General features: G+C 40.9%; 1 pseudogene; it reads right to left on the reverse strand.

Annotated features, from left to right (window-relative positions):
- Gm16409 (predicted gene 16409) lies at positions 20,882 to 21,712 on the reverse strand (annotated as a pseudogene).

The following is a 72,089-nucleotide window of genomic DNA, read 5'->3' on the forward strand; positions in this document are numbered from 1 at the left end:
GCTCTGCACAGAATCTGGTGATACCACCTTGGAATAAGAGCCTCCAACAGACTTCCACAACAGACTTCCATGATCACAAAAGCAGTTTCAAACCTGTGTTGTGCAGGGCTCTTGGATTCCGTGGAGGAGTTTACAGGCTGGTGAGATCCAGGGTAAATGTTCTGGATTAGACAGGACATACAATCCCCAGCTTCCATATAAGCAAGGACAACTGCGATCTTCTACTTCCAGAATTTGCCACTATTTTCCTCCTCAGTAATGTTTACAGGCATGAAAATTTCCATGAAAAGGATTACAAACACCAGCAGCAGCAGCAGCAGCCAGCAGCAGCAGCAGCAGCAACAGCAACAGGAACAACAGCAATAGGAACAACAGTAATCAGAAAACACAGCCCAGTTTAAATTGTTATTTATGCCGAAGGAAATTATAATTCTATTTCTCTTTTTCACTTCATCATCATCGTCATCATCATCATCATCATCAACAACAACAACAACAACAACAACAACAACAACAACAACAACAACAAGAAGTCCAAAATAATCCAAGCAAACTCTCATATGAAGTTCAGCATCTATCTGTCTTTAGGCAACCCCTGACATAGGAACACAAGATGCACTGATATTGTCATTACCTCCTGTAGCCACATGGGGTCACTGTGATCAACTGGCCATGTTGATTGATGCCACCAGTTTACTTCTGATTCAGGGCTGTGCAAGCCACCTTAGACTCTTAGAAAATCAACTCCTTGTACCTCTCTTCTGTTTCATCTTTCTATTTTCCTATTCTTGCACTGTGATGCATTGATTTTCTGGGGGTTAGGTCTTCTTTTGTCTCACAGCTAATGCTGATTCTTCTGCTGTCTTTCAAGGACCACAGCACCTTCCTAAAAGCCTAATGTTCCACTTGGGGCTGCACTCATGTGCAATCAAGACTTAGTTTCTGATAAGCCATGCAAGGAAAAAAGAAATAGAAGGTGCACAAATAGGAAATCAGGTAGATAAATTTGTTGCTTTTTGCTAATGTCATAGTAACATATATAGAAAACCCCGAAAACTCCACTAGACAACTCAGAATTTATAGGTACAGCCAAGTTATAGCATACAAATAACCCATAAAATCCAGTGGTTTGTGGCTATTGATGTGGGTCAATAGTAATACAAGGCTCTCTTAGTGTGTGTGAGGCCCAAGACTCAGGCCCCATGAATGAATATTCTGGAACTATGTCATCTACAACAACTACAGAAATAAAATATTTTGGAATAACTATGAGTTGAAAATATGAAATAGAAAGCTATGAAATATCAATGAAAGAAATTTAATATATAGCTAGAAAATGATTCAGTGTTCACAGAATGGAATTCATAGAGTCCAAGTGTCTATATTACCCATGTGATTTCTAACAGAATCTCAAAGTCCTTTTTTTAATTCAAAAATTATTTTATATATAGTATACTTTGATCATATTCTTTTCTCAGCCCCAACTCCTCCCAGATCATCCATTCCCAGTTCTCTACCTCCCAAACTTCATGTGCTGCCCACTTTCTCTTCCAAAAACAGACAAACAAACAAACGAACAAACAAACAAACAACAAAGGTTAAAAAAAAAGCCCAAACTTAAAAAATAGATGCTGTAGTGGCTTGAATCAGTTGGCTCCCAGAGACTCCTATGTTTGAATGCTTGGCCCACAGAGAGTGACAGTTTTAGGAGGTGTGTCCTTATTAGAATAGGTATGGGCTTGTTGGAGGAAGTGTGTCACTGTGAGGGTGGGCTTTGAGGTCCCATGTTCAAGCTGCACCCAGTACCAAGGAGAAGGAGTCTCTTCCTGATTAACTTCAGATCAAGATGTAGAACTCTTGGCTCTTCCAGCACCATGTCTGCCTGGATGCTGCTGTGCTTCCCGCCATGATAATATGGATTGAACCTCTGAAACTGTAACCCAGCCCCTATTAAATATCCTTTATAAGAGTTGCTTTGGTCCTGGTGTCTCTCCACAGCAACGGAAACCCAAAGACAAATTATATTCTGAAGTTAGCTTACTAACTAGTGTGATTCTATAAAGTTTTGTCATACAATCTTTGTTTTGGTTAATATTGTAACATCCAAAAGACACTTGGAGCAAATGGGTAATTGTGGTGTCCATTAGCTTTACCAAAGTGCCTGCTGCCCTTCAGGCTTTCTCAGTATGGAAAATACCTGTTACAGAGTTCATGCTGGCATCCTGGCTCTTCCCTGTCCCTACCCTAAAGTTCTCCAGCTCATGGACTTCTCTTCCCTCAGCTTCTCATTCCTATATAAACCCGCCATTTCAGCCATGTGCTCCCTTTGGCCCCCTCACTTTTGCGCTCTCTCTTTTTTGTCTTCTCTCTCCCCTCTCACTCCCCACCTGCCACCCCCAACACGTCACCATGGGCACTGTACTGGCCATATTTAGTCTACTGCTTTCTGGACTCTACCAGATGCTGGTATTCTCTCTCACATCTACAATAAAACCTCCTTCTTATCCATATCTTAGAGCTGCCATGTCTTTACTTATAAAGTGATGAAACCCCCATGGTATACAAATCTGGTGCTGAAACTGCCACTGCATACAAATAGGCCCACTATGCCCTCTCTACCCCACCCCATCCTCACCCCTCTTTAATCTGCTAACCCCCATTATTCCCTTCCATTTCTTTCATATCACATTTATTCTGTTATCTCTCCAATTATATTTTTAATTGGATTGTAAGATTGTAGGCTTTTAAAAATAATAAAATAATATAAAATAAAACATCATAAGATAAGACAAAAACTAACACACTGGAATTCGATAAAACAACAGAAGGAAAAGAGCCCAAGAATAGGCACAAGAAACAAAGACCCACTCATTCACTGGAAGCTACAGAATATACATATATACACAGAGGACTTAGTGCAGACCTGTGCAGGCTGTGTGCTTGCTGCTTCAGTCTCTGTGAGTTCACATGAACTTGAATCATGTTGATACAGAAGGCCTTGTTTTCTTGGTATCCTCCACCCCTTTTGACTCTTACCTCTTTCTACCTCCTCTTCTATAGGGCTCCCTGAGCAACAGAATAAAATGGTCCTATAACTGATATGGAATCACAAAGAGTAACCAAGGTGCTTTCATGAGCAACAGGAGCAAAGCTAGAGGCTTTCTTAACACTGATTTTCAAACAAAATCACAAAAAGTGGTAATAATCACAGCAGATGATCCTGGCATAACACTAGGCTCCATCAACCAGTTAAAAAGAAAACTATGCATGTAAAAACTATTATTATTATTAATTATTATTTACTTTACAGTCCTTTGCCTATACATTATGTATGGCTTCTGCTTTTATGTTTTTAGGAGATTCTTTTGTGTATACACACGCATGTCTGTATGTCTACATGTATATCTCATACTTTTTCTTTGGCTCTTTTTCTTTTGTTTGTTTGTTTTCCTATTTTGGTTTGTTTGCTTTTGTTTTATCTTATTTTATTTTATTCTTCTTTAGATGCTACTTTATTTTCTAACAAGAGATAGAAAGGGTGTGGATTCTGATAGGAGGAATGGTGAGGAGAATCTTGGAGGAGTTGGGGCAGAGGAAACCACAATGAGAATATATTGTACGAAAAAATATATTTTCATGAAAGAAAAAAAGGGCCCAGAAATGAACCATGCATATATGGCCAATTCATTGTAGACAAAGACAGCAAATAAAAACATGGAGGAGGTAACAATCCATTCAATAAATGATGATAAGAAAATAATATTGACATGCAGAAGAATAAAAGTGGGCCCTTATTTTGTACCACATTAAAAGCAATCAACTCAAAATAAATTAAATGCATGTGACATGAAACTGTCACTTTTATAAGAGAATATAATGGGGAAGCTCCTCACACGGGCAATGCATTTAGGGGCACAACCCCAAAGATACAGACAACAAAAGCAGACACAGACAAACAGGAATACTTCTGACTAAGATGGCAAATTGAAGATAGATGGGGTGTCTTTAAACTTACATCTGATATCAGAAAGCAACCTATCTTGAGAATAATCAAAGTATCTAACCCTACATTTCTCAAAGACGATAATCAACAGGTATACAAAGTATTCCTCATTATTTAAAGGACAAATATAAATTAAGATTACAATGATATACCTTTTCCATCCATAGATCAATAAATGCGCGCGCGCGCGTGCACACACACACACACACGTTTGACTTCTTCAAACATCAATGAAATGTACATCAAAACTGAACTGAGATTCCATCTCACCCTGTCTGAATGGCTATAGTCAAAGAAATGAGTGAGAACACGCCCTGGTGAAGATGAGGGGAAGAGGACCACTCCAAGCCCTGTTGATGTGCATGTGAACTATGTGGCCATCATGGAAATCGGCAAGAGGTTTCTCAGAAAACCAGGTGAGCTTCCTATGTAGTACTCTTAGAAATAGCTGAAAGGGTTTAAATCAGGCTCTGATCTGGCACACGTGGAGCTTGGCAATGGTTTTTAAAAAGCACAGAAGGTAAAAAGACAAATATTTTTGAGCATGTGGAGAAAAGAGAATCCATATATACTGTTGGTGAGAACGTGAGTTCATACACTCATTATGGAAAGCAGCGTAGAAGTTTCCCCACAAAACTAAAAATAAACAGCTGTGTGAATCTGTGGTCCCACTTCTGGGTGCAGCTACAAAGGAAGCACAGACAGTACATCAGGAAGCTGTTGTCACTGCCAAGTTCACTGCAGCATTAATGTACAATAGGCAAGAAATGCAATCACCTTAAGTGCTTCATGAACTGTTAAACAGAGGTTCTCAACCTGTGGGTTGTGACCCCTTTGCGGGTCAACTGACCTTATCATAGGGGTTGCCTAAGACCATTGGAAAACACAGATATTTACTGTGACCCTAGTCTTTTTGTGTGTTTGTTTGTTTTGTTTTATTAGATATTTCCCCCCCCCTCTATATATATATACACAAATATATATGTATATATATTTTTATTAGCTATTTTCTTTATTTACATTTCAAATGTTATCCCCTTTCCTAGCTTCTGTCCCAAAAATCCCCTATTCTTTCCCACCTCCCCCTGCTCCTCAACCAACCCACTCCTGCTTCCTGGCCCTAGCATTCCCCTATATTGGGGCATAGAACCTTCACAGGACCAGGGGCCTCTCCTTCCATTGATGACCAACAAGGCCATCCTCTGCTACATATGTGGCTGGAGCCATGAGTCCCTCTATGTGTACTCTGGTTGGGTGACCCTAGTCTTATTGTAATTTGCTCTGCTGTGTTTAATTGATATACCTGGGAGGGCTGCTCTTTTATGAACAGAGATGGAAGAGGACTGGATCTAGGGAAGTGGTGATGTGTTGGGGGGATGGGGGGAAGGAATGGAGGGAGGAGAAACTGCAGTTGGGAGATAACGAATGAGAGAAGAGTAGAACAAAGGAACAAACAACAACAACAACAAAAACAAAAAAATCAGGTCACAGCATTAGGAAGGTTGAGAGCCACTATACTAAAGGAAATGTGGGTGTGTATTTACTATGGACCATCTGTTTTAACAAACGTGTCATTAGCAACAACATGAACGAACCTGGAAGACATCACAGTAAGTTAATACAGGCTAGACACAGGAAGACAGATATACACACTCTCATTTATATGTAAGCCTACCCTCACCCGTCTCAAATAAGCAGAGTAGGATAGTTAGTACAGAGGGTGGGAGGAAGGAGATGATTATGGTAGAGAGGCAGGAGACTTCAGTTGGACAGGGGAACTGAGGCATGTCTCCTTTGAGATACACTCAGTGCTGTGACTACAGTTCAGATGATGACTGGATGGACTTTCAGATGTGGCAGCAGATTTGACGCTGCTTCTGTGTGACTCATTGTAGGAGAATCATCAGGGCAATTAGAATAGATTCTTACTGTGAGAAAAAGAGCTGAAGAATAAAGAGATAGACCGAGGTAAGTTTTGGATAGCTCTATATGGGGAAGCAGTCCTGAGCCATTTCCAGTTGGTGCCCAGTTGATCTGTGTTGTTTGTGCCATGCTAGGGTAAGTGGTAGCTTTGAGGAAGGCAACATCTTCTCCTGGACACAGATGACGTAAGAACAATGGGCTGGAGAGAAACTGAGCTGACTGTGGTGATAGAACCAAAGGCAGTGCTGGTTGGGAAGATGAGTGCAGGAATGTGCCATGGGAGCCTGAAGCTAAGATTCTCCTAGGGTGCCTCAGAGTGAGTAGAATGAGAAGGCACCACCATGCTACTCTCTGGGAAAGTAATGGTTTGAGAACAGCACTCACTGAGGGGAGCAATTGTTCCCAGGAAAGAACTACCAGGCATTGGATATATATCTCAGGAAACAATGCTGAGGATTGACAAATGGGGTAATATAAAATTGAAAAAAGCTTCTACACATCAAAGGATATAACTGCCAGAGTAAAGATACAGCCTATAGAATGGGGGAAAAATCTTTGCCAGCCACAAACATCAGACTAAGGCTTAATATCGAGGTTAAAAAAAGTTTAAACACCCCAAATCAAAATCATGGAATCAATCAATGGGCTAATGAACCGAATCCATAGCTTTCTAAAAACGATATACAGAGGGTGAATGAATACTTGAAAAAGTATTTCAAGATCCTTTCCCAGAGAAATGCAAATTTAAGCTGCTCTGAGATTATCTATCTCACCCCAATCTGAATGGCCTTCATCAAAAAACAAAACAACAACAACAAAAAAACCAAAAAACAAAAGTCAACAAGTGCTGTGGAAGATCCCTCACTGTTTAAAGGAATGCAGACTGGTGCAGTCAATATGGAAACCAATGCAGGGGTTTCCCAAATAACCCAAACCATAAGTACCATAGGATCCAGCTAGACCAGTCTGGAGCTGTACTTGGCTGACTCTAAATCAACACACCACTGAGACTCTTGCACAATGAGATTTATTGCTGCACTATTCAAAAATAGCTAAGAAACGAAACCAGCCTAGATGTTCATCAAGGAAAAAAATGCATCAGGAAAATGTGGTCCACATACAAAATGGAACTTTATTTAGACGTGGAGAAAAAAAGAAAATCACAACACTTGCATAAACAGGAATCATTATGTTAAGTGAAATAATCCAGATTCAGAAAAGTGACACATGTTTTTCTTTCATATGCAGAGCTTGTGTATTTAAATATGCAAGTATGTGTTTAGATCATGAAACTAGAAATGGGACCATGAGATAAAGAGAGGGCAAAGTAATAATATATATAATCTATATATAATCTGAAAGCAGAAGGGAGGCTGCTGTGTAGGAAGAAGTCAGCAAGAGAGGCCGAGGGAAGGAGGAGGGGGAGGGGTAGGGAAGGGGGAATGGATAGGGACAAAGTATACATAATGGAACCCACTAATTTGTATGCAAACTTTAAGAATTGACAAATGATGCAGTTTACATTTCAAAAGTGCTAAGTGATTCCACTTCAGAAGTTTTCACCAAAAATGTTAAGTATCTGAAATGATGGATACATCAATTAACTTGATTTAACTATTCAGTATTGTATCCATAAATGACAAAGTCATTTTGTACCATATAAACATATGCAACTCTAATTTGTCAATGTACAGTTAATTTTTTGAAAAATTAATCTTTTGTTATAGGCCATATAGATGACTTTCTGATTCTACTTGTTTTGGTAGACAGAGAAGCCTAGGGTATGATACATGAAATCTGAGATCATGGACAATATGGATGTAGAGGGCGTAGTAACAGGAAGGACCACAGATGCATACTGAGAAGTTGGGGGAGGACAGACACAATTCTCATCATATTTTGTTTTGGGAAGTAGGTGGGTATGTTGGGAAAGTAAAAGCGTACCTTTGTGTCCTAATTTTCTTAAGGCTGAACCTTGGTTTCTTTATTTTCCTCTGTTGTTTAGGTTTTCCCATGTGGTCTGCTATGTGCATTATTTCCTTGATAGCCCTGCTGATATACCCCTCTCTCAGTCTTTGAGAATCTTTCTCAGAAGATGGGATGGAGTGGCACGGGAGAATGGCTTAGAGTCCTGTGTGAAGAGAGACCATAGATAGAACAGGTGTTAAAAGCATCCTTTTTGTTGACCACAAGGGAACTTATATTGACAATCAGTGTGATGTATCTTTTAAGCTGTATAAGAGGGGCAAATGATGTGAAGAGTGAGTCAGCTTCTTTCCAATCTAGCATGTAGAGGGATGTAGCAGTGTGTAGAAACACTAGAATTGTCCATGTGGGTTCGCAGTACTATTAGCTGTGGCAATCAAGGACTGTGTGTTTCTTTCCTCTTATTTCATGGCCCCCATTGTTGTTGTTGTTGTTGTTGTTATTTCTTGAGCATCTGCAGCTGGTAAATAGTGCAAATTAAAATTTCAATTATTATTTTGTTAAAAGCCTTATGAATAACTTCCTGATTTTTCCCCCCTTGGGATTTGTTTTGATAAAAACAGAAGTCCCAGATATAATATATGAAATCTAAGGTGGTAGATCAAATGGACACACAGGAAATGGTACTTGATGACCCTAGGTACTGCAAAGATCTTCCAGAATTGTTCTGAAGGATTCTTACTCTTAAGGTCTGACCACCCTGTCTGACTTGATTGCCCAGCACACTGAATCTCTGGCCATGCTTTTCTATATCCAGTCTATATAGGACCAGAGCCAGGGGTATTTTTGTGACCTCCTTGCTATTCTCACTCTATTTCTGAGCAATGGGTCTTTAGAAACCAGCAGCAGCCACAGCTGGGAGTTCGCTCCTGCTCTCTCTAGTTAAACTTCTCCCTCTCAAGAGCAAATGGCAAGAACAGCAGTGGGCCAAGAAACTGGGTTTCCATTCACTCTGGGCTATTGCTGATTTACTACCTTGCTTGGCATCAGAGAGAACGCTGAGGACGTACAAGGGCTCCAGGAGGAACAGGATTCCCCGAGGCAGTCAGCGTAAAGGCTTCTTCATGTATCAGTCGCTAGGTTAGGAGGGAGGTAGAACTGGGAATAGAGCTTAGTGAAAACAAGAAGCTGAAGCTGTGCAGCCCGTTTGCAGGAACTCTGGCCCAAACTGCAGAGCTTAATTTTGTCTGTTTTAGTGTTTTCTTCTTTCACTTTATTCATTTATTTGTGTGTGTTTGTGTGTGCGCACATGTGCATGTGTGCAGACGTGCTCACATGTACACAGCACACACACATATGAAGGTCAAAGGACCACCAGCAGGAGTCATTTCTCTGCCTCCACTGTGATTGAACCCTGGTGTTCAGGGTTAGGGCATGTGCTATTATGACTTGCTGAGCCTTCTCCCCAGCCCCCAACTGTAAAAGGCTTGGTGGTGGTGGTGGGGGACTGCAGCACTTCTTAGATCCCAGGGGCACTGTGCTGGAAGTTTTCAGTACACAGTAAGAACATATCAGTCATCAGGGATGGTTCCAGTATGTGGTAAGAACATACAGCAGCTACCAGGGAGGATTGAAATTCAGATCTCTGGTTGACTTCCATGCCTAGTGAATAAGCAAGGCCAAGTTTGGATTTTACATAAACCTGCCTAACGTTTCTTCAAAGAGTCACTAAACAATGATTATGCAGGGAGAAGCCCTTAAAGTTTTAGATTCTAAGTTCAAAGAAAACATTTCGTGTTTCTTAATATATATTCACAACGTTCATGTTAATGTCAGCTTGAGTACCATGGGAGGTAGTGTTCTAAGGTAGTCCCTAATGACCCCTGTCCTTGTGATTCTCTCCTGTGGTGATAGTAACTGGTACCTCGGATTTCTATTGAGTAGAACATGGCACCACTTCCTAGATTATGTTACATTATATCCAAGAGACAGGAATTCGCAGGAATAACTAATCCCCTCATTATTTGTTATAATTGATGGGGTAATTCATTTGGTGGGTCTCAGTTGACCCCTTTAGAAGCAGTCAGAGAGAAAAGCCACAACAGAGCCATTCCCCTGTTGGCCTTGATGAAAATTTCTTGCTGTAATGTGGAGAACACAAGGCAGCTTCTAAGAGGTAGGGACAGCCTGAGTGCCAGTCACAAGACTTGAACTCTGTCAGTGTCCCGAGAGTTCTACAGGGGAGCTCAGATTGTAGACTGTAGCGCCTGTCAACACCATGCTACTTCCTGGGAACCCCTGAGCTCTGGGCTCACACAGGGAAAGCCTGTGGAATGAAATGTACATTGATTTGGATTACTGTTGTGTAGCAGCAGCGGTAGCATCAAATAGATATACAATATCTCATTTCTCAAATGTTGTAAGAACAGCACCACCTACCCATTTGGTTTACAACCCACACTAAAATCTTGGCTCTAGGTACCAGTGGGGAACAGAGAGCCTTTTCAAGAAGCACAGAGATGCAGAAAGTATCAAGAACATCCTTTTTCCCAGGCTTGACCAAATCCTCAGCACTGTTTGCGGAGTAGGTGCCTGTGTTTCCTGCAGCCCCGTGAGTCCTTCTTTCCTATCTTTGTTCTCCCATCTGTTATTCCAAATATTGCCCCTGGGAAAGCTGTGCTTTCAAATCTCTGAAATCTTACTACTGTGCACTATTCAAGGATGTAAAACGTAATGTAAAACATAATGACTTGATGACTTCTCACTGTATCAAAACTCTGCTGTGGGGTTGGTGACTCTCTCTGTCTTTTCACTTATCTATGTGGCGTTAGCTATAAGGAAGGCACTGGAAATGGTGTTTCTGCTTCTGTTGTGGCATCCCAAGCTGTAAAGCAGGCTAGTAGGAGAGATCAGAGCTTTTATGTCCCCTCTTGTTTTGTGTGCCTGTGGTACATCCTCTGAGGAGACACGGGAGGGTAGAAAGTACAGGGAATGTCACCACACTGTCCTCTTTCTAGGATCTAGTGACAGCTGTAACATCAAAATGTGTGCCTGGGCTCAAATCTGAGGGAAAAAGGATACCACACTAGAATGTGTTCCCTTGGGAGGTTAAGCTTGGGAATACTGAATAGCAAAGCCGTGTTTTATCCCATTGGCAACTTCATGCAAAAGTCTGTTTCCAGAACTCAGTGCCTATGTTAAAATTCAGAAGTGAGATGTTGGGACAGGTGTTCACATTTTCATTTGAATTGAAAAAATGAGCTCTCTCTCTCTCTCTCTCTCTCTCTCTCTCCTTCTTTCCTTCCTTTCTTTTTTCTTCCTAATTTCATTTAGTTGGTTGGTTTGGGCTTTAGTCTCAGCAATTAAGTTTTGTACAACGACAGCTTCATAAATTGAAGGCAGGCACTCTACAGTTAAGATGTTGGGAGAATTGTATTTAATGTTCAAGTGCTTTAATTAAAAGATTATAATGATCATGAAGTTTTATAACTAACAACATTTTGATTTCTGAATTCTTTTTCTAGAATGGGTCCCAGAAAATACTTCCATGTAAAACAGTAAAAGTTGTAGTCTATACGCCTTGGTGAATCCTGGCTCGTCAAGGGTTTTTTTTTTTTTTCCCATATGAATTTTAGGGTTCTTTTTCTAATGATGAGAAGAATATATTAGAATTTTACTGAAGACCACATTGAATCTATAAATCTCCTTTTTGTTGCATAGCTATTGATTCTGCTAAACTATAAGCATGAGAGAGCTTTTCATCTTCCTGTGTCTTCCTCATTTTTTCATAGTTTTCAAGTTTCATTATCATGAAGGCCTTTCATCTCCTTGATTAGGTTTAACTATCTATCTGGTACTGTTTGTTGAAGCGATGGTAAATGAGATTTTTCTCTCCAGATTTCTTTCTTTCTTTTTTTTTTTGGCAAGTTCAGAAAAACTGATTTTTGTATGTTAATTTTGTATCCCGCTACTTTGCTCAAGTATTTATCAGGCCTAAGAGTTTGCAAGTCATCTTTAGAGCCTTTTAACTACAGAAGTTTAACTTCTTCCTTTCCTATTGGTATTCTTCCCACAGCTTTTTCTAGCCTTATTGCTCTAGGTAAGACACAAAGCACTGTGCTGAGTTAGAGTGGACGCTCTTGCTCCAAACTTGGTTTTAGCAGGCACGCCATCAGCTTCTTTCACTTAGTGTGTGTTGGGCATGTGTACATTGCATGCAGCCTATATTTTGTTGAGGTGCATTCATTCTAGCACTAGTTTCTTCGGGGCTTCTGTCATGAAGAGATGATGCCATTTAAACAAACCCTTTTATGCATCAGTTAAGATGACCACGTGATTTCAGTTCTTGCATTTCTTAATCTATGAATATTGAAGTATCTTTGAATAACTTGGTCATGTCATGTGGCCTTTTTAGTGTGTTCTTAAGTTCTGCTTGCAAGTATTTCTTTTGAGAAATTTTACATCTATGTTCTTTGGGGAAATTGACCAAAGTTTTCTTCTTTTTCCCCTTTTCTTTTCTGTAGTGTCTTTTTCTGGTTTGGGTGTCAGGGTAATACTGTGTTTGGAGAAATGAGAATGAGTTTGCTAGTATTACTTCTCTTTCTACTCATGGAAGAATTTGAGGAATGTTGCTTTCATCTCTTTGAAGATTTGATTGAACCTGATAGGGAACCTGTCAGTCTTTAAAACAACCATTACTGTTTATGTCTTATTGCTTATAATCATTTGTTTAAGTTGTTTGTATTGTTTTGACTTAGTTGCGGTACGTTGTATTTGGCTAGGGGTTTAATCTAAATTTTTAGGTTTTTGGAATATAAGTTTTAAAATATTCCTAACAATCAGTGGATTTAATTGTAGCCTATAGTAATGACTCTATCTTCACCTCTAATTTGGGTCTTCTCTTTCTTGATTAGTTTGGCTAGATGTTTGTCAGTAGCATTTATGTTTCCAAAGAAGCAACTCATTGTTCCATCTGCTCTTAGTGTCCATTTCATTCCTTTCAGTCTTGAGATCTGTCATTTATTTCCACCCTCTGCTCCGAGATTGGCTTGCATTTGCTTTTTCTAAGGGATTGGGGTAACATCAAGGTTCTTATTTGGTGTCTGTCTGGCTTTCAATGTAAGCACTCAGAGGCTCAAGATTTCCTTGTGCAACTGCCTCTGTGGTCCTCAAAAGTTCTATTGGTCATTTTTATTTTCATTTGATTTTTTTTTAGCAGTTTTTATTCCTTCAATTGAAGAAAAGTATTTTTCAATGACCTAATGGTCATTCAAGGGTGTGGTTTTATGCTTCCTTCTGCTCCTGATTTCTAGTTTAATTCCACGAGAATAAGACACACATAATTGTACCATTCCTTTTTGTATTGTTTTAGCTTGGCTTTATGACCTAAAATATGATATGTTTTAAAGAAAATCTCATGATATGCTGAGAAGATTGTGTGTTCTGTAGGTATTAGATGGAAGTCTGGTGCAGATTAACTCCAAAGTTTTAGTAGGATCCATATATTGGTGAGAGTGGGGTATTGAAGCCATCCACGCCACTCGAGCCCCGGGCTATCTTGCCAGCGGAGTCGCCTGACACCCGCAAGGGCCCACACAGGATTCCCCACGGGATCCTAAGACCTCTGGTGAGTGGAACACAGCGCCGGCCCCAATCCAATCTCGCGGAACCTGAGTCTGCGGTACATAGGGAAGCAGACTACCCAGGCCTGACCTGGGGCACAAGCCCCTTCTGCTCCACTCGAGCCCCGGGCTACCTTGCCAGTGGAGTCGCCTGACACCCGCAAGGGCCCACACAGGATTCCACAAGGGATCCTAAGACCTCTAGTGAGTGGAACACAACTTCTGCCAGGAGTCTGGTTCGAACACCAGATATCTGGGTACCTTCCCTGCAAGAAGAGAGCTTTCCTGCAGAGAATACTCTACCCACTGAAACTAAGGAGAGCGCTACCCTCCCAGGTCTGCTTATAGAGGCTAACAGAGTCACCTGAAGAACAAGCTCTTAACAGAGACAACTATAAAAGCTAGCTTTAGAGATTACCAGATGGCGAAAGGCAAATGTAAGAATCCTACTAACAGAAATCAAGACCACTCACCATCATCAGAATGCAGCACTCCCACCCCACCTAGTCCTGGACACCCCAACACAACCAAAAATCTAGACCCAGATTTAAAAACATTTCTCATGATGATGATAGAGGACATCAAGAAGGACTTTCATAAGTCACTTAAAGAATTACAGGAGAGCACTGCTAAAGAGTTACAGGCCCTTAAAGAAAAGCAGGAAAACACAGCCAAACAGGTAGAAATCATTAAAGAAAAACAGGAAAACACATCCAAACAGGTGATGGAAATGAACAAAACCATACTAAAACTAAAAGAGGAAGTAGACACAATAAAGAAAACCCAAAGCGAGGCAACGCTGGAGATAGAAACCCTAGGAAAGAGATCTGGAACCATAGATGCGAGCATCAGCAACAGAATTCAAGAAATGGAAGAGAGAATCTCAGGTGCAGAAGATTCCATAGAGAACATCGACACAACAGTCAAAGAAAATACAAAATGCGAAAGGATCCTAACTCAAAACATCCAGGAAATTCAGGACACAATGAGAAGACCAAACCTACGGATAATAGGAATTGATGAGAATGAAGATTTTCAACTTAAAGGGCCAGCTAATATCTTCAACAAAATAATAGAAGAAAACTTCCCAAACATAAAGAAAGAGATGCCCATGATCATACAAGAAGCCTACAGAACTCCAAATAGACTGGACCAGAAAAGAAATTCCTCCCGACACATAATAATCAGAACAACAAATGCACTAAATAAAGATAGAATACTAAAAGCAGTAAGGTGAAAAGGTCAAGTAACATATAAAGGAAGGCCTATCAGAATTACACCAGACTTTTCACCAGAGACTATGAAAGCCAGAAGAGCCTGGACAGATGTTATACAGACACTAAGAGAACACAAATGCCAGCCTAGGCTACTATACCCAGCCAAACTCTCAATTACCATAGATGGAGAAACCAAAGTATTCCACCACAAATCCAAATTCACACAATATCTTTCCACGAATCCAGCCCTTCAAAGGATAATAACAGAAAAGAAGCAATACAAGGACAGAAATCACGCCCTAGAACAAGCAAGAGAGTAATCCCTCAACAAACCAAAAAGAAGACAGCCACAAGAACAGAATGCCAACTCTAACAACAAAAATAAAAGGAAGCAACAATTACTTTTCCTTAATATCTCTTAATATCAATGGACTCAATTCCCCAATAAAAAGACATAGACTAACAGACTGGCTATACAAACAGGACCCAACATTCTGCTGCTTACAGGAAACCCATCTCAGGGAAAAAGACAGTCACTACCTCAGAGTGAAAGGCTGGAAAACAATTTTCCAAGCAAATGGTCTGAAGAAACAAGCTGGAGTAGCCATTTTAATATCGGATAAAATCGACTTCCAACCCAAAGTTATCAAAAAAGACAAGGAGGGACACTTCACACTCATCACAGATAAATTCCTCCAAGAGGAACTCTCAATTCTGAATATCTACGCTCCAAATGCAAGGGCAGCCACATTCATTAAAGACACTTTAGTAAAGCTCAAATCACACATTGCACCTCACACAATAATAGTGGGAGACTTCAACACACCACTTTCATCAATGGATAGATCGTGGAAACAGAAACTAAACAGGGACACAGTGAAACTAACAGAAGTTATGAAACAAATGGACCTGACAGATATCTACAGAATATTTTTTCTAAAACAAAAGGATATACCTTCTTCTCAGCACCTCATGGGACCTTCTCCAAAATTGACCATATAATTGGTCACAAAACAGGCCTCAACAGATACAAAAATATTGAAATTGTCCCATGTATCCTATCAGACCACCATGGCCTAAGACTGATCTTCAATAACAACATAAATAATGGAAAGCCAACATTCACGTGGAAACTGAACAACACTCTTCTCAATGATACCTTGGTCAAGGAAGGAATGAAGAAATTAAAGACTTTTTAGAATTTAATGAAAATGAAGCCACAACGTGCCCAAACCTTTGGGACACAATGAAAGCATTTCTAAGAGGGAAACTCATAGCTCTGAGTGCCTCCAAGAAGAAACGGGAGAGAGCACATACTAGCAGCTTGACAACACATCTAAAAGCTCTAGAAAAAAAGGAAGCAAATTCACCCAAGGGGAGTAGAAGGCAGGAAATAATCAAACTCAGGGGTGAAATCAACCAAGTGGAAACAAGAAGAACTATTCAAAGAATTAACCAAACGAGGAGTTGGTTCTTTGAGAAAATCAACAAGATAGAAAAACCCTTAGCTAGACTCACTAAAGGGCACAGGGACAAAATCCTAATTAACAAAATCAGAAATGAAAAGGGAGACATAACAACAGATCCTGAAGAAATCCAAAACACCATCAGATCCTTCTACAAAAGGTTATACTCAACAAAACTGGAAAACCTGGTCGAAATGGACAAATTTCTGGACAGGTACCAGGTACCAAAGTTGAGTCAGGATCATGTTGACCATCTAAACAGTCCCATATCACCTAAAGAAATAGAAGCAGTTATTAATAGTCTCCCAACCAAAAAAAGCCCAGGACCAGACGGGTTTAGTGCAGAGTTCTATCAGACCTTCAAAGAAGATCTAATTCCAGTTCTGCACAAACTATTTCACAAAATAGAAGTAGAAGTTACTCTACCCAACTCATTTTATGAAGCCACTATTACTCTGATACCTAAACCACAGAAAGACCCAACAAAGATAGAGAACTTCAGACCAATTTCTCTTATGAATATCGATGCAAAAATCCTCAATAAAATTCTTGCTAACTGAATCCAAGAACACATAAAAGCAATCATCCATCCTGACCAAGTAGGTTTTATTCCAGGCATGCAGGGATGGTTTAATATATGAAAATCCATCAATGTAATCCATTATATAAACAAACTCAAAGACAAAAACCACATGATCATCTCGTTAGATGCAGAAAAAGCATTTGACAAGATTCAACACCCATTCATGATAAAAGTTTTGGAAAGATCAGGAATTCAAGGCCCATACCTAAATATGATAAAAGCAATCTACAGCAAACCAGTAGCCAACATCAAAGTAAATGGAGAGAAGCTGGAAGCAATCCCACTAAAATCAGGGACTAGACAAGGCTGCCCACTTTCTCCCTACCTTTTCAACATAGTACTTGAAGTATTAGCCAGAGCAATTCGACAACAAAAGGAGATCAAGGGGATACAATTTGGAAAAGAGGAAGTCAAAATATCACTTTGTGCAGATGATATGGTAGTATATATAAGTGACCCTAAAAATTCTACCAGAGAACTCCTAAACCTGATAAACAGCTTCAGTGAATTAGCTGGATATAAAATAAACTCAAACAAGTCAATGGCCTTTCTGTACACAAAGAATAAACAGGCTGAGAAAGAAATTAGGGAAACAACACCCTTCTCAATAGTCACAAATAATATAAAATACCTTGGCGTGACTCTAACTAAGGAGGTGAAGGATCTGTATGATAAAAACTTCAAATCTCCGAAGAAAGAAATTAAAGAAGATCTCAGAAGATGGAAAGATATCCCATGCTCATGGATTGGCAGGATCAACATTGTAAAAATGGTTATCTTGCCAAAAGCAATCTACAGATTCAATGCAATCCCCATCAAAATTCCAACTCAATTCTTCAACGAATTAGAAGGAGCAATTTGCAAATTCATCTGGAATAACAAAAAACCTAGGATTGCAAAAACTCTTCTCAAGGATAAAAGAACCTGTGGTAGAATCACCATGCCTGACCTAAAATGAAGCTTTACTACAGAGCAATTGTGATAAAAACTGCATGGTACTGGTATAGAGACAGACAAGTAGACCAATTGAACAGAATTGAAGACCCAGAAATGAACCCACACACCTATGGTCACTTGATCTTCGACAAGGGAGCTAAAACCATCCAGTGGAAGAAAGACAGCATTTTCAACAATAGGTGCTGGCACAACTGGTTGTTATCATGTAGAAGAATGCGAATCGATCCATACTTATCTCCTTGTACTAAGGTCAAATCTAAGTGGATCAAGGAACTTCACATAAACCAGAGACACTGAAACTTATAGAGGAGAAAGTGGGGAAAAGCCTTGAAGATATGGGCACAGGGGAAAAATTCCTGAACAGAACAGCAATGGCTTGTGCTGTAAGATCGAGAATTGACAAATGGGACCTAATGAAACTCCAAAGTTTCTGCAAGGCAAAAGACACCGTCAATAAGACAAAGAGACCACCAACAGATTGGGAAAGGATCTTTACCTATCCTAAATCAGATAGAGGACTAATATCCAACATAGATAAAGAACTCAAGAAGGTGGACTTCAGAAAATCAAATAACCCCATTTAAAAATGGGGCTCAGAACTGAACAAAGAATTCTCACCTGAGGAATACCGAATGGCAGAGAAGCACCTGAAAAAATGTTCAACATCCTTAATCATCAGGGAAATGCAAATCAAAACAACCCTGAGATTCCACCTCACACCAGTTAGAATGGCTAAGATCAAAAATTCAGGTGACAGCCGATGCTGGCATGGATGTGGAGAAAGAGGAACACTCCTCCATTGTTGGTGGGATTGCAGGCTTGTACAACCACTCTGGAAATCAGTCTGGCGGTTCCTCAGAAAATTGGACATAGTACTACCGGAGGATCCAGCAATACCTCTCCTGGGCATATATCCAGAAGATGCCCTAACTGGTAAGAAGGACACTGGTAAGAAGGACTATCTTCAAAGCAGCCTTATTTATAATAGCCAGAAGCTTGAAAAAACCCAGATGCCCTTCAACAGAGGAATGGATATAGAAAATGTGGTACATCTACACAATGGAGTACTACTCAGCTATTAAAAAGAATGAATTTATGAAATTCCTAGCCAAATGGATGGACCTGGAGGGCATCATCCTGAGTGAGGTAACACATTCACAAAGAAACTCACACAATATGTACTCACTGATAAGTGGATATTAGCTCCAAACCTAGGATTCCCAAGATATAAGATACAGTTTGCTAAACACCTGAAACTCAAGAAGAATGAAGACTGAAGTGTGGACACTATGCCCCTCCTTAGAATTGGGAACTAAACACCCATGGAAGGAGTTACAGAGACAAAGTTTGGAGCTGAGATGAAAGGATGGACCATGTAGAGACTGCCATATCCATATCCATAATCAGCATCCAAACGCTGACACCATTGCATACACTAGCAAGATTTTATCGAAAGGACCCAGATGTTGCTGTCTCTTGTGAGACTATGCAGGGGCCTAGCAAATACAGAAGTGGATGCTCACAGTCAGCTAATGGATGGATCACAGGGCTCCCAATGGAGGAGCTAGAGAAAGAACCCAAGGAGCTAAAGGGATCTGCAACCCTATAGGTGGAACAACATTATGAACTAACCAGTACCCTGGAGCTCTTGACTCTAGCTGCATATGTATCAAAAGATGGCCTAGTCGGCCATCACTGGAAAGAGAGGCCCATTGGACACGCAAATTTTTTATGCCCCAGTACAGGGGAACGCCAGGGCCAAAAAGGGGAGTGGGTGGGTAGGGGATTGGGGGTGGGTGGGTATGGGGGCTTTTGGTATAGCATTGGAAATGTAAACGAGCTAAATACCTAATAAAAAATGGAAAAAAAAGAACATCATGCTAGTACTAATTTGGATCCTAGGTTTTATATAGATACTTAAAATTACATATATAGATATAAAAGCTGAAGAATAAATGTCTAAGAACATGAAAGGTACTATCAGGAAAGGAGAGGAAGAAAGGAAGGGGCGGGGGATATAAGAGGGGAACATGCTTAAAATTCATTATACGTGTATATTTAAAAAAGTCTCAGTACTATGTATAATGGGTATGTAGCCTTCCCCAAGATCTCTCCGCATAATCCGTAGAATAACAGAGACATATTTAGAACAGGGCCAAACTGTGGAACAGGACTGGCTGGAAGGTTAAAGCAATGTTGTCCTTTAATGAAAACAGAGGGAACCTTATTGGGTGCAATTCAGAAAACAGAACTTCTAAATGATTTCATTTGCGGTTCTGAAATGTTCTATGGCATCTGAGATACTCTGTGGTAGCCGAAATGCTCCTCTGCGTCTCAATGCTCAATGGCTATCAACAGTGAATTCTTTGTCAATCTCTTTTGGAGTTTACATTAGACTTGAGAGATTTGTTTAATTTTACCTTTCCCCAGAGTACACTGTCCTCAGTGTTGGCTACCATGAAATGATTTGCTCCTCTGTGAGCAAGAGCAGACCAAAGTGCTCCCAGGGGAAAGGGGGAGGCGCAGACCTTGGCTGTGAAGTTTTAAAGTTTCCCACTCACAGGAAACTTCTGAAACTCTAAGATGAGAAACTGCAAGGAACATTCATCCACCCAGCTACCGCTGCTGGCCTCAGACACAAAGGCTTCCAGGATTTGTTCTGACAGTTGATGAATTTGAATGTGGAATCTCTACAACTAGATGTAGAATTTTGGTCCCATGAACATTTCAAAGAAAGTTCCTGGCAATCTTGTATTAGCATATTTAAATATTTGCCCACTTTAATTTCAGTCTGTAGTTGTAGGAAGGTGGTAGGTTATGGTTTAAAAAGCTTAGGAGCAAACATGATTGTGAAATGTTGCCACCTTATTCTTTACTTAGAATAATTTAATCCATAGACATTTTTCCATAATGATCTAAATTATATGTAAATTATCCTGTTCCTTTGGAGAACTACATACAAAATTCTTAATGATGGCCAGGTCTACAAAGAGCATTCAAATTAAAATCCCAACATTTTAATGTGGTAGGAGAGCAAAAGGGGGAAAACGTCAGGAGCATCTATGTTCTTCTTTAAAAATAAATCATCAAATTATATATATTTATCATGTGCATCATATATGTAGACATAGAATGGAAAACCAAACTAATATATTTACTACTTGCCATAGTTACTATTTTTTTTTAAAGATTCAAGGTCATTATTTATTTGTTGCTCTTAAAGACTCATTTTTGACTGGACTCAGACTTAGAAGTAGAAGCTCTCAGTGAGGACAGCCTACGTCTCTTGGCAATCTGTTCCTGGCGCTTTTCTTTGGCTTCCTTCATTCTCTTGGCCAAAAGTTTAGCGTATTCTGCAGCCTCCTCCTTGTTCTTCTTAGTGCGTTGCTTCTTCAGAGCAATACATCGGCGTTTGTGTTGCAGGACACGAGGAGTAACAAGTCGCTGAATCTTGGGTGCTTTGGTCCTGGGCTTCTTACCTTCTTTGTTTAAGGGCTTCCTGACAGCATACTGGCAGGCATCATCTTCTTTGGAGAGATTAAAAAGCTTTCGGATTCTACTAGCCCTTTTAGGTCCCAACCGACGAGGCACAGTAGTATCTGTCAGTCCAGGAATATCCTTCTCTCCTTTCTTTACAATAACCAAGTTGAGAACACTGAGATTAGCGTCCACAATGCATCCTCGAACAGACTTGCGCTTCCTCTCTCCAGTTCTCCTTGGTCTGTAACAGGAATGCCCCTTACTCAACAGCAGGCGCACTCTGCCATGGGTCAGAACACCGTGCTTCATGGGAAAACCTTGCTTGTCATTCCCACCGCTGATCCGGACCACATAACCCTTCCACTCTTCACCAAGAGCATCAGCGGCTACTTCCGTGGCCATGCGCTTCTCATAGAAGGTGCGGAGCTTGCGCTCGTCATCCACCTCGATGAGCTTCTGACAGCCGGTGGCGGGGAAGGAGATGTTCAGCTTCATCTTGACACAGCCGAGCGCCTGGGAGGCGTCACGAAAAAGAGGATAGTTACTATTTTTATGGTGAAGGCATGACACTTAAAATCTGCTTTGAGCATTTTTCAAGATGACAATATATTGTTAACAATTATGTCTAGTCACAATGTTATACAACAGAGTTCTTACAAACCTCATTTTTAAAAGTTAAAGAATCCATTTAGGCACTCAGAAGATTGGTGAAAAATCAATTGTCATGATGTCATGCTTGGCCTGGGCTGCGTATTAATGCAGATCTCTGAGAGCGATGGACCTCTCTTCTACCCTGATGGCTTTGGCTCAGGGACTGTGATGCCAATCAACAGTCAGTCATCAGAAGTCAACCTGAGGCAATGGTTCTCACATTGACTGTCAGATGTAAATGAAGAATTAAGATATGGATAGAGGAGGAATGAGTGAGCAAGAGCAAGTTTGTTAGAGGAGTAGGAAAAATTAAGATCTTGTGGTTGGAGGGGACCCAAAGGGTAGTCTAGGTAGGAGTTTTTGTATGACTCGAGGCAGAAATGGTGCAAAGAATGAGGTCATCTCTTTACAGCTTAATTCTTTGGTTACACTATGGGCTGAGCAAATGGGTGTGCTTGGGAGGAAGAGAGGGGCCTCATGTACTCTGTTCATGTCCTCCTGGCTCACCTGGGGAGTTATCACACCCTGTTTTCCCAATCAAAGAAGTAACATATCGAGGTCACACTTGTTCATAATTTTTTATTTTACCTTGGCTTGGTTGTCAGTCATTGACCTTAGTTGAGTCTGCCAGTGGTCAATTAAGCCATGTATTGAATCATGTATTAAACTTTGTTCTTAGGTTATGTGACCAGCTTGGTTTTTGTCATGGGTTCTTTTATTATTATTTTTTTTAATGCCTACAAGAGCAAATGCTTACCACAGCTTACCTTGTCTATGAGACATTGAAGAGTGGTCTCCTTCCTGGAATAGGTGAAGATGTTTTAGAAGTTGCCCAGTGTGTTGCTGTTATCAAGAAGACTATGAGAATGGGCAGTCATGCCTTGCATGTGTTCTTTGGATTGGGGGAGGAGAGCAGGGTGATTCCTGGAAGCCAGCTGAAGCCCACTGAGACTGGCATTATTATTTTCTCAGACTTCTTTCTTTTTCCACTTATCAGTTCAGGCATATCAGGCTCCGCTACAAGCCCTCTTATTTACCTTCTTCCGTGTTCCTGACCTTGCTGTTTTAACTCTCTAGTCTGTTCAATCCTACTGTTTGTTTTCAACCATAATAACAGTGAGTTCCATGGTAGCCGGCGCTAAATAATGAGATTCCATCTTGACTCACTCACACCCCAAGATAGAAATTTAAGTTAAAAATAGCATTTAGAACAATGTAACGTTGGTGCCGACTTCAGAGGGCTTGCTTTGGTCAGAGAAGTGAATTGGAAGAGACATGACTGGCAGGAAACTGAAGGACACAGCATGTTTGTAATTATTCCGGAATGGTTTCTCAGAACTGTGTGTGTGTGTGTGTGTGTGTGTGTGTGTGCAATCTCAATATTTTGCATTTCAACATGGGAAGTTTGCCTGCGGAAATGGAATCAGGAACAGTTCATTTGTCTGACATAAGTTGTGCTTACCAACCAACTTTTGCTTCTAATACATCTTTCTCGGAGCTTCAAAAAGACACAGGGACTAATCCAAAATTACCCAGGAAAAAACAAACCAAACCATAACTGAATCAAAAGTCAGAGAGGCCCTTGGTCCTGTGAAGGCTCGATGCCACAGTGTAGGGGAATGCGAGGGCGGTGAGGTGGGAGTGGGTGTGTGGGTGGGTGAGCACCCTCATAGAAGCAGGGGGTGGTTTGTGGAGGGGAAACTGGAAGAGGGATAACATTTGAAATGGAAATAAATAAAATAACCAATTTAAAAAAAGATAATTGGGGCTGGAGAGATGGCTCAGCAGTTAAGAGCACTGACTGCTCTTCCAAGAGGTCCTGAGTTCAATTCCCAGCAACCACATGGTGGCTTACAACCATCTGTAATGGGATCTGATGCCCTCTTCTGGTGTGTCTAAAAACAGCTATAGTGTACTCACATACATAAAATAAGTAAATAAATCTTAAAAATAAAGTAAAAAAAAAGATAATTGGTGATTATAAACTGTAAGAGCCTGAGGTCTGGGCGTACTTCTGCGAGACAGTGTCTTTGACTCGACAGAGATGTTGTCCTATGACCTCAGAGCAGCTCGGGTGGCCTGCACAAAATCTCTATCAGATCAAGCCAATCAACAATCCCACATAGATGAGGAGGGACTCACAGGGTCTCATCCTTAGCTCAGGAGCCTTGGCTGGGAAGGATACTGGGATAGGAAAGTCAGATTTCTTCAGGGAAGTGGCCCCACGCAGGTTGCCCATGTTTTAGTGGGTGGCTCTACACTTATGCACACTCAAGTGGCCCTAACTGGAATCAATGGCTTACGAAGAGAGGACATGAAAAGGGGAGCCTCCACTGTGATCGTAGGGGTTCTAAGAAGGAGGGGTGTGGAATGGATATGATCAAAATGGATTATATGCATGTATGAAATTCTCCAAGAATAAATGTTGAAAATGCTGCCATGATGATTTCTCTCCTAGATATCCCCATATTTCTGGAACTGGCAATATGTCTTATTTTACCCACCGGTAAGTGCAGTCTAATTATACACAGCTTTTCACCGCAATGATATCCCAAAGAAATTTAATTAGTTGTATGTTCTAAATTAGTGGATTAAATTCAGGAGTGGATGGCACTCTGCTGAAGACTTTCTCTGAAACTTGATCAATTCAGTCAATACAGGGTTAATTCCTTCCTGGGAAAGCTTGCATACAAAGTTAGTTCACAAGTGTCTTGAAATGCTGGCCAGCACCTTTAAAAGCTGGTATGAACTTAAGAAGTTGAAAGAACATATCTAGCTTCTTTTGAAATCTTTTTTTTGACAATGATCATCAACATCTTGCCAACTTAAACTGTATCGAGTGGCCTTCCAGTGCTATCGGCAGGGGTGAGGTAGAGGGAAACAATGCTTAATTTGATGTAGCTACATGGCTCTTGCACTTTTCATTAAATTAGTGAAGAATCAGCCAGAGCAGCTTGGCATATTGAAGGCAAAATAACTCCTGGAATAACTATAAACTTCTCACAGCTCCTGGAATTAAGTACTGCCTTTCCAAGGTGCCACGAGCCTGCAATCCCAGCTGAGCATTAACTACAGATTGAGCACGCCAACTTCAAAAATCTAAAATGCAACATACTCCAAGATCCAAAGCCTTGTTAGTGTGGCCTTGTAAGTGGAAAATTCTCTCTACCTGATCTCATGTAATAGTTTATAGGCCAAACATGGGGGTCAGGAATCTTAAAGTATTGATTGAACTATTCTCCTCACATAAACAACATGGGGCATAAAAATGTATTTTTTTATTAGAATTTCATCCATGAGTATTATACTTACATCATTTTCAACTGTCTTCCCCTCCAACTCCTCCTGTGTCCTTTCAACTCTGTCTCAAATTCATAACCTCTTCTTCTTTAATTATTGGTATGTGTATGTGTATGCTTGTGTGTGTGTGTGTGTGTGTGTGTGTGTGTGTGTGTTTACAAAGGCAGTAAAGTTGAGGCTTATAGATTTACAACCTATTAATGAGGATCTAGGGAAGAGATGAAATGAGGAAATCACCATAAGTATTTATGGGGTACTATTAATTATCATGCCTGAGATAGGTATATAGGTGATCCACACAGTAGGATAGTGGTGGGAGAGAGCAAGCAGCCAAACCAATGTATATGTGTATTATGTGTATTTAGTTCACATGCAATTCTAGTTATAATGAATATTTTGAAGGAAAGGGAAAGAGTGTGGAAGAAGCTTTTGATTTCACCTCTTTGGGCAGATTAACTGTCTGATCTAGTTCATAGGCTAAGTGTAAACTTTCTAGTCTTTTAATTCTTTTTTTAAAATTTGTTTATTTGTTTTATGTATATGAGTGCTCTGTCACTCTCTCCAGGTGCACCAGAAGAGGTTACCAGATTCCATTACAGATGGTTCTGAGCCACCATGTGGTTGCTGGGAATTGAACTCAGGACCTCTGGAAGAGCAGCCAGTGCTCTTAACTGCTGAGCTATCTCCCCAGCCTCAATTTACTAGTCTTAATTCAAACTTGCTTCTCAGAATATCTGCCTCAAATTACCATCCACTCAATCTCTGTATGTGCTTCTTTCTATGAGAATGTGCACAGAGAGTTCCCGGCTGTCTTGGTCCAGGCTTAAGGTGGTCTTTTATGTACATGCATGTGATGTGATATAAGTGCTGTATATGCATGTTTGCATGTGTGAGTATATATGGGCATTCGTGTGTATAGGTCAGGTGCTCCCAGCTTTATCCTTTAAAAAAGTCACACTCCACTTGGTATGTTGAGGCAGACTCTCTCAGGTGAACCTAGAGTTTACCAACAGGCTAGTCCAGCTAGTGAGCTTGTACAGGGGATCTTTCTATATTTGTCTTCTAAGAATTGCAAATGCAGGTGAGTTGCCACACTCAACTTACATTTGCATGGGTTCTGGGGCTCTAAACCCTGTCTTCAAGCTTACTGATTGCACACATTTGCATCATCCCAGCTCCAATGTGACCTTTTCTGTGTGAGTGGTGAAGAGCTTGTATGTTGATCCACTTTAATGGATGTAAAGAACTGGGTCTTCCCCAAAAGGAAATGCATGACAGGAGCCTAGCATAACTGTCCTCTGAGAGGCTCTACTCAGTGTCTGACTTAAACTGATGCAGATACCAATAGCCAAACATTGGATGGAGGTCAGGTACTTTTATGAAAGTGTTGAGGGAAGGGTTAAAAGACATGAAGGAGATGAGAACCCCCTAGGAAGAGCAACAGAGTCAACTAACCTAGACCCTTGGCAGCTCTTAGAGACGGAACCATGAACCAAAGAGCATACAAGGGCTGGACCGAGCCTATGTAGCAGAGGGCTGCCTAACCTGGCCTCAGTGGGAGAGGATATGCTTGATCGTGCAGAAACCTGATGTGCCAGGGTGGGGCGATCCCTGAGGGGCACCTTCAGAGGCAAAGGGGATGGGGGAGGGGAGGAGAGACTCTCTGAGGAAGGCTGGGATGGGGGCAGTGTTTGGGATGTTAATAAATACATTGATTAATTAAACAAAGAACTGGATCTTTTGAGAACATCCTAGAGCTCTAGTATTTAAAACTCCTTTGTCAAACTCAGCATTTAACAATATTTTCTCAAAGTTTTCAGGGTGATAACTCAAAGCACTACATCTTCAAACTCCTTCTTGGTAAGGAGGCCCAGGCAACTAAAGCAAATTTATTGAAGCAGATTTTATACTTATTTTTATAACAAAATTTCACCCAAACTAAGAACAACCACTTAACCATATTGAAAAGCTAATTTAGTTTCAGCCTCGCAAGTTTTGAAATAAGTACTTGAATAATAAAATTTAAATTATCATAGCTCTGTAGAAGTTACTGTGCATATATTTCTAACTCTGTAATACATGCTATTATGGTTGATTTAATATTCTGTTTATTCCAACTCCCATTAAACTCCTGTTTGTTTAATTTCTGGATCTCTGTCAGTGGTTTTCAGGCCATATTTCATTGTCTTTTCCTTATGTAGTGGGAGTAGAGGGTGGCTTTGGCTTAGATAATTTCTAGCTGTGGTAATGATGTGTTTTAAACTGCTCGTAATTTAGAAAAATGCATGTATAAATTGTGTCTATGAAATGAAATAATAAAAACAAAAACAGTTGGTGCTTCAATCACAAAAGCAAATTTATCCTTGATGTTCTCCTAAGGAAGCATATGGGTGGATGTGCTTAGGGCGACCCGTGGTGAGAGTGGCTAGGGCAATAGAGAAAGAGCTAGAACATTTTTACTCTTATTTACTGTAGTTGGTTCTGGAATGTCCCCAAAGGAAAAAGTAATGTATCTATGGACACTTTGAAAAAATTATTCATGTCATATGAAATGAAACACATTATAATAAAAGTATATAAAACACATCATTACACACACACTCACACTCACACTCACACACACACACACTCACACACACACTCACACTCTAACACACACACACACACACACACTCACACTCACACTCTCACATACACACACTCACACACACACACACACTCACACTCACACTCACACTCACACACACACACACACCCTGTCTCTTAGAAAGTCTACTAAGTAAGAAACATTTAATCCAAAGTCGGTTTGATTTGTATAGGAATACCTCTTTTGGGTTTTTTTTAAAACTCAATAAGTCAACATTTTAGAGTAGAAATTAATTTCTGATTTCCTTTTTATAAGCAAGAAGTCCCTTTCCATTAGCTCTGATGGGGTCAATGATGTCTTGGTGGAATGCACTTAACCTCTGGATGGTCATTTGATGCTCCCATGTCTGTAAGATTGGTGTGTCCCCTATGAGGACGCACTCCAGATAAGCAGGGTGACACTCATCTTCTCTACCCACACTGGACATCATCAGCTCTGGGCTTTCCTTGGACTGAGTTCCTTCTTTATAATGTACTATAAGGTCTGGTGAATCATCATGGCATCACCTTACCCTTCTCTTTGCCTTTGTTGTAAAAGGAAGTGTCAAAAATTGCCATAGCAACAGTGCTTTTCTTCCTCAAGAGACCTGCCACTCTTGGGCACTGCCTAATGGACACATGACGCAGCTCATTACTTTCCCCTTCTCAGTAATGTTTTTCCTCTTGCCTTAAAATTCCTAACACTTGGAGGTGTGGTGATGCTTATGTTTTTATGACATACCTGGTATTCATTGTGAATCACAGCAACAGCACTTTCTCTGATAGCTCTTTACTGAAAACACCCTGTCAACTCTGTCATTAGCTTCATTTTGTAAATCGATTCTCTTTATTGTTATCCATGTTGGATGACAGAAGAAAGGGTAAAGTATTCCTACTGAGATAATTGCATTCTTCCTTCTCGGCAGGGAATAAAAGAAATCTCCTTTATACTTTCGTGCCTACAAGCATGCTACTTCAAAGGGCAATTCAGCACAGAATCTAATGTTCAAAAAGCCCAGTAGCATTTTCTGAGCAATACATGGTACAGCTTTTGAAAAGACAAGGTGACTAATGGCTAGTGCACTGCTCAGATAATGTAGTTAAGATGTAAGGTAGATGCTTTTGAATGGCCAGAATGAGGACGTTGGGGCTTGCTAGGTAACAAGCCCGGATGGTGCCAGCCTAAGATGATCGAATTCTGTGCAGCTCAAAATGGACAAGGGTACATTTTAGGCTTCCTACTCTCTTACTTAAGTGCAGATCAACCAGCTTCTTAAGCTAGGAATGCTAGCCTTCCTTTCATTGTGGATACCATGAGATAAGACTTTATACTCTAGGTTTCTAGGTTTCTTGTGTTTTGGAAGTTGTATTCCCAGAGCTCGTGTCTCTGGTTGCATATGTAGCAGAAGATAGCCTAGTTGGCCATCATTGGGAAGAGAGGTCCCTTGGTCTAGCAAACTTTATATGCCCCAGCACAGGGGAATGCCAGGGCCAAGAAATGGGAGTAGGTGGGTAGGGGAGCAGGGCAGGGGGAGGGTATAGGGGACTTTGGGGGTAGCATTTGAAATGTAAATGAAGAAAATATCTAAAAAACAAAAACAAACAAACACCCCCACCCACCAAAAAAAAACCCATTATATTTTGCCCAGCTCTTTGCTACAAAGGAAACCTGTCTGGGCGTGGTGGCTCACGCCTTTAATCCCAGCACTTGGGAGGCAAAGGAAGGTGGATTTCTGAGTTCGAGGCCAGCCTAGTCTACAAAGTGAGTTCCAGGACAGCCAGGGCTATACAGAGAAACCCTGTCTCAAAAACCAACCAACCAAACAAACAAACAATAAAGGAAACCTGACACCGTGATATAGCTCCTCCTTTGATTGGGGATTTTGGAGGACAGTCATGTGGACAGTTATTTTCAGTTTAAGCATAGTTACAGTGTAGAGATAGACACAGGAGGGTGGAGGGTGCTCATGGGAAAAGAAAAGAAGACACTGAGAAGAGGCAGAGGGAGAGGTTTGGAATCAGAAGTCTGGGGCAGAAGACCAACTTTGGAGGGAGCCACTTCCACTTAAGCATTCTTAAAGCCCAAGCAATGTGGTATTCCCCAGAGCCTCATCTGTCACTGTTCACCCCAATAGTCTCCAACATCTTTTTGAGTGTGACCCAATATGCCCACTTCCAAGATTTTTCCTTCCTTCCTTCCTTCCTTCCTTCCTTCCTTCCTTCCTTCCTTCCTTCCTCCCTCCCTCCCTCCCTCCCTTCCTCCCTCCCTCCCTCCCTCCCCCCTCTCTTTCTTTCTTCTTTCTTTCTTTCTTTCTTTCTTTCTTTCTTTCTTTCTTTCTTTCTTTCTTGTTAGGAATATCAGAGAGAGAAAAAAATCTGATTATCTATCTAGAATAAGAAAAATAAGGCATGATTTTTAAAAGAAAAAAAAGGAGGGAGTGAGTGAGAAAAGGATGGGGAAAGAGAGGAGAGGGAGAAAGAATACAAGATGTCGTACCTGGTTGAATTTTGGTCACAAGGCCCCCATTTATAACACCACTACTACCCAAGGCAAGAATGCATACTTCAATTTCAAAAGTCTGAAGGCTGAGTTAGTTAGAATAGCATTTGTTGTTTTTGAGTATCATGGAGTTTAAGGAACTCTTAATCATATGCATGGATGTATTTAGTAAACAAAATATAAAAAATATGCAGAAAAATGTTTGATATTTAAAAGACTATCAATTAATCTAGGCCAACATACAAACATTATTGTTTGAGTGTTTCTATTACCTATTTTCAGAACTGTTTAACCTTTTAAAATTTATTTTATTTTTATTTGAAAAATTTACATTTGCTTTAAAGTAGAATTGCATCATTTTCCTCCTTCCAACCCCCTCCCCTCACCAAGTCCTCCTTTTCCACTCCTTTCTAAATTCATGGTCACAGTTTCTTTAAGTATGATTGTTACCCTTACATATATGTGGATAAGTATATAAATGGAGCCCACTGAATCTTTTTAGTGGTGCTTGTGTGTCTATATGTTTTAGGACTGACAACTTGGCATTGGAGGCTCATTTCTGGGGAATAATATTTCTCTTTTTTTTTTCAGCAGCCATTAATTTGCCTTATTTCTACTTTTGACTCAATTAAAATTTACTTTTATGTGATGAGTGTTTGCCTACAAGTGTGTTTATGCACTATGCATATGCCTGATGCCCTTGGAGTTCAGAAGAAGGTGTCAGATTCCATGGGCTTGGAGTTACAGATGGTGTGTACCATCGTGTGGGTGCTAGGTACTGAATCTCTGCAAGAGCAAGCACTCTCAATCATGGGCACATTGCTCCAGCCCTAAGTTTTAAAAGTCCTTGCCTATGTCTTTATCATGAAGTGTTTTACATATGCTTTACTGTAGTAGTTTGAGGTTTCTGGCTTTACATCAATGCTTTGATACATTTTGAGTTATTTTTATATAAAGTGAGAGATAAAGATTTAGTTTCATTCTTTTAGTGTGTAGGCATCGACTTTTCTTGGTGCTGTGCTTGCAGGAGCTGTCTTTCTTCTAATATGTTTTTGACACAGTTGTTGAACACTGGATGTATAACGATGTGTGGGGTGATGTCTGTGTCCTCTATTGTATTCCGTTAACCCACAAGCCTGTTTTGTGCCAGTACCAGATTGCTTTTGTTACTATGTCTCTGTAATGTAATTTGCCATCAGGAACTGTGATTCCTCCAATCTGGCTCTTTCTGCCAAGGTTTGCATTGGCTGTTCGGTGTCTTTTGTGCCTCTGTAAGAATGTTAAGATCTTTTCTCTAGTTCTGAAAAGAATGTTTTAGGATTTTGATAGGGGTTCCAGCAAATCTACAGATTGCATTCAGTAACAGCTATTTTTTTTAACATTTAATTTAAAATTTTTACTTATTCACTTTACATCCTGCTCACTGTCCCTCTCCCAACCTCCCCTTCCTCATTCCTTTCCCCATCTCCCCTCCCCTTCTCCTCTGAGCAGGTGGCCCCTCTCCTTGGAGTAGGTGCCCCTCCCACCCTGGCACTTCAGATAAGATACACAAGTGTTTCATTGATGACTGCCATAAAATAAAATGTGGCAAGCTGTAGGTCTTTCAAGAATACTCATCTGCAGAGATCATTAATGTTCTGCACTTGACATAGCCATAATTCTAGATTAACAAGACTACATTATTTACAAGTGAATTGTTTGGTTGATGCTACTTTATGCAAATTTCTTTTTTTTTAATGGGATATTTTCTTTATTTACATTTCAAATGTTAGCCCCTTTTCTGGTGCTCCCCTCCCACCCCAGGCCTCTTTTCCTCTCTCCCTTCCCCCTGCTTCTATGAGTGTGTTCCCTCACCTACCCACTCACTCCCACCTCCCTGCCCTGGCATTCCTACAGTGGGCATCCAGCCTTCACAGGGCCAAGGGATTCTCCTTCCATTGATGCCCAACAAGGCCATCCTCTGCTATATATTCAACTGGAGCCATGAGTCCCTCCATGTGTATTCTTTGGTGGTTTAGTCACTGGGAGCTCTAGGGTTCTGTATCTAGTATCTAGGTTGATACTGTTGTTCTTCCTATGGGGTTGCAAACCCCTTCAGCTCCTTCAGTCCTTTCTCTAACTCCTCCATTGGGGATCCTGTGCCCAGTCCAATGGTTGGCTGCAAGCATCCTCCTCTGTACTTGTCAGGCTCTGGCAGAGCCTCTCAGGCTCCTGTCAGCAAGCACTTCCTAGTATCTGCAATAGTGTCTAGGTTTGGTGTCTGTATATGGGATGGATCCCCAGTTAGAGCAGTCTCTGCATGGCCTTTCCTTCAGTGTATCCTCCACACTTTGTCTCCATATTTCCACCCATGAGTATTTTGTTCCCCCTTCTAAGAAGGACCAAAGCATCCACACTTTGGTCTTCCTTCTTCTTGAACTTCATGTGGTCTGTGAATTGTGTTTTGAGTATTCCGAGCTTTTGAGCTAATATCCACTTATCAGTGAGTGCATACTATGTGTGTTCTTTTGTGACTGGGTTACAGAATTCAGGATGATACTTTCCAGTTTCATTAATTTTCTTAAGAATTTCATGAAGTCGTTGTGTTTAATAGCTGAGTAGTACTCCATTGTGTAACTGTGCCACATTTTCGGTATCCATTCCTCTGTTGAAGGACATCTGGGTTCTTTCCAGCTTCTGGCTAATATAAATAAGGCTGCTATGAACATAGTGGAACATGTGTCCTTATTACAAGTTGGAGCATCTTCTGGGTATATGCCCAGGAGTGGTATTGCTGAATCTTCCGGTAATACTATGTCCAATTTTCTGAGGAACCACCAAACTGATTTCCAGAGTGGTTGTACAAGCTTGCAATCACACCAACAATGGAGAAGTGTTCCTGTTTCTCTACAGCCTCACCAGCATCTCGTGCCACCTGAGTTTTTGATCTTAGCCATTCTGACTGGTGTGAGGTAGAATCTCAGGGTTGTTCTGATTTGCATTTCCCTGATGATTAAGGATGTTGAGCATTTCTTTAGGTGCTTCTAGGCCATTTGATATTCCTCAGTTGAGAAATCTTTGTTTAGCTCTGTTCCCAAATTTTTAATAAGGTTATTTGGGTCTCTGGAGGCTAACTTCTTGATTTCTTTGTATATATTGGATATTAGCCCTCTATTGGATGTAGGATTGGTAAAGATCTTTTCCCAATCTGTTGCTTACCGTTTTGTCCTATTGACAATGTCCTTTGCCTTACAGAAGCTTTGCAATTTTATGAGGTCCTATTTGTCAATTCTTGATCTTAGAGCATAAGACATTGGTTTTCTGTTCAGGAAAATTTCCCCTGTGCCCAAGTGTTCAAGGCTCTTACCTACTTTCTCTTCTATTAGTTTCGGTGTATCAGGTTTTATGTGGAGGTCCTTGATCTACTTGGACTTGAAGTTTGTACCAGGAGATAAGAATGCATCGATGTGCATTCTTCTACATGCTGACTGTCAGTTGAACCAGCACCATTGCTATTGTACGTAGAAAGAATGATCCCCAAGCAGTTTTGTTTTTGAAGCAAGGTCTCTACCATGGAACTTTATCCTTTATGCTCACTTTGAAATCTGCACAGCTGGAATGACTTACATGTGACCCTCAAAAGATTGGCTCTGCCAGCATCTCTTGTAGGATGGGGGAGCTTGAGACGAGGAGATTCCCTTTCTCCTTCCTTTCATGATGCAGAATTTTATCCATAGCCAGACTTCTATAACAAAAGAAAATATAAAGGTGCACGTACATAGGAAAGGACTGGGTCAATTATTCCTATTTGGAACATTTTGAATTTTACACATAAAAGATTTTAAGGATTCAGCTAGGTAGGCAATTCTTAAATCTGATAGACACTTTTAATAAAGTAGCAGGATATAAAATCAATACACAAAAACAAACAAATAAAAATTGGTAGCTTTTCTATATACTACTAATAAGCTTGCTGAGAAACAAGTCAGGAAAAAAACCTTCTATTCACAATAGCTTCAAAAATATAATACAAAACAGAATAATGCAAAATTGTTCTAGGAATACACCTAACCAAGGTAATGAAATGTTTCTACAGGAACAAACTTTAAAATAATGAAGAAAGAAATTGAAGACACTAGAAGATGGAGAGACCTTCCATGCTTTTTCTTTTTCTTTTTCCTTTTTTTTTTTTTTTTGGACAGAATTAATATTGTGGAAATGGCTATGCCACCAAAAGTGATCTACATATTCAACATAATCACCATCAAAATTCTAATGACATATCTCACAGAAATAGGAAAAAAAAAACAATCCTAAAATTCACATAACACAAAAGACCCCGAATAGATAAAGCAATCCTATGCAGAAATAGCAAACTGAAGATAACATGATATATGATCTTAAATTATCCTTCAGAGCCATAGTAATAAATCAGAGTAAACCAGCATACAGCACAAAATAAAAGACATGTAACTCAGCAGAAGAGAACTGAGAAACTAGAAATAAGGTCACAAAGCTACAGTCACCAAAGCTATCAAAACCATAGATATTGGAAAGGACAGCCACTCCAGCACATAGTGCTGTGACAACTGGATACCCACATGTAGAAGAATGAACCAAGGTCTATATCTTTCCAACTGTACATAATTCAAGATATAAAAGCCTTAATGTAGGACCTGAAGCAATGAAAGCACTAGAGAAAAACAGGCAGAAGACCAGGTGTAGGGATAGGAAAGAATTTTCTGAAAAGAATATTGAGAGCATAGGAAATAATCCATAGAGGACATTGGGAGAAGCCAGCCATGGGTCCTCAGCAGGAACTGAATTAGCCATCACATTGACCTCAAACTCCCATCCTTCTGAAGTGAGAATGAAGTGTCTCTGGTGTTTAATTGCCAAATCATGTGACTTTTTTTTCCATGATGGGTCATATGGGGATACCATCTAAGAAAACATCAGTGTATTTTTAGCCTTCTTTGTAATTAGAAGTAGGCGTGTGTTTGACTTACAGCTAATGAAATTCTATAGGAAATTCATTTGAAAAACTTCTGAGGAAAAATTTTCCTTTGAGCAAACACACACACACACACACACACACACACACACTCACATACTCATACACACACATACACATACATATTCACATACACACATATATGCTCACATACACATACATACCTATAATCACACCTGTACTGGCTGGTTTTGTGTGTCAACTTGACACAGGCTAGAGTTATCACAGAGAAAGGAACTTCGGTTGGGGAAATGCCTCCATGAGATCCAGCTGTGGGGCATTTTCTCAGTTAGTGATCAAACAGGGAGGGCCCCTTGTGGGTGGTGCCATCCCTGGGCTGGTAGGCTTGGGTTTTTATAAGAAAGCAAGCTGAGCAAGCCAGGGGAAGCAAGCCAGTAAGAACCATCCCTCCAAGGCCTCTGCATCAGCTCCTGCTTCCTGACCTGCTTGAGTTCCAGTCCTGATGAACAGCAACGTAGAAATGTAAGCTGAATAAACCCTTTCCTCCCAAACTTGTTTCTTGGTCATGATGTTTGTGCAGGAATAGAAACCCTGACTAAGACAACACCCATTTATACATACACCCATATATATACATGCATACACATACATGCACAAATACACACATACATATATAAAAACATATAATCATATACACGTACATAAATACACAAATACAAGAACACATACACAGACCTATAAATACATTCACACACACATATACACATATAATATACACATACATACATCAGTTGAGAAAAATAAAGACACATTAGGAAAGTTCCCTTACAGTCCTTTTCCTTATGTCCTTTCTATTTGCCTTTACATTGAGATGCAATTAAATCCACAATAGGAATCTACAAGATAGGGGTCTTAAAGGGACATATCACTCAGGTATATGGATGGCAGCTGGGAGAAATAGAGATGTCTTCAGTCCTGGACAACACAGTTGATCCCCAGTGTGTAGAGGGATTTTAATCCAGCAACATGACTGGAATATAGACATGCCCTTACTACACACATTTAAACCCTCTGGCTGGAATACAGACACACCCTTAAAATACACCTTTAATCCTTTAACAATGAAGATAAAGTTAGTTTGTAGAAGGAAGCACACATGTTTGAAAGTGACATCTAATTGAGAGACAGACAAAGTGACAAATCACAGAAAGATTTGGCAGAATAGAATATGCCCAACTCTCTGGAGAACAGAAAGGGAAGGGAAGCTACTTAAGAGAGAACAGCACCGAAAGAGAAAGGAGAGGGCAGTTTTACATTGAGAGTGTACAGAGACAAGTTGCAGAGAGACAACAAGCTAGACAGGGGATGACAGAAAGATAAGGAGACAGAAGATTAGAACACATTGCCAAAGGTAGTATGAGGCCAGGCAGAGCAATTCAGTCAGAAACTGAAAGAGGCCAGTTGGAATCAGTGTGGAGGAGTTTGAGCCAGAAGAGCTGAGTTGAACAAGCCAGCCAGAGTTCAGAAAGAGCTAGAAAGGGTGAGCTTACTCAACAGTAAGTCTCAGAGGCTGAAAACATTCTAGGCCTAGATGAGATTATATGGAGGCTAGAAGCTTCCAGAACTAGGTCTAGGTTAGCAGGAGCCAGTAAGCCTCTGAGACAACAACTACCTCAGGCACATTAAAGAAACCTTAACTCCTGTGCCAAGTGTGGTCAGTGCTGCCTTCAGCCCGGCTTCCTGTTACCTGAGCAGACACAACATCCTAAAGGATTTACATTGTTTAACTTCTCAAGTAGTGGGTGAAAGGAGGATTTAGTTTTAGGGTTTGTGTGCTAGATTTTGTAAATTTGGTAAATATCTATTTTAGAACAATTAAGGGTCCGTAACTGAGTTGCAGAGAAAGTGATGAGAGGAAGTAGAAGGAAAAGTATCGGGCCAGGACTCAGAGACCAAGTTCTCAGCACAACAGAGATTTATTTGCCCTAGAGGCTCAGAGGGCAGGGAAAAAGAGACAAAGACAGATGAGGAAGAAGGGGAGGGAACAAGGGAGAAGGAGGTGGGATAGTTGTCCTGAAGAGGGACGAAGGACTGGGTAGAGAGAAGATAGAGACATGGTATATAGGAAAATGACAGTTTATAAGGGTAACCGGGAAGACCCGTGTTAGGATGAGGTATTTAATTTTAATTGGTATGTTAGCAAGTGCGTCAAATGGGGCTTTTGATAGCTGGACTTCAATGCTTTGATAGGTAAGCCTTGGTAGTCAGCCTCAGGAGGATTAGCCAAAGAAGGGAATAGACCTTGGTGGCTAGCTTCAGGAATGTAATCTAATGGTTTTTAGCAATATGGGCGGGGGAGGGGGTGTGAGTGGGGGAGAGGGGAGAAAGGCAAGGCCTGCCAGAATGTTCACCTGGCTTTAGCTGGCCAGAGCTCCTTCAGAGTCTGTTGGTTCAAGTCTGGTGTTTAGCAGTTTTCTCATTTGAAACATCCCATCCTGCAGGAAAACACCTTAAACAGGAAGGTAAACAACTCAAAATAGCTTCAGGAAGTCCCTGAGACTGACCAGATTCTTGCTTCCAAGGTTAACACTAAAGATGGCTGAGAGTCACTCTCAGATGACTCAAGCTGCCAAGGAAATTCCAGACTAGCTGTCTGGAAAAAGTTTAGACTATGTCACTTGGAAAGGAATACTCTGCAACCTGTTGAGCTGCTTGCAGGTTGTATAATGTATTCTATGTTCCCAGATTTTGTGAACTGTCACCCATGCTGGAGTGGGCTTTGGTTTTGCCCCTCTCTTTGAAATGTCATTTCTGTCCCTGTAAGTAACTCCTCACACATACTCCTTTCAGAAACCCCAATAAACTCATTGGTTCACCAAGCTGGACTTTGGTGGTATCTATACTTTGGTCCGTTGTGGGCTCCCTATCTGGGGTGAGTAGACATTATAACACACAATAAATACAAGATCAGGGCTGGGCATGGGGGTTCTTGGCAGTTTGGCTGCTATTTACATTTCATAGCTACTGAGTTCTTTAAGACAACAATAAAAAAGTAACACAAAGATAATACTAGCTCATATCTTATCCCTACTCACAGTGTGATGTGCTAGATCCTCTTCCAAAACATTTATAAAACCTGGCTCATGAATTCTTCCAGTAAATGTGACAGATGCCATCTTAGCTTGTCTCCATGGGACCCCCTGTGGTCCCTAACTCTAACTATGCATGTAATTGCATGCAATGTAAATGCATGTAGTCACAGCTCATATGACTACGGCTGGTCTGTGTGACTCATTATTATTATATATATATTTTTTTATTGTCCAGATGACAATCTGGACACATCTTAGAGTCACTTGGGAAGAAAGGGAACCTCAAAAAACTCCTTCCATCAGGTTGGCATATGTACATGTCTGTGGGGCTTTATCTTAATTGCTAATTGATATGTGAAGGCACAGTCCACTATGGGCAGTATAATCCCTAGGCAGATGATCCTTGGTATGTAAGAAAGTTAGCCGAGTAGAATTCAGTGCACAAGCCAGCATACTTGTCCTCTATTGTTTCTGCTTCAATTCCTGCTCGAGTTTCTCCCTGACTTCCCTCAGTGATGAACTGTAATTTGGAAGTGTAAGCCAAATAAACCTTTTCCTTTAGTACATTGCTTTTGGTTACGGGTGTTTTATCACAGCAACAGAAAAGGAAACCAGAACAGTGAACAATGACCTATGGCGAAAGGATGGCACTCCCCTTCCAAGATGAGACCACAGAAGATTGTAGGTGTATTCTTGGCAAGGAACTGAGGACTCCATCTTACAACAGGAAGGGAGCTCAGACTTGCCAATAGCACATTAGGGAGTCTGGAAGCAGATCTTCCTGTCTCAGGCGACTGCAGACCTGGCCAGCAGCCTGACTGCAGATTCTGTAGATTGTAAAGTAAGTTCTCCCAGCTAAGGCACTGCAGAGCCCAGGCCCACAGCAGTGATTGCTTTATGCTGCTACCGTCATAGTGAAGATGCACAGCAAGAGATTACTAATATAAACAGGGATTACTTAGTCATTTTACAGGGAAATCAAGAACATTTGTTGCTCTCTCAAGTTTATAAACCCATTAGGTGCTAGAACTGGGGTGCCAAGCCAAGGCTGTCTGCCAAACCTGTGCTTGCATTCCCTAGACTGCCTCTTGGCATTTTTGTGGATGTGTTATTGTGGGATTATTGTGGTCTTCCTTGGAATGAACAGGATGTATAAACCCATTGAGGAAGAATCTGAACAGAGTCACCATATGTACCAAAAGTACCATGCACACAGGTCTCAGCCTACTTGAGATCACTCCTTTTAGACAGTGGTGATTTTCAGACTTCTGCAGACCCAAGGCCTCTGCTAAGTGTGGCTCTTCCATCAGTATTTACACATGGGATTGTGTAGGAGAACACTGCAGCAACACAACTGCTCATACCCTGGGATGCATTTGTTTCTAACCCCAACCCTTGGGTTAACTTCAAGTCCATTACTTGTTTCTTATCCATATGAGGTAATTCCTCCATCGATGACCTCTGAATGTGCCAGAACAAACCTCTTGGCAGGCCGCAGTCCTGGAAGCTGTGTCAGACATCTAGAGAAATGAGAGAATGCTAATTCCAGAGAATGTGCTTTGAGGCTCCATCTTTTACTGGGCCAAACTGAAGTCAGGCACAAAATAAAAATTCCCTTCCCAATCAACGCTATGTCATTCCCAAGAGATCTAGCTTTCTTAAGTTTAAAGAAGGCCCCACATACATTGCTTCTTTTAATCCTTAGCATATACTTATGCAAATGAGAGAATGCCCTCCCTCAAGTGAGGTCAAGCAATTTGTTAGGGTTTTGCCATAATAAGACCCTGTTATTTTAAAATGTTTACTGTATCTGCTTATTATTCTAAGCACTTTCCACATACAAACTCATTTGATCCTGACCACAGCCCTAGAGGATAGACTCTATTATCAGCCTCGTTTTTGTAGATAAGGTAACTAGGGGCAGGAAAGTTAATTAATTTTTCTAAGATTTTACAGCAAAGACATAAGCAATTGAGCAAGGATTTGAACTCATAAAGTCTGACTCATGGAGACTGCTAGACTCTAAAACTTTGTGTATAACCTGGCTGTGATGGGTTTGACTCACCATGTGTTTTGCTGTAATTGATTAGAAAGATAGGTTGAGATCTGAGCCCAGTTGCAGTTATTAAAAATGTGTGTGTGTGTGTGTGTGTGTGTGTGCACCTGTGCACTTGTACACATTCATTTAGAGGCCACAGGTCAGTCTTAGGTTTGTTCCTCAAGTGTCATCTACTTTGCCTTTTTAAGACAGGATCTCTTCACCGACCTGGAGAGCTCACCAATTACCTAGATTGTCTGGCTAGCCAAACCCCCCTGCCCCAAGGGTTCTCATGACTGTACATCCAGCACTAAGATTCAGGCACACACTATAACACGCTCCTTTGCTTGGGCTCTGGGATCTAACTCAGGTCCTCATGCTGTGTGGCGAGCATTCTAGTTTTAACCCTCCTGCTGATTGTGGTGCTCAAGCTGGTAGAGATTTTGTTGCTCTATCAGATATCATAAGTCACCAGTCAGTCGTGCATTTGCAGGGACACACTTTTATCTTAGAAAAGCGCTATCTGGCTTACCTATGACTATGGTGCTGTTCCTTGTGAGCCACCCATCATGGTTGATATACAGACCTTCCTATGCTAGCACAGAGAACAGTTGCTAACTTTGGAAAATCATCCCCTAGGATGAATTGATTCCTGCGAATACCATGCAGACCACAGAGCACCCCAGAGGTGCCAAGTTGTGTGTTATCCTTCCTCTAAATATTGACTCCAGATCACATATGAACTGCTAATGTGGACATGGTCAGAGCTGGAAGGGCTCCCCTTTCCACTCTAGGACATATATAGAATCAAGTTCAAATCCTCTTATGTGGCTTTCTCCAAGGTCCCGACTTGAATGTCTCAGTGTCCCCCTTTCTTGGCAGTTAGAATGGAGATCTGAGCTGACTACTTATGGCCTCGTGTACCTATTAATTTTCCATAGCTGATCCTTTGCAATGTGCTGGGGTTGCATAGAGTAGGGGTTCAGAGTTGTGAGCTTAGGGTTAGCTGCCTGGTTGTTACCTTTATAGTTTTATCTTATAAGTGTCTTCTCTTTTGTTTTCTAAGAAAAAAAAAGATAGAAGCTGCATAGGTAGAAAGTAGCAGAAGTATCAGGATAACAAGGTCATTTTGAGCTGCATAGTGATTTTGAGGCCAGCCCAAGCCTTATGAGATCATGTCTCAAAACAAACAAGTAAACAAAGACAAGCATGCTTGAATATCTTCCCCCCAGCAGATGTCTGAGTGTTGGATCTCATCTCCCTTGTGTCTTTCTACACCAGGGGCTTCCAGCAGACCTAACACTTAGCACATAGAGAGTGGTGAACAGGGAGGATCTGGGACATATTTACACTTATGTAGAAGCACACAGCATGCCATCGCCTACTTTTGAACTTTCCCATATAATTTAACATTTTATTTTCACAACAATTTCATACTCTAGGACAGTTGTTATTGTCTGCAAAAATCTAGAGCTGTCATGATGAGCCCATGGGGCAATGGCAAGACTCCAGGTCATAGCTTCTGTTCTTGTTTTGTCACACTGCTCTGACCTTTGCTGTACTCACCAGAGGACTTTCTAGGACATTTGAAAGGGGATCTTACAGAATACCCAGCCTCTAACTCAAAGGCTGTGTTCAATAACAGTTGACTATAATCCACCAAGATCTAAAAGTAGTCAGTGAATGTTATGATAGGCCAGGCTCTGTGTATGATGTAATTTAACCCTTAAGCCCCAGTGACAGAGTGCTAGACATGTACAAATTAAGGAGGGGGGGGTGGAGATTTATTTTGGTTTTGAGGCAGGTAAGTATAGGGATAGTTTAGCATTCATGAGCTCTGCTTGACTTGAAATACACACAACCATGCTCTTTCCTTAACAATGAACTTGGCAATCTGGGGCTCTCTTCAGCATCAAATTACATGGTCACTCCTCTTCGAACAACGGAGTGTGCTGCTCCAATAACCCATTGAAATGGGGTTTGACACCTAGCCAGGTACAAGAGGTAAGAGTCCTTCTTCAGCCTGAACCAGCTTTGGCTGTGTGTAAACTTTGTCTTCAGAGTGAACTTGTGGTGAGAATCTACTTTCCATTTTATGCCTGTGCATAATTGTGTGCCTTATGATTTAGATCAGCTTCATCATGGAAGTGACACTCCCAGTGAAGAAAGACTTATCCAAGCCAAGCTGGGTCATAGATAACGGAACCATAGGCTCTGTGCCCTTTAGAATCAAATTTTCCTCCAGATTCCATAAAAGAAAGTCACAAATAATGGCCAAGGATCTTGAGCACTCTAGCTTGAGTAGACTATGCTGCCTTTCTGTGTATCCTGCACTGTCTCTTTAAATAAAACCTCCGCTGAGAAAGTGGGAAAAAGCCTCGAAGATATGGGCACAGGGGAAAAATTCCTGAATAGAACATCAATGGCTTGTGCTGTAAGATCGAGGATTGACAAATGGGACCTCATGAAACTGCAAAGCTTCTGCAAGGCAAAAGACACCGTCAATAAGGCAAAAAGACCACCAACAGATTGGGAAAGGATCTTTACCTATCCTAAATCAGATAGGGGACTAATATCCAATATATATAAAGAACTCAAGAAGGTGGACTCCAGAAAATCAAATAACCCCATTAAAAAATGGGGCTCAGAACTGAACAAAGATTTCTCACCTGAGGAATACTGAATGGCAGAGAAGCACCTGAAAAAAAGTTCAACATCCTTAATCATCAGGGAAATGCAAATCAAAACAACCCTGAGATTCCATCTCACACCAATCAGAATGGCTAAGATCAAAAATTCAGGTGACAGCAGATGGTGCCGAGGATGTGGAGAAAGAGGAACACTCCTCCATTGTTGGTGGGATTGCAAGCTTGTACAACCACTCTGGAAATCAGTCTGGCGGTTCCTCAGAAAATTGAACATAGTACTACCGGAAGATCCCGCAATACCTCTTCTGGGCATATATCCAGAAGATGTCCCAACCGGTAAGAAGGACACATACTCTACTATGTTCATAGCAGCCTTATTTATAATAGCCAGAAGCTAGTAAGAACCCAGATGCCCCTCAACAGAGGAATGGATAAAAAAAATGTGGTATATTTACACAATGGAGTACTACTCAGCTATTAAAAAGAATGAATTTATGAAAATCACAAAAGAACTCAAATAATATGTACTCACTGATAAGTGGATATTAGCCCAGAAACTTAGTATAGTGAGATATAAGGTACAATTTGCAAAACACATGAAACTGAAGAAGAACAAAGACCAAAGTGTGGACACTTTGCCCCTTCTTAGAATTGGAAACAATCACCCATGGAAGGAGTTACAGAGACAAAGTTTGGAGCTGAGACAAAAGGATGGACCATGTAGAGACTGCCATATCCAGGGATCCATCCCATAATTAGCCTCCAAACGATGACACCATTGCATACACTAGCAAGCGTTTGGTGCAAGGACCGTGATATAGCCGTCTCTTGTGAGACTAGGCTGGGCCCTAGCAAACACAGAAGTGGATGCTCACAGTCAACTATTGGATGAATCACAGGGCCCCCAATGGAGGAGCTAGAGAAAGTATCCAAAGAGCTAAAGAGATCTGTAACCCTGTAGGTGCAACATTATGAACTAACCAGTACCCCGGAACTCTTGACTCTAGCTGCATATGTATCAAAAGATGGCCTAGTCGGCCATCACTGGAAAGAGAGGCCCACTGGACAGGCAAACTTTATATGCCCCAATACAGGGGAACGCCAGGGCCAAAAATGGGAATGGGTGGGTAGGGGAGTGGGGGGGGGAGGGTGTGGGAGGCTTTTGGGATAGCATTGGAAATGTAATTGAGGAAAATACGTAATAAAAAAAATAAGAGAACCCCCCCCCAAAAAAAAACCTCTGCTGCCTTGCCATTTGTGAGTGAATTCTCCGAAGACTTGGGGTGGCCTGGTCCAGACAGGACCACAGGCAGAATTTCCAGATGGGTCAGTCCAACATGTCAAAGCATCTCAGGTTACATCTTAGGTGCTCAGAAAGCAGAGAGCAAGTTAGGAAGCAGCCAGTGACAACACACCTGAGAACCTGCATACAGTGGCCACCAGCTAGACAACCTCCTCCTGAAATTTCCAGAATCTTACAGAATAAGATCACCATCTGAGGGCCAACCATTCACATTATGAATTTGTGGGGCATTACATATTCATATCCTAAACCCCTGTGCATCTGTGTTTCTCAAATGTGGTCCACAGACCAGCTGCTGCACATTTTTTGGGGGGTCTGATTTGCAATTTGGAACCTCTGGTCATGTCTAGGATTCCTGAGCCTAAGCCCTGGATTTAGGAAGATCACAAGGCATTTGTGTGTCTTTTCTGGAAGTAGAGAAGATCAGTGGTAAGAACTGTCAGTCCATTTCACAGAGGAGCAAAGTGAGGGTTGGAGAGAAGTCCATGCCTTAAGATTTCCATTTAGCCAGTATAGCCCAGATGGTTGTCTGCCTCCACAGTTTTATGTTTCAATACAGATTATTTTTGTTCTTTAAGTTTGTCTGGTGCATGGAGATACTTATTTGTCGGGGTTTGTTGTCACTTCGGGAGGTATGAGATCACTAGGCACAGTGGCTGGCTTCAGCATCAGACCCTCAGTGTAAGGACAGTTTAATTTAACCCAGCTTTATACGATGGTGGTAATGTGACTCGCATTCTGCGACTTCACTGCAGCACCTCGAGGAAATCACTGACATTAAATAGATGCCTAAATGAACTCTTTGTTCTCTCTCTCTCACTCCCATATCCCCACTCTGTCTGTCTGTCTGTCTGTCTGTCTGTCTGTCTGTCTCTCTCTCTCTCTCTCTCTCACACACACACACAGAATATCCAGCCTCTAACTTGAAGACTGTGTTCAATAGCATACAGTTGGCTATAATACCACCAAGATCCAAAAGTAGTCAGTAAATATTATGACATGCCAGGCTCTGTATATGATGTAATTTAACCCTTAAACCCTAGTAACAGGGTGCTAGACATGTACCCTTGAGAGTGTGAGTGTGCAAACACTTATCTGGTAGAAGAAAACTGCAAGTGAGATAAGCCAGAAGTCTTCATATGAAAAATTTGCATAATTAGTAGACCTGGAGTAAAGGTAATTTTCTGTCTCTTCAGTCAATTTCTCCTTCCTCTGGATGCGACTCCAGAAGGGGGCTGGTCTGTGTGGGGAAACAGCACAGTTTAGAAATAAAATAGAACCGGCTCAAATATATAAAATACCCATTCTTCTTTCCGGATCATCTATATCAGGGCCCCTTTCTTTTTCACTGAGGATGACATCTGTAGGGGCCCACCCTTGGAGGTCACATGGGGCCACTTAGAGAGAGATCCTCCTTGGGTTAGAGGTGTGACTCTGACCTCAGGCAAATGGGCTCTGCTTCTCCCTGTAGTGTGCTGGCCCATTGGGTTGATGGAGGAGGACACTGGTGAAGCCCCTTTCCTTGAGGGCTTTGAACCATGGTGCTTCTGATTGTGGGTGGCTATTCTCCTTGGTCCTGCTTACAGGGAGACAGGAGGCAGTGATGGTGGTGCCTTGAAGTATGACCAGCTGGTCTATTATCCAACTGGTAATAGACTACCTATCCTTGCATCTTGGTCCTTCTGTTTGCTCACACTTTTTGTACCTTCTTTTCTTGGTAAAAAGGGAATAATCAACACTGATTGCCTCAGAGGCTTGAGAGAATGTAGGCAGACTCAGAACAGTGGACATGTGGTAAGTGTTCTGTAATGGCTCATGGTGTTTTATTTTCTGTTCTTCCCAGAAAGTCCGAGACTGAATCAGGATAATTTTGTTTTTTTGGAGAGACAAATACCCTTGAGTCACTTAGCTAGGGACATCATAATTCCTTGTTGCTTAAAGCCCTGAAAACAAAAGAGAGTTTTTATTCTTTTTAAAGGTAATTTATTATACCATAAAAGCAGATAAGACAGACATAATGAAATATTTGCTTGTTATTCATTCTTCGTAAACACTCATATTTCACTGAAGCATAGTGTACCTGACTTGGCATATGACTATATGCCAGTGGGTAGGTAATGAATGGGTAGGTAATATATATATATATATATATATATATATATATATATTAAGAAATGGGTCACCACTTTTTCTACCTGAAGAGTAAATTTAGTCATAACTTTTGGGAAACATTTAATAGGGTTCCTTTAAGAATTGGCTATTATATTTGTCTTTGGTGAACACCTTTGGCACATATCATTAAGATAAGCTACAGATCTAATTTTAATTTTACAGGATCCTAGGCAAGAAGGAAGAGAATCGAGCACTTCTCTATGCATCAACAGATTTTGGGGTCAAGGATTGGGTTATATGCTTCCCATGAGGCAGCAAGGGCAAGCATCCACTTTGAGGCTGTACTGGCCACCAGTCTTACTCTTGACCCATCTTCACAGGAAGTATGTATGATCTTATGCACATGTGTAGAGTTCATGCCCCTACATTCCAGACTACCAGCACAGGGATTTCTTCTCAATTCATCACTACCCTGAGTTCACTTCTTTGTCTTGACATGTTCTGCCTGGAAAATTCCTTTCCCCAGTCTTTGGAGGCAGACCCTCTCTCATCTTCTACCTCTTACAGTGGAGACTTTAGAGACCTGAGATAATCATCTCAACCCAGTATCTAACTACTCATTGATGCCTTTATTGTCTCTCCTCCTTACTGGGACAGGAGCTTCTCTAGAAAGGGGGTTGCCCTGCTCATTACTGGGTTTCCAGACTGTAGAAAAGTGTTTGAATTCACATGAATAGATGAAAAAGTGAATTCATGGGTGGATCATGATGAGTGCAACCAAACCTGGAAGATCCTGCATCCTTACACAGTGGCATGTGTGGAACCTGATTCCATCATCTCCTGCTCTAGAATATTGGGAGATCATAAAAAAAGCAAAATATAAAAAATAAAAAATAAAAAAAATAAAAAAGCAAACCACAGGCTACTATAGACCAGACACATCAGACTTAGGAAAGTGTTGTGAGGCAGAACAATGTTTCCCTTGGACGTTTCTCAAGTTGGGGTGTAGAAATAGGAGGAGTCAGGCAGGATCTGAAGAGAGTTGGAGGAAGTAGGATTGTGGGTTTTCAATTATCTTGAGTAAATATGACAAAGTGCTTATGGGGCTGTTGAGTATGTGATTCTTAAGAGTTTCTTGTTGTTCAAAATATGTTACAATAAACCACTAAAGAAGACTTGGGTCCAGGAAAGAAGACAGTCACTGTGGGAAGAGGCTGTTTTACTGAGGAGGAGATGGAACACAGAGAGGGGGAGATTGTAGGAAGAGTCTGAGAGAAAGAACCAAAACCAGACAGGGTATCTACCTGGGAATGCAGGGGGTGTCTATGTGTGATCACCTTTGTATGGCACCAATTTAATTAGAACCTTTTCTCATGCTGTCTAAAAAAAAATGAGTTAATGAAAAAAAATCAATCTCTTTCTTTCTCTGTATTCCCTTGTCTGATTTGTCTTAACATTAGTGAAGGAATTCATATATGCATAGCCTCTGGTGACAGTCTGTGGAAGAGAGAGGCTCCCTTCCAGCCTCTGGTGACAGTCTGTGGGAGAGAGAGACTCCCTCCTGTCTTGTCCTAGTGTGGAGACACAGACTGGTATCCCCATGTAGCCATTAGTGCTGCTCTTGTGGGAGCTGGGCAAGGTGAAGACTGGATTCCTGACGCTCAGGATCATGCTTTAGCAGCGATTTTAGGGCTTTGAGAGACTTGTCCTTGTTCCTCTGGATTACGAAGATGGTCTTCGATCAGGAAAGGGAAGTGGACATCTGGGTTTTGTGTATGTTAGAATGTCAATAGACTATCCATCTGAGAATTTGATTGAAGTCCCAAATCTCAGATTATGGAATAAATACTCAAAGACAAGATGCAATTATATCCAGTGCCATCTTGCCAAATCAGATCATAAATCTGGTTTGACTACTAGTGACCTTTCTCACATGCAATTTATGAAAAAAAATTGACAGAATTGTTTTTTTTTTTTTCTTGGAAGAAATCCATATGGACAGACAATTCTGGATTTCTGTCAGGCTGTTCCCAACAGCTCTTCCCTCCTCCACTAAGCTGAAGCCCCTTTGCAGGCCCTCATAGAGATTGGCTTCTCCCTTCATCTGGAACATGAACAGAGAGGTCAGAGGTCTTGGGAATGTTTATGTATTCCTAGGAGTTCGCACTAGAATTGTCACTTATTGAATGTGGGGGGACAGCTCCTGTAATCCTGGCACTTGGTTGTTGTTATAGTCAAAGCCTGGTCTCTTGCAGGCCTAGCAAGCTAGGCTCTATCACTGCCTTTGTTACTTTTCTATTGCTGTGAAGAAGTGAAATGTCCAAGTCAAGTTATAATTAATTTTGCTTATGGTTTCAGAAGGTTGGAGTCCATGATTTTGGCTATCAGCAGCCATGACGGCTAGAGCACCTGAGAGCTTACATCTTTTTCTGCAATTAGGAAGGAGGGAGGCAGAGAGGGAGGGGGTGGGGAGTGCTGGATGTGAGTGGTGTGGGCTTTTGAAACCTGAAAGCCTATGCCCAGTGATGCTTCTCTTTTAACAAGACCATACCTCTAATTCTTCTAACAGTTCTATGAAGGGTCAAGTACTAAAACATATGAGCCTATGAGGCCATTATCATTCAAACCACTATAGCCACTCATTCCTAATGCATTAATTAAAGAGAAATACAGTAGTAAAAAGCATAGGAATAATTAGTCAATGAGGTCATACTTAGAAGGGGAATAGATAAAGAGGAATGCTCACTGGCATAAAATTTAGGTTTAAATAGAAGCTTAGAGCACAGTGTAATGAAGCTATCCTGGTTAAGGTGTGGTCCTTCTCATTATTGATCCACTATCTTGCTTCTCTCCTTCAAGGCGATTTACTAAGTTGTTGGAACTGTGTACAATCTTCCTGGGAGGCAAGTTCTCCCTCTGGTTGGCACTAGGCCTTCAACCTTCCCTTCCCCCCCACATGGAATTCCCGCAGGATATTTAATGATTTGAGTTATATTATCTTACTAATCTCATAACCAAAGGGAAGGGCAAAGGTTTGTTCTTTAGAATATCTTCTCTCCTGGCAGGATGGTTGCAGGTAGATCAGGAGTTTGACTCCAGCCTCAGGCCACTCCAGACTTTGTCACAAAAACAAAACAAAATAAAACCAACCTGAAACAGACAAATTAAGATAAGCGTGGCCAGGGATGGAAGAGAGTCTAGAACCGAGCAGCAAGGACAGCCATTCTGTGGGAATCCATGAGCACCAGAGGACCATCCATGGTGGAAAGTAACAGAATTCTGGCTGTCTTGAGGAGTCCCTTTCCCAAAGACAAAGGCAAAGGAGGGTGGGCACATCAGTTTAGAAGGTAGAGGTTAGCTTCTGAGGACTGGGGTAGTGGGAGATTGGAAGTGAGTAGCCTTGAATCACAGATTCTTGTCCCAATGGTTTGCTCTCCAGCTGAGAGGATCTCAGAGGGGAAATGTCTGGTTTACTTCTATTCCTCCTGGGCTCTGGGGACGGGAGAAGGGGAGGATGAAATGTACAAAAGGCTGGGAGAGAAGTGTGCCCTTGTGGCTGCAGGAGATGTCTGTCCTTGTTCTAGTTTGAATGTGAAATGTTGCCCACAGGCTTATGTGTTTGAGCATCTGGTCCCAGCTGGTGGCCTTTTTTGCTGTTGTGGATGCATTAGGAGATGAGGCTGGTGGTGGCATGAGTCACCAATAAGTAGTGGACTCACCAGTTACTGCCTAGCTTTGGCCCAAGTCTGTCTGACTCCCTGCTTCTTACCTGCTATTGCAAAGTCACCATCAAAGTGACCAGACACAAGTTCCCACACTAAGGACAGAACTGTAGACACCATGTCTCCTTACCCATGAACCTGTGAACTGAAATAAACATTTCTTCCCCTCCACTGCCTTTTGTTAGGTATTGGTCACAGTATCAAGGAAAGGTAAGTGACAGCCATGCTCAAAAGGCCTGAAATTGGGAGAAGAAAGAATGTTTACATCTAAGCCAGGCAGTGCTGGTACATGCCTTTAATCCCAGCACTTGGGAGGCAGAGGCAGGAGGATTTCTGAGTTTGAGGTCAGCCTGGTCTACAGAGTGAGTTCCAGGACAGCCAGGGCTACATAGAGAAGCCCTGTCTTGAAAAACAAAAAAACAAAAACAAACAAAAAGAATATTTACATCGGACTATTGAGCTTCTAATGTCTGAGAGTAAAGCAAAGAAGTGGGAGACACTTGATAGGTTGTCTGGCTACAGTGGGAGTTTAGAATAGGACACTTTTATGGAGTAGGTCAATAATGTCAAAAAGCCATCCTGACCTTCCTTTACCGTCATCAACTCAAAAAGAAAACCGTAAAGAGGTCGGCATGGCGCCTGGCCTCAAGTTCTTTGTGATTGTTATTTTTGCCTTCCTTGCTTATTGAGTGAGTCACTTTCAAATCACCACTCTGCAGAAGTGGGAGCCACACAGGAACACAAGCAATGTGACAACTGGTGTAGAAATCAGGAAGGTTGCAGTCAGATCACACAGTAAAGTTCACCATCAGACCCCCTGCCTGGAAAATGCCAAGTCAAGAAAGAGGAAAGATGAAGTCTATTAAGCTTGCGCTGCTCACCCTCCTGCGTGACATTTCCTAGACATCCCTGAGAAGGTCCTTGGTAAAGCCTCTGGGCATGCTGGCAGATTGGGGTGGTAGGTGATTTCTCACTGTGGTTTTTGTACTCATTATCAGTCATGGGAATTACAAAATGTGAGTCTCTCCAATTCCTCTTGGCTTCGGTAAAGGACTAGCATAATTCTCTCTTTGTAAGCCTAAGGTGCCATTTAGTGTGACTGTGTCCTTAAGTGGAGAAAGAACCTGTAACTCTCACATTGAAGGGCACCTGGAAATATGGACTATGGCAGTGAATACAGATCTCTAGTTTACTGTCCCAGAGGTAGTAAGAAGGTGGAATCTACAGATGATCTAAAAATTCAGTTTCAGCCTAAAAGTTTGCTATTTGCTAACCATCTTTCTGGAGCCTAGGTTCTCAACTAACTAGCATGCATTCTGTTTTGAATGCTTTCAAAATAAGATATATTTGTTATTTATGTGGATGTATATGTGCCTGTACGAGTTTATGAGTCCCATATGTGGGAGGCCAGTAGACAGTATCAGATCCCTGGCACTGCTGTTATAGATGGTTGGGGAGTAGCCTGTGGGTACTGAGACATGAATCCAGGGCCTCTGCAAATGCATTAAATGCTCTTAGTTGCTGATGCACCTTTCTAACCCCTGTTTTAAATTCTTGCCAATTTAGTATTTGTGGTTGATTATAAGAAGCTTGGTAAAACAATGAGATAGGATAGGTTTACTCATAAATGAACCACCAGCTACTTACAAACACTGCTTTTGACAATGTGCAGGTTGTATTTGACAATGTGTATGGGTTCATTTATCCCTACTGTCTTTGGAACTGTGACATGCGATAAACTTTATGCTTGCTTTTTTTTCCTCTTTCAATTTAATTCTGTTAATATATAACTTCCCTCAACAAGAGAAAATTGGCACTGATATAAATTCATAGGAGGCACACATAAGTTTTAGGCAGGTGGGTCTGCATTCCACACAGACCTTTGTGAGCTCAGAACATTTTCTGTAATAGCACACTCTGAAGATCGGCCATGATTGATTCAGAATGATAGGCTCACTTGCTCTACTCTTGTTTCTAATACCCCCTTGTCAAATCAATATGGCCAAACAGAATAATAGATCTGTCTCTCCTTAGGAAATGATATATCTTTAAATGACAAGAATATTTTGCTCTTTGGATTGCTGACCCTGTCTCTATTTAAGCTGACCTGAGAAAATCGTTTGACAAAAAAAAAAAAAATTCTTCAAAAATATTTTGGAAGCTGATTCATTAATATTGGTCAGAGATTTAGGGAAACAGAATCAATTCAGATTCTTGTACTTTTCAGCTTGTGTACTTGTCTGGATTTGTCTACACCTCTCTTCACCTAAATGTACAAGTGTTTTCCACTTCATATTTATATCATTCATTTGCTCTGTATATTTCCCTTCTATTTCATTTATTTGTTATGGTTCTCTGCTCTGAGTTAGACACTGCCCTGCCCTGCTCCCTTCATTCCTTCTTTAGTTCCCTTTTCACCTGATTCTTTTGGTACACTCTGTCATGTCCATCTCTGTCTATCATCATATTTTCCTTTCATCTCATTCCCTTGTTAGATACTTTTGTCCAGTCCCACTAGTCAGCCTATGAAACTGCTTGATGGATATAAGAAAAGTTTAAGGGCAGAAGCAACGGAAGGTGCCATGCCTCTTACAACAGACTCTAAATGTGACAAAACCACAGTAAAAATCAGGCTCTATCATGTGAGCTAGCTTGATCTCTAAAAGTGCTAAAACAACTGTCCTTGATGAAGATATTGGTGTGGTCTCTAACTAAGGAAATAATCTCAGAGGTTGCAAAGATAGGATCTAGAAACAGTCTGAGAGCTTGTAGCTGAGGTTTTCTGCTTGGGTACTTTCTTTCTGAGAGGTGTTACATGGTTGGAGGTTGGTGGAGTTAATAGAGAAGGTATAGCAGGTTCTGGTGACTATACCAGAAAATTTCCTTACCTCTGTTGAATATGAACATTGACCATACCATACGTAGTAATTTTCTGCTTTCATTGTATATGTGGGTAAGCTGCTTCTAGGAAGTTTGCTTTGAGGTAAAAGACTTCCAGATGCCTGATGTTTTTCACTAGCCTCAGTGGATGAAGCTTCCTGGGGACAGGGTCCATTCTTTCCCATGTCATAGAATTTTCTCAGTGGGCAATGCCAAGGAAATGCTTGAATAAGCATGTAAACCTTTCAAACTCTGAGTTTTAATCTACCAACTTTATTACTTTCTTTTCTCGCTTTAATTGAGTTGGGGAGGGTCAGAAGGACTCAGGTTTGGATTCAAGTTGTATAAGTAATATCTGTGACTTGGAGTAAGTTACTCATCTCCTTGCTTACAAATTGCAGACGACACAGTCATATCCTGGTGGTGTCATGAGGGTGCAACAATGCAGAGGGGGGAAGCATACACAATGGTGCCAGTAAGTAGGTGCTGAACATTTATACAGTCAGTCCCTTTGCTCTCCCAGACTCCAGATGCTGTGCCTCAGTGTGCCCTTCTCTATATCTCTTCAAGTTATTATTACTGTAAGATAAATGGCCTTTACTTATTAGCTTTAAATACCCCAAACAACTTAAGATACCATATGCATGGGAGTGTAGCTCTTTTTGGCTACTTTGTGGGTTCTTCTTTTTTCCACCCTTCTTCACCACTTTTATTCTACCCTTTCAGCCCCCTAAAACAAGATAAGAGAGCAAAATGGCAGATAGGAAAAAAAAGAGATCCTTGAAAAAAGTTAGGGGTAAAAAAGGGGGCAATGTTATCATTAGACTACTTCCTGCTGGTTAGGGGTGCTGAGTTCCTTGGAGCAAGTTTTGTCTTCACTATCAGGATAGCTAATTTCTTCCTCTTATTGTCTGTTCTTTGCACATGACTACTTAACAAACTTTGACCAACAACAACCAACAACCAATCAACAACCCACCTCACCTGTCATGGCCTTAGCATTTATATACTCTCTAAAAAGTCCCCAAAATTCCAAATGTTGCACAATTGCAGACAGTATCTGTAGCTGGCAAAATCACACCCCTCCTAGAGCACGAGGCAAATCATAATCAGCCGCCGTGGACAGTCTGAAGCAGCCCATATCCCACATGTGAGATTAAAATGAGAACACATTCTTATGAAATTTCTGTATTTTTTAAAAAGCACCCCAAGACCAGGGTCACAAGTCCCTTCCGGTCAGGTCATCTTGGGTACAGAGTCAGCTGAAACCCCCAAGGTCCTCCTAGAGGACTCTCCATGCGATTTTAGGACCAACTGTGAATGGAGCACAACTTCTGTTCCAATCCAATCACATGGAACCTGAGACAGCATTAGGGAAACAGAAAACCCAGCCTGACCAGGGTCACAAGTCCTTTCTGGTTGGCGCCAGCACTGGGTCATTTGTGCACGAAGTCAGCAGACACCCCGAAGGTTCCTAGAGGACAGCTTCTAAGGCAGACCCCATTTTGGGCTCCAGATATCTGGGCACCTTCCCTGCCAGAGGAGAGGTGTCTGCCCTGCCTGGGAAGGCTTTGCTGGAGCACCTGGGGTAGCCATCTTGGCTCTAGGGTCCCTCTGAGACTAGTCTGCACAGGTGAGAGTGTGAACTACAGAAGCTAACAGCTTCTGTGACAGGCCAAAGAGACACATCTTCTGGGGCAGGCCCTGTTTCGGGCCTTCATCTTCTGCCAGGAGGCAGGTCCAAACGCCAGATATCTGTGCACCTTCCTTGTAAGAGGAGAGCTTGCCTGCGGAGAGTGCTCTAACCAATGAAACTCAGGAGAGAGCTAGTCTCCCAGGTCTGCTGATAGAGGCAAACAGAATCATGAGAGGAACAAGCTCTAACCAGAGACAACTATAACAACCATCTCCAGAGATTACCAGATGGTGAAAGGCAAACGTAAAAATCTTACTAACAGAAACCAAGACCACTCACCATCATCAGAACACAGCACTCCAACCTAACCCAGTCCTGGGCACCTCAACACACCAGAAAAGCTAGACCCAGATTTAAAAGCATATCTCATGATAATGGTAGAGGACATCAAGAAGGACTTCAATAACTCACTTAAAGAAATACAGGAAAACACTGCTAAAGAGTTACAAGTCCTTAAAGAAAAACAGGAAAACACAACCAAACAGGTAAAAGTCCTTAAAGAAAAAGAGGAAAACACATCCAAACAGGTGATGGAAATGAGCAAAACGGGAAGTAGACACAATAAAGAAAACCCCAAATGAGGCAAGGCTAGAGATAGAAACCCTAGGAAAGAAATCTGGAACCATAGATGCAAGCATCAGCAACAGAATACAAGAGATGGAAGAGAGAATCTCAGGTGCAGAAGATTCCATAGAGAACATAGGCACAACAATCAAAGAAAATACAAAATGCAAAAAGATCCTTACTCAAAACATGCAGGAAATCCAGGACACAATGAGAAGACCAAACCTACGGATAATAGGAGTAGATGAGAATGAAGATTTTCAACTTAAAGGGCCAGCAAATATCTTCAACAAAATTATAGAAGAAAACTTCCCAAACCTAAAAAATGACATGCCCATGAACATACAAGAAGCCTACAGAACTCCAAATAGACTGGACCAGAAAAGAAATTCCTCCCGACACATAATAATCAGAACAACAAATGCACTAAATAAAGATAGAATACTAAAAGCAGTAAGGGAAAAAGGTCAAGTAACATATAAAGGCAAGCCTATCAGAATTTTACCAGATTTTTCTATGAAAACTCTATCAGATTATGAAAGCCAGAAGGGCCTGGACAGATGTTATACAGAAACTAAGAGGACACAAATTCCAGCCCAGGCTACTATACCCAGCCAAACTCTCAATTACCATAGATGGAGAAACCAAAGTATTCCATGACAAAACCAAATTCACACATTATCTTTCCAAGAATCCAGCCCTTCAAAGGATAATAACAGAAAAAAACCAATACAAGGACGGAAAACATGTCCTAGAAAAAGCAAGAAGGTAATCCCTCAACAAATCTAAAAGAAGACAGCACACAAGAACAGAATGCCAACTCTAACAACAAAAATAAAAGGAAGCAACAATTACTTTTCCTTAATATCTCTTAATATGAATGGACTCAACTCCCCAATAAAAAGACATAGACTAACAGACTGGCAACACAAATAGGACCCAACATTTTGATGCTTACAGGAAACTCATCTCAGAGAAAAAGATAGACACTACCTCAGAATGAAAGGCTGTAAAACAATTTTCCAAGCAAATGGTCTAAAGAAACAAACTGGAGTAGCCATTCTAATATTTACTAAAATCGTCTTCCAACCCAAAGTTATCAAAAAAGACAAGGAGGGACACTTCATAATCATCAAAGTAAAATCTTCCAAGAGGAACTCTCAATTCTGAATATCTATGCTCCAAAAGCAAGGGCAGCCACATTCATTAAAGAAACTTGAGTAAAGTTCAAATCACACATTGCACCTCACACAATAATAGTGGGAGACTTCAACACACCACTTTCATCAATGGACAAAACTTGGAAACAGAAACTAAACAGGGACACAGTAAAACTAACAGAAGTTATGAAAAAATGGATTTAACAGATATCTACAGAACATTTTATCCTAAAACAAAGGGATATACCTTCTTCTCAGCACCTCATGGTACCTTCTCCAAAACTGACCATATAATTGGTCGCAAAACAGGCCTCAACAGATACAAAAATATTGAAATTGTACCATGCATCCTATCAGACCACCATGGACTAAGACTGATCTTCAATAACAACATAAATAATGGAAAGCCAACATTCACGTGGAAACTGAATAACACTTCTCAATGATACCTTGGTCAAGGAAGGAATAAAGAAAGAAATTAAAGACTTTTTAGAGTTTAATAAAAATGAAGCCACAACATACCCAACCTTATGGGACACAATGAAAGCATTTCTAAGAGGAAAACTCATAGCTCTGAGTGCCTCCAAAAGGAAACTAGAGAGAGCACACACTAGCAGCTTGACAACACACCTAAAAGCTCTAGAACAAAAGGAAGCAAATTCACCCAAGAGGAGTCGACTGCAGGAAATAATCAAACTCAGGGGCAAAATCAATCAAGTGGAAACAAGAAGAACTATTCAAAGTATCAACAAAACAGGGAGCTGGTTCTTTGAGAAATCAGCAAGATAGATAAACCCTTAGCCAGACTCACTAGAGGGCACAGGAACAGCATCCTAATTAACAAAATCCGAAATGAAAGAGGAGACATAACAACAGATCCTGAAGAAATCCAAAACACCATCAGTTCCTTTTACAAACGGCTATACTAAACAAAACTGGAAAACCTGGATGAAATGGAAAAATTTCTAGATAGATACCAGGTGCCAAAGTTAAATCAGGATCAGGTTAATGATCTAAACAGTCCTATTTCCCTAAAGAAATAGAAGCAGTCATTAATAGTCTCCCAACCAAAAAAAAGCCCAGGACCAGATGGGTTTAGTGCAGACTTCTATCAGAACTTCAAAGAAGATATAATTCCAGTTCTTCACAAACTAATCCACAAAATAGAAGCAGAAGGTACTCTACCCAACTCATTCTATGAAGTCACAATTACTCTGATACCTAAACCACAGAAAGATCCAACAAAGATAGAGAACTTCAGACCAATTTCCCTTATGAATATCGATGAAAAAATACTCAAAAAAATGTCTCGCTAACCGAATCCAAGAACACATCAAAACAATCATCCATCCTGACCAAGTAGGTTTCATTCCAGGGATGCAGGGATGGTTTAATATATGGAAATCCATCAACGTAATCCACTATATAAACAAATTCAAAGACAAAAAACAACCTGATTATCTCGTTAGATGCTGAGAAAGCATTTGACAAAATCCAACACCCATTCATGATAATAGTCTTGGAAAGATCAGGAATTCAAGGCCCAAACCTAAACATGATAAAAGCAATCTATGGCAAACCAGAAGCCAACATCAAAGTAAATGGTGAGAAGCTGGAAGCAATCCCACAAAAATCAGGGACTAGACAAGGCTGCCCACTTTCTCCATACCTATTCACCATAGTATTTGAAGTCTTAGCCAGAGCAATTTGACAACAAAAGGAGATCAAGGGGATACAAATTGGAAAGGAAGAAGTCAAAATATCACTTTTTGCAGATGATATGATAGTATATTTAAGTGACCCCCAAAATTCCACCAGAGAACTACTAAACCTGATAAACAACTTCAGTGAAGTAGCTGGATATAAAATTAACTCAAACAAGTCAATGGCCTTTCTCTACACAAATGATAAACAGGCTGAGAAAGAAATTAGGGAAACAATACCCTTCACAATAGTCACAAATAATATAAAATACCTTGGTGTGACTCTAACTAAGGAAGTGAAAGATCTGTATGATAAGAACTTCAAGTCTCTGAAGAAAGAAATTAAAGAAGATCTCAGAAGATGGAAAGATCTCCTATGCTCATGGATTGGCAGGATCAATATAGTAAAAATGGCTATATTGCCAAGAGCAATCTACAGATTCAATGCCATCCCCATCAAAATTCCAACTCAATTCTTCAACGAATTAGAAAGGGCAATATGCAAATTCATCTGTAATAACAAAAACCTAGGTTAGCAAAAACTCTTTTCAAGGATAAAAGAACCTCTGGTGGAATCACCATGCCTGACCTAAAGCTGTACTACAGAGCAATTGTGATAAAAACTCTATGGTACTGGTATAGAGACAGACAAGTAGACCAATGCAATAGAATTGAAGACCCAGAAATGAACCCATACACCTATGGTCACTTGATCTTTGACAAGGGAGCTAAAACCATCCAGTGGGAAAAAAAAAAACAGCATTTTCAACAAATGGTGCTGGTACAACTGGCAATTATCATGTAGAAGAATGTGATCCATTCCTATCTCCTTGTACTAAGGTCAAATCTAAGTGGATTAATGAACTCCACATAAAACCAGAGACACTGATACTTATAGGGGAGAAAGTAGGAAAAAGCCTTGAAGATATGGGCACAGGGCAAAAATTCCTGAATAGAACAGCAATGGCTTGGGCTGTAAGATCGAGAATCGACAAATGGGACCTCATAAAATTTCAAAGCTTCTGTAAGGCAAAAGACACTGTCAATAAGACAAAAAGGCCACCAAAAGGGTGGGAAAGGATCTTTACCTATCCTAAATCAGATAGGGGACTAATATCTAATATATATAAAGAACTCAAGAAGGTAGGTGGACTCCAGAAAATCAAATAACCCCATTAAAAAATGGGGCCCAAGGAGCTAAAGGGATCTGCAACTCTATAGGTGGAACAACATTATGAACTAACCAGTACCCCTGAGCTCTTGACTCTAGCTGCATATGTATCAAAAGATGGCGTAGTTGGCCATCACTGGAAAGAGAGGCCCATTGGACTTGCAAACTTTATATGCCACAGTACAGGAGAACGCCAGGGCCAAAAAGTGGGAGTGGGTGGGTAGGGGAATGGGGGGGAGGGAATGGGGGACTTTTGGGATAGCATTGGAAATGTAAATGAGGAAAATATCCAATTAAAAAAATGGGGCTCAGAGCTAAACAAAGAATTCTCACCTGAGGAATACTGAATGGCTGAGAAGCACCTGAAAAAATGTTCAGCATCCTTAATCATCAGGGAAATGAAAATCAAAGTAACCCTGAGATTCCACCTCACACCAGTCAGAATGGCTAAGATAAAAAAATTCAGGTGACAGCAGAGATTGGCGAGGATGTGGAGAAAGAGGAATACTCCTCCATTGTTGGTTGGATTGCAAGCTTGTACAACCTCTCTAGAAATCAGTCTGGTGGTTCCTCAGAAAATTGGACATAGTACTACTGGAGGATCTAGCAATACCTCTCCTGGGCATATATCCAGAAGATGCCCCAACTGGTAAGAAGGACACATGCTCCACTATGTTCATAGCAGCCTTATTTATAATAGCCAGAAGCTGGAAAGAACCCAGATGTCCCTCAACAGAGGAGTGGACACAGAAAATGTGGTACATTTACACAATAGAGTGCCACTCAGCTATTAAAAAGAATGAATTTATGAAATTCCTAGGCAAATGGATAGACCTGGAGGACATCATCCTGAGTGAGCTAACCCAATCACAAAAGACCTCACATGATATGTACTCACTGGTAAGTGGATATTAGCCCAGAAACTTAGAATACCCAAGATAGAAGATACAATTTGCAAAACACATGAAACTCAAGAAGAATGAATACCAAAAATGTGGACACTTTGCCTCTTCTTAGAATTGGGAACAAAACACCCATGGAAGTAGTTACAGAGACAAAGTTTGGAGCTGAGACGAAAGGATGGACCATCTAGAGAGTGCCATATCCGGGGATCCATCCCTTAATCAGCATCCAAATGCTGACACCATTGCATACACTAGCAAGATTTTGTTGAAAGGACCCAGATATAGCTGTCTCTTGTGAGGCTATAACGGGGCCTACCAAACACAGAAGTGGATGATCACAGTCAACTATTGGATGGATCACAGGGCTCCCAATGGAGGAGCTAGAGAAAGTATCCAAGGAGCTACAGGGATCTGCAACCTTATAGATGGAACAACAATATGAACTAACCAGTACCTCCAGAGCTCATGTCTCTAGGTGCATATGTATCAGAAGATGGCCTAGTTGGCCATCATTGGAAAGAGAGGCCCATTGGTCTTGCAAACTTTATATGCCTCAGTACAGGGGAAAGCCAGTGCCAAGATTTGGGAGTAGGTGCGTAGGGGAGTGGTGGGGATGGTATGGGGGACTTTTGGATAGCATTGGAAATGTAAATGAAGAAAATAACTAATTAAAAAAAAGCACCCCAAAATTCCAAAATTGTCACTGCATTTGAGTTCAGTGTGGACAGAATTCAAATGAGGTACTTTCTGACTCCCATGTCTACATACTTATTTTGGATTAGCAAATTTCTAGAATTTTGTATGTATGTATGTATGTATGTATGTATGTATGTATGTATGTATGTATCTACATCTATATATTTATATGGTATTTCATTGTTTGAGAATTTTATACATACATATGTGCTTTGAGAAAATCTTTACCTTTTTTCTCTCTTCCAATTCTCCCTCCCTCCCCCATCTTTTCCACTCTATTCCTTCTCAATTTCATGTGTCCTCTCAACTGAGTCCTCTCTGGTACTTCTGTATGTGTGGGTACTGTATGTGCGTATGATTGTCTACTGGAGCATGGGTAGCCTCTCCCAGACCACATTTTCAGCACTTATCCATTACCAATGGCTCCTCAAATAGGATGTGATTTCATTACTCCCTTCCTAGTCCATGCTGGAATCTGAGCTGGCTTAATCATGTGTGGTAAGCTGAAAGGGGTCCCTTTAAAATATTGCATGCCAGTTCCTGGATACAGAGGAAATTGCCTTATTTGAAAGAAAGGTCTTTGCAGATTGGTTAAGATTGGAAGCTTCAAATGGTGTGATCATCCCATAGATTACTTACATGGACTTAAATCCTGACCCATGTCCAGTTTTGCAAGAGGAAAGCAGGAGACTTGAGAAAGAAGACACAGAGCAGAGGAAGAGGCAACATTTGTGAATGTGGAGTAGGTCACTGTAGTGATGAGAAATGATGATGACCACTGAAATGTGGAGGAATCAAAAAGGGATTCCCCAATGAATGCCAGCTGACCAAATGGCCACACTTCTAGCTCTCAGCGTCATGAAAAAAATAATTTCTTTTGGTTTAAGTGACTATGTTTGCTAAGTTTAATCATAAGTAATGTCATTTCTTGAATGCCAATTTTCTTCCATGATTCAGTTTCAGATATTGCTCTAAACATTGAAGCAACTTTATTACGTTGGCTTCTTATCTTAATTGTTACTGTTTAAGCTTTTTCTGCTCATAGCTAAAGGGCCTCCACTAACCAAACTTGAGTCAAGTTATATTATACTAAGAAGAGACTGAAAATTATATAAAACTTGATAGTAAAGATCCAAGGCCAGTAGTTTGGGGTTCTTTAATCACTTGCTTAAAGAAAGACAGAAAGGCAAAGTTAGAATTTCCAGTGTACATGAAAACTACTAATTAGAGAAATGGACTGAGAAGATTGCCTCATTAACTGGCAAATTGATTTAAGCTCACCAGCAACTTGGTGACACTAGATCTGAAAATCGTGCCCGTGGGTAGCTTAATATTCGTGCAGTCTATGACAGCTGCTTTAGTGAATGCATGTCTTTCTAAAATTCAATTCATACTGGATAACATTGAGGTAAAAAAATCATAGTTATCTCTTACCATCTAGAAGTGAATAAAGTGACCAAACATTTTTTGCGAATGATTTCTAATGAATAGCTGCAGGCTTAAGATGGAAAATGAAAGGAATGAAATCTTAAAGTCTTTGGAGCTGATATGCTATAAGATGTGAATCTTCTTAGATCAGGCTGAAGGGAAAACCAGCTTTCTGACAGGAGAACCCTATCGGCTGTGACGATGTTCCCACAGGCCGATTGCCATTGTTAGAACATAAAAGGCAAGACACACAATTACTCTTTGTCTGAACAACAATGATAACAAAATGCAATTTGAAAGGCAGAAGTTTATACCTAGAAATAAATCTGTTGGAAGCAATCAAGTTCCTCTTTGAGTGGCAGATAACTAAGGCTTACACAGAAATGGAGGCTTCTGATGGAAGGCTCAGGGAAAGTCATTGGGTCATCTGGAAGCCACCCAGTTCTGTTCTAGAGGAAGGAGCAACATTGAGAAGCAGAAGTTTTTATTTATTTTATTTTGCTGTAACTTTTACACATTCTCCGTCTTATTTAGTATTTGTCATGTATTGTTTTTAAAGGTTGTTCCTGGGTCAGAAACATTCCATAGTTGTCCTCGTGGCTCTGGTCATCTATCTTGATGGTTTGAGTTTGCTGTTTTCTTTTTTGTAAGTTCTGGTCATTATTGCAGTGCTTGGGAGAAAGACGAAAGGGATGGAATATAGATGTAATATAGCCCCCTTCTTTAAAAGTTAATGTCCAGGTACATCTGAGGAGACAAAAAGCCAAATATGTGAGTATTAGAAATAAGCTTCTTAATTATAAACATAAGATGTAATTCCGATTTTACTTGTCATCTAACAATAAAAAAAAATACCAACTTAGAAAACTAAACTAGGAAAGAAATGTGTGCTTCCTCTTGGTGCGCCCCATCACTATCCTGCCTTGTTTACCTGGTGCTCCTCAGCCCAGCAGGTTTATTCAGGCTAGGTGGATGCTATTCACTGTGACTTGTTAGAGGATTTCAGGATTTTTCTATCAAAGAAGCATTTATCTGAGTGTTTGTGATAAGAAAGCAGGAAGTGACTCAGCTGGACAGCTTCAGCCTGGCTTCGTGCTGAGACTGCAGTGAGGATGTGACTTGGCTCTGAGGCCATTACCATGTCGGTCCCACGTTTCCAAGTTCATTCACATGACTCTTAGCTGCTGATGGATTGAGCAATCTTCAGAGAAGCTGTAGCCAGATCAGTCGTGGTGAGTGGAAGGCCAGGAAACTGAGCTGTGAATAGCCTCTCTCACTGTCACTGTGGCCACTTCATGTGTGAACCCATTGGACAATAATGCGAGGGACATGGGCCGACTGCTTCTGACCCACCTGTGTATAAAAATCCTTTCTTCAGGCTATTGCCCAAATGCATCTCACTTTGTGCCCATTTGAAAATGTCTTCATATGTCTTTCTTAGTCACTAATTTTCTAGTTGTGCTCTTTCTATATTCCTGACCATCCTGTCAAATCATAAGGCACAGTTCATGAACTCTCTCTGTCTCTGTCTGTCTCTGTCTCTGTCTGTCTCTGTCTCTGTCTCTCTCTCTGTCTCTCTCTCTCTTTCTCTCTCTCGTGTGTTTCTGTCTTCTAGGCATCCCCCTTTTTCATAGAATGACCAATATTGGTGACCAAGTTCTGTCCCCTGGAAGAATCTGCCTTCCTCTGAGAGGACTTTTGGAGTGCATCTTATACTACAGTCCTTTATTTTCTCTAGGGCCTGCATATTGTATAAAAAATACTGTAAAACAAAAATTTTCTTTCTCAAACTGGCCCTATGTGATTCCTTAAGAGGCTATTGATTGGGGGGGGGGCAGTTAGCATAGCATAGTTAGGTCTGTGAGATTGAGACTATTCTTTGTATAACTCACTGGTATCATAAGGACCAGATAAGCCTGATCTTATTTATTTATATCATTCCCATTTGATGACTGAGTGCTCTCTTCATATGTAGCTATAGAGCTTGGTGAGTTAGATAAGTACCTATTCAAATTGCACAGTTCAGTTTGTATGACATGTTAGTATCCCATGAACAAGCATTCAGAGTTTACTGAGCTCCCATACAAACAATGAGCTATCTCCCCAAAATGAATGTTAGACTCAGGAGGTTGCTCAAATGGTAGACTGGTTGCCTCATATGCACAAGACCCTGTGTTCTATCCCCAGCACACCATAGGCTGGGTGTGGTAGCATGCCTCTAATCCTAACACTTGGAAGATTTAAGGACATCTTCTATTACGTGCTATTACATAGTGACTTCCAAATTCCTCAGTTGCATAGGCAGTTAGAGACTAACCTGGGCTAGAAACTTTTCTCAAACAAACAACAAACAAACACACACTAAGTAAATATAGTTGTTCTCAAGGGCAGTACAAATTTGCTCCATTATTCGAAGGGTCTTTATTTATATTTGCTTATAAGGGCCTATAAAAGGCTGCAGTCTGCTGTCACCACACCTTTCGGCACACTTAGCTGTGCTATGTTCCAAAGTCCAAGTAGCACAAAGCCTTATGGAGCTGTATGGGCTTGTTTCAGAGTATTCCCACAGTGTTATCTCAGCCTTATTTATTTTTATGTTGTGCTGAGGAGTGAACCCAGGGTCTTGTGTATGCAGGCAAACACTATACCACCGAGCTGCATCACCAATTTAAGAACCTTTTTCTAAGTGTAACTGAGGCATTGCTAAGTAGGCTGATGTATACACTACTCAAGATCTAGAGAGGACAGCTGGGGATTCCATCTTGTTCTTACTCCGTGGAAGAATTTCTTTTGCACAGGCATGCCTTAGCATTTCCAAGATGTACTGGCTAGTTTTGGGTCAACTTGACACAGCTGGAGTTATCACAGAAAAAGGAGCTTCAGTTGAGGAAATGCCTCCATGAGATCCAACTGTAAGGCATTTTCTCAATTAGTGATCAAAGGGGAAAGGCCCCTCGTGGGTGGGACCATCTCTGGGCTGGTAGTCTTTGTTCTATAAGAGAGCAGGCTGAGCAAGCCAGGAGAGGCAAGCCAGTAAAGAACATCCCTCCATGGCTTCTGCATCAGCTCCCGCTTCCTGACCTGCTTGAGTTCCAGTCCTGACTTCCTTTGGTGATGAACAGCAGTATGGAAGTGTAAGCCGAATAAACCCTTTCCTCCTCAACTTGCTTCTTGATCATAATGTTTGTGCAGGAATAGAAACCCTGACTAAGACACAGAGAACTGGGTCTTTGGACTTCTGGAGACTTTCTTTAGGATTGAGTTTGGCATCTCACCAGTAAGTCCAGAGAGGGAACTCCCTATTGGTCAGAACTGTATAATTTTGTAGCATTTGATAGAGGAAGAAAGCTACTAAGGTCTCCATGAAACCAGTTAAAGATATAGGACTGGAGAGTTGATAGATGTATGAAGCAAGACAGTGCAGTTACATTTCCAGCATTTTTCGAGAGGAATCTGATTCTGAGGGTCTGTGCGAATAGATAAGGAGAATAGAAAATAACTTCTCAGATCAATAGTTGCATGCAGAGTACCAAGGTTCTACAGTCCAAGTAGCATAAAGATTTATGTAGCAGCATAAACTTGTTTCAAAGTATTCACTTCTTGCTATTCAAGATGCTTATTTATTTTTATGTGGTACTGGGGATGGAACCTGGGGTCTTGTGTGTGCTAGACCTCTGGCAAGTACCAGGGTGTGTGTGTGTGTGGGGGGGGTGTCGGGGGAGTGGCTTGTCCTGGGAATAAAAACACATAGAGAAGAGTGGCTATAGTTGGGATTACTACTTGTGGTCATTGCCATTCAAGATCTGTCTCAGATGCTCAAGCCAGGCCCAGTGTGTCACTCACTCTTCCTGCTGTCTTCTGATCTGGATGTAGAACTCTCAGCTCCTTCTCTAGCACCATGTCTGCCTGCATGCCAACATGCTTCCCTCCATGATGGCAATGGAATAAACCTCTGAACTGTAATCCAATGTTTTCTCTTGTCCCTGAAGTCATAGTGTCTCTTCATAGCAATAGAAATGCTAACTAAGATGCTCCTCATCTTTGGGGTCGTATGAGTTTGTGTGGGCTATTCTACTCATTGCTGGGGTATGATGTCTCCTGGAAGTGTTTTGTTTTGATTCTACATTCCTGAAGTTTGGGTCTGTCATGGTATCGAGGCAAAATACAGCTGCTCCATGCCAGGGACAGGGTTTATTCTCAAGATCCTAACACTGTATCTGAACTAGGAGACACAGGTTAGACCAGAACCATGGCTGGATATAACCTTTAAAGGCCCATTCCTAGCATCCTACTTCCACTAGCTAGGCCTTACCTTCTAAAGGTTTCACTGCCCTCTAAAACTGTACCACCAGCCAAGAATGTAAGCCATTTACTCTGGCTTATGGTACCAGACATTGGTTTTCCTCTATTAACAACCAAAATGGCTTCTTTGAATTTGGAATAAACAATGATTTTTTTTTAAAGTTTGCCCTTACACTCATTGTACACAGGCACCGGGCATCTGTTCCCCAAGTTCCTGAGGACTAGGCTTCAAGCAGGATGACCCACACTGCAAAGCCGCCTGTTCTGCAATCTTGGCCATGCATAATTAACAAGACACCAGCTAGAACAAATATTACATAAATGGAAATTTTTCTTGCTGACAAATTATTCTTATTTTGTTTTCGGTTGCTGTAGCAGAATAAAACATAGATAACTCACGGGGGTAGGCAACGCATTTCCCATGTGTGAGTCCAACATATATTATGAATAAGCCAATAAGATGACTGGATGAAGCAATAGAAGCTAGTGTACAGTAAAAAGTTCTAGTTTAAACTAATTACTGAAATAGCAAAATAATCCTTTTGTTATATAAAATTCACAAATATGAGGGAAAATGGTGATGCATTTTGTCCTGAAAGAAGTATCTTGCGTGAGTATTACAGGTCTCAGTGGAAAAACATTTGAATGACCAGTATTTTCCCTTCTTCAGTTAATATGTATATGTATATATATATATATATATATATATATATATATATATATATATATATATGAATGACGTTGGCTGTCTCCATGGAAACTGATTGGAAGTCTTGGTCATAGCTAAGTGAAAAGATGTGCTGTGGTCACCTTGACTTGTGGGGAACTGTCCTTTTTTTCATTATTTTTTACTTAAAAGTCACAGAGCATCTCATTAAAGTGGTACGGTCCTCCAACTGTGTCCTGCGGAAGATTTAGATCCCTGTGGTTCGGAGTTGGATTCTCTGCTGTTTTCTATCTGATGGAGCACTACCTCTTTCTCCAGTCTGTCTTCTCTACTTTGCTGCCCAGCATCTCATTTTCTTGATTCTGTTAGGAAGCCAATCTTCCTGGGACAAAGGGCTTATGGCTGCTCAAGGCTGATTAAATGTGTGTCCATACATTTTATCAGCCTTGTGACTTTCATCTTCTTCCCAACCCAGGAGTATTTGTCAGCTGATCTGCCATTGTGGGTCACTGGATAAAAGTTCTCTTCATGTTCATGACCCACTTCTGAATAATAGGATCTTGAAGAAAAAGGATGGAGGAGGGTTTAAAGCACTCTGGAGTCTCATTATACAAGGCTGTCAAATCCCAAAGTGAGATGTCAGGCTACCTTGAAAACTACATTTACTAAACTGCTCATTTGTAACAGACACCTATGGGGACTCAGGAGAGTGGCCTGAAACAATTAGGCAGTAATATCTTTGCCTGGGTCTACTTTATTATTTATGTTTTTCTTGCCACTGTCAGAATGGATTTGTGTGCACATTCATTTCAATGCCAGCAGGAGTTGGTAGAAATCCATTTTTCAATTCATCTTTATGGTGACCTCATGAGGGATGATTCTTCCCGAGTTCCTTGAGAGACTTACCCATGGGAGTCTGAATGTCAGGGAGGTTGATTGGCGAAGGCTTGGGGTGAGAAGCACCCTAAACATGGTGTAGTACTCCTGCACCTTTGTTTACCTTCTCTGTTCTCAAATACTCTTGGTTTGTTCCAGAAAAAGCCTTTGGTTTTTTATTTATAATTTCTCCTCAGATCTTTAATTGTTCTCAGATAAGCTATAGTCCTGGGTTTCTTGTTTCATCTAGCTCTTCACCACAGATCTGGGCTCTCCTTTTCCTCGGTGGGCAACTGCTCAGCCAGAGCCTGCTGTTCCTAGACCCAGGGAGTTCCATCCAGTCTAATCAGCAAGTAGTTTCTGGTGGCTGCCCTGACCAGCAGAGTCTGTCTGGAAGTAACCTGCTCTTTTGTACTCTAGAGGCAGTGGGACCTGGAAGAATGGAGCTGATAAATGAAGCAGACTAAACTCTCATGCAATAGCAAACAGAGCATCAGACACTCTATAATCTGAGAGTTAAGAAGAGACACATGAGTAAAGTGTAAGATCACAAGAACATGTCAAGCATGTGACAAAAAGCCATGTTTTTTTTTTTTTTTCCATAGAGGCACATAAACATTTAAGTGAATGACAGCAGCAAGGAATAAATATCTGGAATAATAATCAAGGACTAATCTGAAACTGACCACTATATGTAGAACTGGGAGGAGCATGAAAACACATTCCAAGAACAACTCTGTGTTTTGAAGAACCTAAGGTCATAAATCTCTTGTTTTCCTGGAGTTTTATCAAAACCATTCAGAATTCTCCTCACAGGACTCCATTCTTGGACTGTGTTTTTGATAACATACTTTACTGAGGCAGGGTTTTCAGAAGTGGTTGTTGGTTTTCTGCTCAGAGTTTTCTGGAGTACTGGTTATAGTCAAAGCCTGCCAAAGTGCAAAGGGATAGAGAGCCATGAAATGAAGGCGCTCAGGTCCTGCACCACTGTGTGAGGACAGCTAATGAGTTCCATTGTCCATTTAGACAGCATTTTTAGTGGAAAATAACGCCTCCCATCTTCTGTGTTCTTTCTAACCTTGTTAGGATTAATTAGATGGATAAGAGTTGCATCGGAGAGTTCAAGCAGAGAGAGGATAGGGATATCAATCCAGGTTTGCTCTGAGATATCCGTGAAGATATCAGGCAAGAATCCAGATATTCAGCCACTTGTTTTAAAGGAGGAAGCATAGAGCCAACAGTCTAATCGTTGTGTGTGACTCCAAATGAATTGTGTGGCTGTTGATAGAAGAGGATGGAGAGTATGGAGGTTCCTTAGCATCTAGAGCAGCAGTTCTCAACTTGTGGGCTGTGACCTCTCTGTAGGTTGAATGATGCTATCACAGGGGTTACCTAAGACAATTTGCATATCAGTTATTTACATTACATAACAGTCACAAAATTACTGTTATGAAGTAGTAACTAAAAAAATTTTGTGGTTGGGAGTCATCACAATATGACTTATTATATGAAGGTATCATAGCATTAGGAAGGTTGAGAACCACTGGTCTAGAGGATGATTGAAAGGGAGTTTGAGAAAAAGTAGGAGGCAGATCAGGAGTAGATCAAGAGGAAAGAGTGGCCACCATTTTAGATGCTGCTGGGTTGTAGAAAAGCTGTGAGAGTCACGGTCAACTTTGTCAGGAGACTTCTCAGGGCAGCCATTGAGTGAAGACAAATGCAAATGGGATGAGGAGAGAGCCCAAGGTGAGGACGGACAGATTGCTTTGTCTAAGTATAGAGCTAAGGTAGAGAGGGGCGGACTTTGTGGGTGTGGCCTAAAAGATGGTTTTCTGACTCTCAGTGTTAGGTATTCTTGCATTTTGTTCAGTTCTTCTTGATAGAACTGTATGGATGAGCTAATTTCCCCCAAGATAACCAGTCATCAGGATTTACAAGTGCATTGATCAACAATTGAATGAAATTTTCTATACTTGTAATGTTGTCCTAGCTTTTTATACTTAAATAAGCATATTCTGGGAGAAAGTCTTTAAGAAAAGATTTGGGTAGTTGCCTGGCCTGTTGAAGGGAAAATAAACTTCTCTATTGTACTCTACAGTGTTGGATATATGACAGGTTCTCAAAAATCAGCCAGACTTTAAATGAAGCAGTGGTCTAAATGTGCATTCAAATAGAGATCCACGGCCAGCTGGCATGCCTGTGAAGCTAGTAGAGTGTGATGTCTACCTCTGTCCTGTTTACAGATGAAGTAAATGCATGAACTTTCTATAGCATGAAGAGGCCTCTGCCTAGGACTTCAGACTCAGCTTGTATTACAGTTCCTAAGGTTGATGAAGACTTTAAGAAGTACTTCTGTGAAGCCCTTGACAGTGGTAAGCACTTTATTCTTTGAGTCAGAATTTGCTTCGATTTATGTTTGTTTATCTTTACAGCTGTCTCAAGAATATGTACTCCTTTTTCTTTTGAAGTTTTTGGAATTAAAATATAATCACATTATTTTCTCCTCTTTCCTTTTTTTTCTCTCCAACCCCTCTCATACACCCTCTGTCTTAGTTATTTTCCTATTGCTGATAAAACCCCATGATCCAAAGCAATTTGTGGAGGAGAGGGTTTATTTCAGTTTACAATTTTCAGGTCACACTCCATCACTGAGGGAAGTCAGGGCAGGACCTCAAGATAGGAACCTGGAGGCAGTGACTGAAACAGAAACCACAGAAAAATGTTTCTTCTGGCTGGCTTCTCATGGGTTGCTCAGTTTGCTTTGTTATACAAAGAAGGATAGATATTCATAAGGGAAATTGGTCTGAAGTTCTCTATCTTTGTTGGGTCTTTCTGTAGTTTAGGTATCAGAGTAATTGTGGCTTCATAGAATGAATTGGGTAGAGTACCTTCTGCTTATATTTTGTGGAATAGTTTGAGAAGAATTGGAATTATATCTTCGTTGAAGTTCTGATAGAAGTCTGCACTAAACCCATCTGGTCCTGGGCTTTTTTTTTTTTGGTTGGGAGACTATTAATGACTGCTTCTATTTCTTTAGGGGATATAGGGCTGTTTAGGTCATTAATCTGATCCTGATTTAACTTTGGTACTTGCCCCTTCTTAGAATTGGGAGCAAAACACCCATGGCAGGAGTTACAGAGACAAAAGACTGAAGCTGAGACAAAAGGATGGACCATCTAGAGACTGCTGCACCCAGGGATCCATCCCATAATCAGCCTCCAAACACAGACACTACTGCATATGCCAGCAAGATTTTGCTGAAAGGACCTTGATATAGCTGTCTCTTTTGAGGCTATGCCAGTGCCTGGCAAACACAGAAGTGGATGTTCATAGTCAGCTATAGGATGGAACACAGGGCCCCCAATGGAGAAGCTAGAGAAAGTACCCAAGGAGCTAAAGGTATCTGCAGCCCTATAGATGGAACAACAATATGAACTAACCAGTATCCCCAGAGCTCATGTCTCTAGCTGCATATGTATCAGAAGATGGCCTAGTCGACCAGCATTGGGAAGAGAGGCCCCTTGGTCTTGCAAACTTTATATTCCTCAGTACAGGGGAACACCAGGGCCAAGAAGTGGGAGTGGGTGGGTAGGGGAGTGGGGGGTGAGGATATGGGAAACTTTTGGGATAGCATTTGAAATGTAAATGAAAATAATACCTAATAAAAAATATTTAAAAAAAGGATTACCTGCCCAGTGATGGTGCTGCCCAGAGTGAGTTGGGCCTTCCCACATTAATAATTAATCAAGACAATACTCCACAGTATTCCTCAGATTTTCCTACAGGCCAATCTTTTTTTTTTTCTTTTTCATTTTTTATTTATTACGTATTTTCCACAATGACATTTCCAATGCTATTCCAAAAGTCTCCCATACACTCCCCCCCACTTCCCTACCCACCCATTCTCATTTTTTTGGCCC

This window comes from Mus musculus, chromosome 14, assembly GCF_000001635.26.
Source record: "Mus musculus strain C57BL/6J chromosome 14, GRCm38.p6 C57BL/6J".
NCBI lineage: Eukaryota > Metazoa > Chordata > Mammalia > Rodentia > Muridae > Mus > Mus musculus.